At 57.6% G+C, this 63,570-nt stretch overlaps 7 protein-coding genes across 15 annotated transcripts in view; 3 read left to right on the top strand and 4 right to left on the bottom strand.

Moving 5' to 3' along the window:
- STK16 (serine/threonine kinase 16) overlaps positions 1 to 2,675 on the top strand; it is a 2,814-nt gene extending 139 nt beyond the window's left edge. The window contains exons 2-7 of one of the 2 annotated variants that reach the window (XM_068138837.1): positions 1,010 to 1,229; positions 1,306 to 1,439; positions 1,515 to 1,635; positions 1,711 to 1,806; positions 1,874 to 1,995; positions 2,083 to 2,675. In XM_068138837.1, the coding sequence (XP_067994938.1) occupies positions 1,010 to 1,229; positions 1,306 to 1,439; positions 1,515 to 1,635; positions 1,711 to 1,806; positions 1,874 to 1,995; positions 2,083 to 2,221 (832 nt within the window). In that variant the 3' untranslated portion in view covers positions 2,222 to 2,675. Of the gene's footprint in view, positions 1 to 154; positions 1,230 to 1,305; positions 1,440 to 1,514; positions 1,636 to 1,710; positions 1,807 to 1,873; positions 1,996 to 2,082 lie in introns of those variants that run through there. The other variant, XM_068138836.1, reaches the window with a different exon arrangement.
- Positions 2,676 to 3,214: 539 nt separating this feature from the next.
- LOC137441382 (tubulin alpha-5 chain) lies at positions 3,215 to 7,399 on the bottom strand. Its single transcript, XM_068138821.1, has 4 exons — positions 7,295 to 7,399; positions 5,624 to 5,846; positions 5,026 to 5,174; positions 3,215 to 4,817 (listed from the first exon to the last, which is right to left on the bottom strand). Exons 1-4 carry the CDS (start codon positions 7,295 to 7,297, stop codon positions 3,846 to 3,848), a joined length of 1,347 nt encoding a protein of 448 aa, XP_067994922.1. The 5' UTR covers positions 7,298 to 7,399; the 3' UTR covers positions 3,215 to 3,845.
- A 1,828-nt stretch (positions 7,400 to 9,227) lies between these two features.
- Positions 9,228 to 13,206, bottom strand: LOC137441381 (tubulin alpha-4A chain-like). The gene is made up of 4 exons (XM_068138820.1): positions 13,108 to 13,206; positions 10,769 to 10,991; positions 10,480 to 10,628; positions 9,228 to 10,294 (listed from the first exon to the last, which is right to left on the bottom strand). The coding sequence occupies exons 1-4, from the start codon at positions 13,108 to 13,110 to the stop codon at positions 9,323 to 9,325; spliced, it is 1,347 nt and encodes a 448-aa protein (XP_067994921.1). The 5' UTR covers positions 13,111 to 13,206; the 3' UTR covers positions 9,228 to 9,322.
- Positions 13,207 to 26,084: 12,878 nt separating this feature from the next.
- On the top strand, positions 26,085 to 31,962 carry DNAJB2 (DnaJ heat shock protein family (Hsp40) member B2). Of its 5 annotated transcripts, none has more exons than XM_068138817.1 (10): positions 26,446 to 26,556; positions 27,500 to 27,589; positions 28,586 to 28,695; positions 29,028 to 29,099; positions 29,253 to 29,369; positions 29,551 to 29,640; positions 29,772 to 29,874; positions 30,006 to 30,076; positions 30,340 to 30,561; positions 31,521 to 31,962. In XM_068138817.1, exons 2-10 carry the CDS (start codon positions 27,525 to 27,527, stop codon positions 31,529 to 31,531), a joined length of 861 nt encoding a protein of 286 aa, XP_067994918.1. In that variant the 5' UTR covers positions 26,446 to 26,556; positions 27,500 to 27,524; the 3' UTR covers positions 31,532 to 31,962. The 5 variants fall into 5 exon arrangements, with proteins under 5 accessions (XP_067994915.1, XP_067994918.1, XP_067994916.1 ...); XM_068138816.1 differs by having other exon boundaries at positions 26,447 to 26,556; positions 29,250 to 29,369; XM_068138814.1 differs by lacking the exons at positions 26,446 to 26,556; positions 31,521 to 31,962 and adding an exon at positions 26,085 to 26,191 and having other exon boundaries at positions 29,046 to 29,099; positions 29,250 to 29,369; positions 30,340 to 31,514.
- A 191-nt stretch (positions 31,963 to 32,153) lies between these two features.
- On the bottom strand, positions 32,154 to 43,544 carry PTPRN (protein tyrosine phosphatase receptor type N). Of its 3 annotated transcripts, none has more exons than XM_068138812.1 (23): positions 43,418 to 43,544; positions 41,750 to 41,800; positions 41,465 to 41,578; positions 41,094 to 41,199; positions 40,763 to 40,961; positions 40,267 to 40,591; positions 39,942 to 40,058; positions 39,733 to 39,812; positions 39,352 to 39,635; positions 38,897 to 38,983; positions 38,684 to 38,763; positions 38,424 to 38,488; positions 35,931 to 36,143; positions 35,619 to 35,819; positions 35,380 to 35,527; positions 35,146 to 35,219; positions 34,787 to 34,864; positions 34,535 to 34,654; positions 34,259 to 34,425; positions 33,184 to 33,237; positions 33,001 to 33,065; positions 32,821 to 32,894; positions 32,154 to 32,723 (listed from the first exon to the last, which is right to left on the bottom strand). In XM_068138812.1, exons 1-23 carry the CDS (start codon positions 43,512 to 43,514, stop codon positions 32,652 to 32,654), a joined length of 2,871 nt encoding a protein of 956 aa, XP_067994913.1. In that variant the 5' UTR covers positions 43,515 to 43,544; the 3' UTR covers positions 32,154 to 32,651. The 3 variants fall into 3 exon arrangements, with proteins under 3 accessions (XP_067994913.1, XP_067994911.1, XP_067994912.1); XM_068138810.1 differs by having other exon boundaries at positions 39,763 to 39,812; positions 43,418 to 43,536; XM_068138811.1 differs by having other exon boundaries at positions 40,267 to 40,426; positions 43,418 to 43,536.
- A 749-nt stretch (positions 43,545 to 44,293) lies between these two features.
- Positions 44,294 to 49,915, bottom strand: DNPEP (aspartyl aminopeptidase). Of its 2 annotated transcripts, XM_068138807.1 has the most exons (15): positions 49,877 to 49,914; positions 49,665 to 49,755; positions 49,491 to 49,579; positions 49,255 to 49,368; positions 48,317 to 48,442; positions 48,048 to 48,178; positions 47,598 to 47,682; positions 47,120 to 47,227; positions 46,805 to 46,882; positions 46,376 to 46,459; positions 45,954 to 46,114; positions 45,756 to 45,795; positions 45,288 to 45,389; positions 44,773 to 44,940; positions 44,294 to 44,407 (listed from the first exon to the last, which is right to left on the bottom strand). In XM_068138807.1, the coding sequence occupies exons 1-15, from the start codon at positions 49,880 to 49,882 to the stop codon at positions 44,357 to 44,359; spliced, it is 1,434 nt and encodes a 477-aa protein (XP_067994908.1). In that variant the 5' UTR covers positions 49,883 to 49,914; the 3' UTR covers positions 44,294 to 44,356. The 2 variants fall into 2 exon arrangements, with proteins under 2 accessions (XP_067994908.1, XP_067994909.1); XM_068138808.1 differs by lacking the exon at positions 46,805 to 46,882 and having other exon boundaries at positions 49,877 to 49,915.
- Positions 49,916 to 57,358: 7,443 nt separating this feature from the next.
- On the top strand, positions 57,359 to 62,965 carry DES (desmin). Its single transcript, XM_068138806.1, has 9 exons — positions 57,359 to 57,997; positions 59,666 to 59,726; positions 59,900 to 59,995; positions 60,083 to 60,244; positions 60,336 to 60,461; positions 61,113 to 61,333; positions 61,459 to 61,508; positions 61,788 to 61,870; positions 62,022 to 62,965. Exons 1-9 carry the CDS (start codon positions 57,444 to 57,446, stop codon positions 62,061 to 62,063), a joined length of 1,395 nt encoding a protein of 464 aa, XP_067994907.1. The 5' UTR covers positions 57,359 to 57,443; the 3' UTR covers positions 62,064 to 62,965.
- Positions 62,966 to 63,570: the final 605 nt, after the last annotated feature.

Raw genomic sequence — 63,570 nt, 5'->3', positions numbered from 1 at the left:
CGGGACGGGGGTCCGCGAGGACGGGAGGGGGCCCGGGGGCGGGGGCGGGAGGGTACGTGGGGGATGCTCGGGGATGGGGGGATGGGGGGGGGGGGCGGGTTTCGGTCGTGCATGGTGGAGGGTGCTCGGAGATGGGGGTGCTTATGCGTGGGGCTGATGCTCGGGAACGGGGGGATCGCTCGGAGATGCGGGGTGATTGTACACAGTGGGGATGCTCAGGGATGGGAGCGTGCTTGGGCATTAGGTATTCTCTGGTATGGAGGAGATTGGGCATTGGGGGGAAGCTCGGGGATGTGGGTGCTTGCGCATGGAGCGGGTGCTCGGGAATGGGAGGAAACTAGGGCGGTGTAGGGTGCTTGTGTGTGCGGGATATTCGGACGTGGGGGATGCTTGGGCATGGGGGCGATGTTCAAGCTCGGGGGTGCTTGTACATGGAGAGATGCTCAGACATGGGAGTAATGCTCTGTCATGGAGCTGATGCTGAGGCATGGGGGCATGGTCAGGCGTAGGGGATGTTGTGGCACAGGGGAATGCTTGGAGATGAAAGTGATGCTCCTGTGTGGTAAAGTAGGGTTGGGGGGGGGGGTGGTGGCATGCTCAGGTATGGTAGGGAGATGTTTGAGCAGCAGTGGTGTTTGGGAGTGGGGGAGAATCTTAGGCATGTTATAGGGAGATGCTCAAACACAGGGAGAGATACTCAAGCACATGCATGGAATATTCTTGTGCTGGGCTTGGTCATGCCCAGGAGTGCATGCTTGACCCCATGGAAGTGAGGTTGATAAGGACCGTGGGTTTCTCATGCGGAGTGGGGACACTTTGGTTGCCTGGCAGGTGCCCACAAGGAGGGGAAAATGTGCATGCCTGAGGAGTTCCCATGGAGAGAGGGGCAGGCATTCCGCCCCCTGCCCCCCTTCCCCTGGGTACTCACATTTGAGGCTTGGTACAAGGCCGCAGTACAGGTGCAGCAGTGTTGTGACACCCAGCCCGCACCATGTGTGATTCTTCGTAGGGGCTTCAGCTACGTGGACCTGGTGGAGGGGCTTCGAGATGGGCGCTTCTACGCCCTGAAGCGCATCCTGTGCCATGACAAGGAGGACCGCCAGGCTGCCCTGCACGAGGTGGAGATGCATGGCCTCTTTGACCACCCCAACATCCTGCCCCTGGTGGCCCACTGCATGGTGGAGAAGGGTGCCAAGCATGAAGCCTGGCTCCTCCTGCCCTATGTGAAGGTGAGAGGGTCTCCCTTGACCGCCTCCTCCTTGCTGCCAGGAGTGGCAATGGCAACCGAATGCTTGTGTTTGCCAGGGGGGGACCCTCTGGAGCGAGGTGCAAGCGCTGCGAGAGAAAGGGACCTTCATGTCAGAGCAGCGGATCCTCCTCATCCTCCACGGCATCTGCCGTGGGCTACAAGCCATCCACAGCAAGGGCTACGCACACAGGTGGGAGGACAGCAGCCCCAGTTAGGGGGGTTGCCAGGGCGCCCAGTGGGCTTTCAGTGATGTCCATCCATTCAGGGACCTCAAACCCACCAATGTGTTGCTGGATGAGGATGACCAGCCTGTGCTGATGGATCTGGGTTCCATGAACCAAGCTCGCATCGAAGTCAACAGCTCTCGGAAGGCCATGGCTGTGCAGGTGGGTGTCCAGGGACATCACCCTACCAGCCTGTCCCTGTCTTGAGCCTTTCATCCTCATGCTCTTCTCTTGCAGGACTGGGCTGCCCAGCGCTGTACCATCTCCTACCGTGCCCCTGAGCTCTTCATAGTGCCGAGCGAATGCGTCATAGATGAGCGCACAGATATCTGGGTAAGGATCCAGTCCCCTGGCCCCTGACTCCCCACCATAGGCCTGACTTGACCCCACCATGCTCCAGTCCCTAGGCTGCATGCTGTATTGCATGATGTTTGGGGAGGGACCCTATGATGCCATCTTCCAGAAGGGCGACAGCGTGGCTCTGGCAGTGCAGAACCCCCTTACCATGCCCCCCACAACCAGGTGAGGAGTTGGGGAGGGTGACCTGCTCCTGGGCAGCTTCCTGGGATGTGCACCACACGGACCTCTGCCTCGCCATCTTTCCTCCAGGTACTCTGCTGCCTTGCAGCGCCTGCTTTCCTCTATGATGACAGTGAACCCTCAGGAGCGACCCAGTATAAATGAGGTCCTCCACCAGCTGGAGGAGCTACAGCCAGCCCCGGAGGGCCAGGACACCACACAGATCTGAGCCTTCTGGCCCAGCCAGGGGAAAAGTGGCTGCCCTCCTCCCTGCTCCTCAGTTGGAGCTGTTGCAGAGGAGATTGCTGCACTCGAGGAAGAGCTGCTGCTCTGTGCCAGAGTTGTGTTGGATTTGGAGTGTTCTGTGCCCTGGATGCTGGTGCCTGGGACTTGATCCTGTGTCTCGGGATTGTGGACGTGTGACCTGATGCTAAACACGGGGCCTGCACCAGCCTCTGCCTCCCCCAGGGGTTGCAGAGGAGGATGCTGTGGGACCTACTCTGGGTGACAGCAGAAGTGGTCCCACGCTGTGTGCCACAGAGGAATTGCCTCTGACCAAGGGTAGGGCTGTGGTCTGGGTCCCAGTGTGGTGCTGGAGCAAGGCAATGGGGACCCAGCGCCTGTTTCACCACTGCTCTCAGCACCGATGTTGCCTTGCGTTTGGAGTAAAAGATGTTCTTGCACAGTGGTGTGGACGGTGTGTCCTTGTCTGTGGGGAGGGGTCCTGATGGAGGCAAGCAGAGAGCAAGACCTGCCGTTGGAGTTGAGCAGCAAAACGTTGCTAGAGGGAAGGGCAGCAGAAGACAGTCCTGGCAAGAGGTGAGGTTGGGGCATTATCGGTATCAGGGAAAGCTAATCTCTGGTCCCAGCATGCTCCTGATACTCACAACTCTGCTGCTGGAGCCAGGTGCTGCTGTTCAGCGCCTCGGAGGCCAAGCACTGCAGGAAGGGGCTCAGCTGCCCAAGAAGGGAGAGGTAGGTGCCCAGGCTGGGGAGCTGCTGGAACTGGGGAGGCAGGGGCAGCAGCCCTGCTCTGGTGAGGGTAGAGCCTGAGAACATCACAACCACCTGAGTGCAGAGGACATCCCTCAGCCCAGCAGACACTCTTCATAGAATCATAGAATGGCTTAGGTTGGAAAGGACTGCCTTGGCTGGAGGGGTTCACTGGGACACAGCAGTTGGGCTGCCCATGGAGAGTGGGTAAATAAAAGAGAGGCAGACAAGCAGTTACACAGGGAGTGTTCCCCTCCTTTAATCGTCTCACCACAACACAGCAGTAAGCAGCCACAGGGGTTCATGCCACGTTGGATGCCATTGTGGGGTGCAGCCCCTGCACGTCAGAGCCAAGCATGCCTCTTTACCCTCCACTCTGGCCACAGGGACAAGGGTGAAAGGCTGCTCCCCCTGCTTCCACCACTATGCTTCCAGACAGCCTATCTGGCCTGCATGTGGGGAGAAGTCCCAACAGCCACTCATCTCCCCCTGCTCAGACTAAATCTACTCCCCTGAGCTCCAGGATACAACACGGGGCCATACACAATAGGGACATACACCACACGAGGAAGCGGTACCCACTGCTGACTGGAGCAGCAAATTGGGTGGGATGCATGCCGCAGCCCCAGGGAGCAGCCCCAGGGGCTCTTACCTGCGTGGGGAAGAAGCTGGAACTGTAGCAGAACACTGGGAGGAAGCACAGTAGCAGCAGAACTGAAGCACTCACCACACACCTGCCCTGACAAGAAACCGATGCGGCTGGGGGGTCAGTGGGAGACAGAGGCTCTGAAACACTTTATTTCAAAGGGTTTCTGCAGCTAACACAGGAAGAAGCACAGGACTGTTGGCCGAGTGCTTCTCTACTCTTCACCCTCCTCTTCATCCTCGTAGGAGTCCAGGCCCACCTCCTCGTAATCCTTCTCCAGAGCGGCCATGTCTTCCCGTGCCTCAGAGAACTCCCCTTCCTCCATGCCCTCCCCCACGTACCAGTGCACAAAGGCTCTCTTGGCATACATCAGGTCAAACTTGTGGTCCAGGCGAGCCCAGGCCTCGGCGATGGCTGTGGTGTTGCTCAGCATGCAGACAGCTCGCTGCACCTTGGCCAGGTCTCCCCCTGGCACCACCGTGGGGGGCTGGTAGTTGATGCCCACCTTGAAGCCCGTGGGGCACCAGTCCACAAACTGGATGCTGCGCTTGGTCTTGATGGTGGCGATGGCGGCGTTGACATCTTTGGGCACCACGTCCCCGCGGTACAGCAGGCAGCAGGCCATGTACTTGCCATGGCGAGGGTCACACTTCACCATCTGGTTGGCTGGCTCAAAGCAGGAGTTGGTGATCTCAGCCACCGAGAGCTGCTCATGGTAGGCCTTCTCTGCAGAGATGACTGGAGCATAAGTAGCCAGGGGGAAGTGGATACGAGGGTAGGGCACCAGGTTGGTCTGGAATTCGGTGAGGTCCACGTTCAGGGCCCCATCAAACCGCAGTGATGCTGTGATGGATGAGACAATCTGGCTGATGAGTCTGTTCAGGTTGGTGTAGGTTGGGCGCTCGATGTCTAGGTTCCTGCGGCAGATATCATAGATGGCTTCATTGTCCACCATAAAAGCACAGTCCGAGTGCTCCAAGGTTGTGTGTGTAGTGAGGATGGAATTGTAGGGCTCTACCACAGCAGTGGAGACCTGTGGTGCAGGGTAGATGGAGAACTCCAGCTTGGACTTCTTGCCATAGTCAACAGAAAGTCGCTCCATCAACAGGGAGGTGAATCCAGAGCCGGTGCCACCTCCAAAACTGTGAAACACAAGGAATCCCTGGAGGCCTGTACACTGGTCAGCCTGTGAGAGAGGCATGAGATTGCTCTGAGATGGATTTCTTTGTGACTGTATGACTGTTCAAAAGTCCTTTAGGACCTGGTCCATCCCTGCCATGGGCAGCTGCAGATCCCTCCCAGAGCACAGCAGGACTTGCAGTGTACTCTGAGCTCCAGCAGCATGCTGGAGTCCAGCCCAGGAGGGACACATCCCCCTTTTTGCAGTCACCTACCAGCTTCCGGATCCTGTCCAGCACTTGGTCGATGATCTCTTTGCCAATGGTGTAGTGCCCGCGGGCATAGTTGTTGGCAGCATCCTCCTTGCCAGTGATCAGCTGCTCAGGATGGAAGAGCTGGCGGTAGACTCCTCCCCGAACCTCGTCTAGGAGAGAGCAGGGAAAGATTGAGCTTGGTGGAAGCTGTTGATTTGAGCCAGCTGCCATGTAGCTGAGGAGCAGATCTGAGCACCCATTCCTCACTCCCTGCTGGGGGCACAGCCAAGGCTCCACATGTCTGCAGGGTCACCATGGGAATCAGGTTTCTCTGGAAGAGGGAGGTGGCTGCCACGTCTCAACACAGACACTCAGCTTTCACAGTGTTCAGTGGCACTGGAAGCTGCCAGGCAGGTCGGGCTGGTTTCTCCCCATGCAGATGTGGTAGCAGAGACTAGCAGCACTGCTGCCTCTAGGACACTTCAGGAACAAAAGCTTGTGCTCAGGTTTGTGGCTTCTCCTGGGGAAAGAGATGCCCTCAGGCTGAACCAGTGCAGATTTTATCAGCCTGCTACCCACCTGGGGGTGCACCCCAGGCTATGCAAACTTCAGGACTCACCAATCACAGTGGGCTCCAGGTCCACAAAGATGGCCCTTGGGACATGCTTCCCAGCCCCAGTCTCACAGAAGAATGTAGTGAAGGAGTCGTCTCCTCCACCAATGGTTTTGTCACTGGGCATCTGCCCATCAGGCTGGATGCCATGCTCCAGGCAGTAGAGCTCCCAGCAGGTGTTGCCCATCTGGACACCGGCCTGGCCGACATGGACGGAGATGCACTCACGCTGGGGAGAGGGAGGCAAAGTCAGACTCTAGCACAGCTCTGTCTTGTCCACCCCAGTCAAGGTAGCCCTGCCTGGTGCCAGTACCCCATGGACATCTGCACAGGAGCTGTCCTGGGCAGTGGCCTCAGGGAGCAACCCCAGGGAGTTTTCTTTGTGTAATTTCTCGCATGCTTCTAAGGGTTCTCAGAAGGCTGTCATTGCCCTTCCACTAAGCTTGTGTTGAGCCACCAGCCCCATGATGAGAGCCTCCAGCACTCTAGCAGGCTCCCCAGAAGCCTCAGCACCTTCTCCATCCACAGCAGCCCTACGGGATGCTGAGCTGAGCAGCAAGTACTTAACCCACGGATCGGGAATCCCTCTGCCTGCTGCTCCGGAACCAGACTAGCACTCAGCCTTCTGGGGCAAGGAGCCTGGGGGATGGGGAGCAGTGGGTAAGGGCTCTCTATGAAGCCCAGAAGTCTTCGAGGCAGCACAGAAACTCTCCAAGATATGCATCCCCAATCCTGTGCTGCAAAATTAGGGTGGGCAAAAGTGCTGGAGAATAGCTCCAGCTGCGAGCTGGAGATGTGCTGCAGGCCTGCGCCACTACCCCTGGCACCCCTCCTCCACTGGTCCTAGTATCCGTGCTTCGCTGCTCCCGGCATCTCACTCCTCCAGGCCTGAAATCCCCCGGGCAGGACACTAATACGCAGAAGAGGGGTCCCGGAGCTATTCGCTTTTGTATTCGGTGGCTGCGTAGCGCTCCCAGATGTCATGGGCTCCGTGCGGGGGGAGGACAAGGACTCCCGGAGTGGCTCCGGAAGGCCGGGGCAGCTCCAGCCTGCCGGACTTAGGGGCAGCCCGGGGCAGCGCTGCGGCGGGCGAGGCGCTGCTGTGCTGCACCTCCTTGGCACGGCTCCGGCCCCTTCCCGAGCTACTAAATATAGCCGCGGTCCCGGCGAGGGCAGCGGCCATTGCCCGGTTTGGACAGCGGTCCCGACCCGCTCTGCGGCTATCAGACACCCGCGGGATGGTTCCGGAATGGACCCCGGCTCCCGTTGCTTGCTGCCAGCCCCTACGGGGAGCCCCGCTGCTGCGGGGGATAAGCCCTGTCCAGCGCCCACCTCCGGGCCCCAGTGCCCGGCTGGCGCGTCCACCCCCGACAGCTGTCCCCGTCCTTCCGCGGCTACCGTTCTACACCGGAGAGATCACTCTCCTCCAAGCCCCACCGCCTCCCCTCGCTGCGGCAGCGGGGGGACCCAGGAGGTCCGGGACTGGTGGCGGCCGGGGAGGGGACAGGGCAGAAGTGGCGAGGGAACACTGCTGCCCTCGGGCAGGGAGCGGTGGGTCTGCCAAGGTCACGGCAGGGAAGGAGATGGCGCGTCGCAGCGGCTCCGCCGTGCCTGGTGTTCCGGGGGTCTGCCAGGCGCACTCCCCATCACTGTGCCCGCCACCCGTCCCGCACTCACCATGCTGAGGCTGGGGGGTCCGGGTTCTCCCGGTGGCTCGGTGCTGCGGGGTTCGGCTCGGCACGGAGCTGCGGCTGCTGCAATACCCTCCGCAGCGCCCTCTTATAGGGGGGTGGAGCTTGATGCCCTCCCTCCCTATTCATTTGGTTATATTTGCATGCGGGGTGGGAGTACCCACTTCAGGGCAGAGGGAGTCTACCTGGGTCTCCTCCGGCTGCGGAGAAACGCCAAGGTGCCGGAATCCGGGCTGCTCTCCTTCTTCTGCCGGGAGGCAAGCAGGGGGACATCCAGCCAGGCTGTGGGTGGGAAGCCTGGCCTTCAGCCCTTAGGGCTAGGAGGGCTGCCCAGCCATTAAGATGGGGGGATGGAGCAGGCACAGCAGCCCCTACGTGTTCTGCTGCCAAATCCCCTGCACTGCAGTTCCCTGGGATTTAGGAACATCCTGAGGCCACCTGGACCTCTACAACAGGAGAGAGGAGGAGAAATATGTTAGATACATGCCAGGCTCTGGGGTCCAGGGTGCCCACAAACCTCCCTTTGCCGTCAGTGCTCTGGGAAACTGACCAAGGGCTGCTCTTCTCTGCCGGTGGGCACAGGCAGACAGAGCTTCACATCTCTGTGAGGCTCCGGATCACCGCGACGAATCTGGGCTGGGGGGCTGGCCCAGCTGCGAAAAAAGGGTCATTTGCTATTAATGACTTGTGACTACACTCAGAGAAGCAGCTCCCTTTGAGCCGCAGCCAGCAGCCCCTCCCGCTGAGGCCAGGGCTGCTGCTGCTTCTGCAGAAGCGTGGGGCCACCAGCCCAGATGCCGGCTGAGCCAAAGACAAGAGTCCAGTGTGCCAGCTTTGCATGCTGTGTGCTGCAAGACAGGGCTCTGTCCTTTCTGCCAGGGTGTGGGCTCAAACAGCTACCCCTGCTCATGGGGATGGGAGCTCTGCTGCCCAGGAACAGGTCAGGAGACACTGCTGTGTCCCTCTGTGGTGGGATCCAGAGGTACAGGATAACTTTTAGTAAAAGTAATAGGACACAATTTGAACTGCTATGTGCTTCCAGCAGCAGACATGTCTCTGTGAAGACATGTGAAAAAAGAATCTCTCCAATGAGATTACTTTTGAAGGAGAAAGGGCCCCCTTTCCCCACACTCAGACCTGGAGAAGGAGATCAGAGCAGTGTCTGGCATGAGGGGCAGCAAATCCTGCCCTGGCACAGCAGCAGGCACCATTCAGTCTGAGTCCAACACTGATCATGGGCACAGGGAACAATGCCAGCAATCCTGTGCAGTGGGATGAGTGACAGGCTGTGCTCCAGCCATCGCTGCACCCAAGGCGGTCAAACACTTTCCCCTCCAGCTGACACGGGTGCATGCTGGGAGGAGGGCAGGAGAGGACAGACTCTGTGGGTCAATACAGCTGGAGCATTAGTGGTAAGCACAGAAAATTAATCTCTGGACCCAGCATGCTGGATAATGTGTGACAGCAATCACCAACTTGCAGCTGGAGCCAGCAGCTGATGCTCAGATTTCTCGCCGCCAGGCAGGGCAGGCAGAATGTTCAGCATGGAACAATAGAGAAGATGAGCTGAGGCCATCAGAGTAGGGTCACAGGCCACAAGAGCATGGCAGAGCACTGGCAGAGCCTGTCAAGGAATGGGCAAAGGTGCTCCCAGACAAAAGACCCCCATGCCTGAGCTAGGTGATTCTCCCTTCACGTCATCAACACTCCTCTAGATCCATTTGATGGACATGCCTGAGCACTTCCACAGAGTATGCTATGTGTTCTTGGCCATAACCTCCTGATATGGGGCACTTACCTACATAAGGGGTGAGCCAGAGCTGGAGCCAAGTGTTGGGAGGAACTACAGCAGCACCAGCAGCAGAGCTGAAGCACTCGCCACACACCTGACCTGACAAGAAACCAATGCGGCTGGGGGGTTAGTGGGAGACACAGAGGCTCTGAAATGGTTTATTTCAAAGGGTTTCTGCAGCTAACACAGGAAGAAGCACAGGACTGTTGGCCGAGTGCTTCTCTACTCTTCACCCTCCTCTTCATCCTCGTAGGAGTCCAGGCCCACCTCCTCGTAATCCTTCTCCAGAGCGGCCATGTCTTCCCGTGCCTCAGAGAACTCCCCTTCCTCCATGCCCTCCCCCACGTACCAGTGCACAAAGGCTCTCTTGGCATACATCAGGTCAAACTTGTGGTCCAGGCGAGCCCAGGCCTCGGCGATGGCTGTGGTGTTGCTCAGCATGCAGACAGCTCGCTGCACCTTGGCCAGGTCTCCCCCTGGCACCACCGTGGGGGGCTGGTAGTTGATGCCCACCTTGAAACCCGTGGGGCACCAGTCCACAAACTGGATGCTGCGCTTGGTCTTGATGGTGGCGATGGCGGCGTTGACATCTTTGGGCACCACGTCCCCGCGGTACAGCAGGCAGCAGGCCATGTACTTGCCATGGCGAGGGTCACACTTCACCATCTGGTTGGCTGGCTCAAAGCAGGAGTTGGTGATCTCAGCCACCGAGAGCTGCTCATGGTAGGCCTTCTCTGCAGAGATGACTGGAGCATAAGTAGCCAGGGGGAAGTGGATACGAGGGTAGGGCACCAGGTTGGTCTGGAATTCGGTGAGGTCCACGTTCAGGGCCCCATCAAACCGCAGTGATGCTGTGATGGATGAGACAACCTGACTGATGAGTCTGTTCAGGTTGGTGTAGGTCGGGCGCTCGATGTCTAGGTTCCTGCAGCAGATGTCATAGATGGCTTCATTGTCCACCATAAAAGCGCAGTCCGAGTGCTCCAAGGTGCTGTGTGTAGTGAGGATGGAATTGTAGGGCTCTACCACAGCAGTGGAGATCTGTGGTGCAGGGTAGATGGAGAACTCCAGCTTGGACTTCTTGCCATAGTCAACAGAAAGTCGCTCCATCAACAGGGAGGTGAATCCAGAGCCGGTGCCACCTCCAAAACTACGAAACACAAGGAATCCCTGGAGGCCTGTACACTGGTCAGCCTACAAAAAGAGAGAAGTCAGTTTCCTCCAAGTACTGATGTTGCTGCTGAGAAGTTCCAAACTTTTGCCATTGTCGGCCACAGATCCCTCCCAGGGCACAGCAAGGCCTACCGCACTCGCCCACTCCCAGCAGGATGCTGGAGCCCAGCTCAGGAGGGACACATTCCCCCTGCGTGGTCACCTACCAGCTTCCGGATCCTGTCCAGCACTTGGTCGATGATCTCTTTGCCAATGGTGTAGTGCCCGCGGGCATAGTTGTTGGCAGCATCCTCCTTGCCAGTGATCATCTGCTCGGGGTGGAAGAGCTCACGGTAGGCGCCGCCCCGAATCTCATCTAGGAGAAGTTGGCACACTGTTAGTGAGTTTCCAGCTGGCCCTGGGGAAAGGTGGCAGAAGCCACCCAAGGGGCTGTTTGGCAGTGGATTGTTCCAAGAGATAGTGATCACTGTCACTGTCCTGCTGAGTTTCACTCACCTATCACAGTAGGCTCCAGGTCCACAAAGATGGCCCTTGGGACATGCTTCCCAGCCCCAGTCTCACAGAAGAATGTGGTGAAGGAGTCGTCTCCTCCACCAATGGTTTTGTCACTGGGCATCTGCCCATCAGGCTGGATGCCGTGCTCCAGGCAGTAGAGCTCCCAGCAGGTGTTGCCCATCTGGACACCGGCCTGGCCGACATGGACGGAGATGCACTCACGCTGGGGAGAGGGAGGCAGAGTCAGATCCCAGGTAGGACCACAAATGCAATCGCTGCAGGTGGTGCACAGCCCAGGCAGGGCAGCCCAGGCCCTTCTCAGCTTGCGCAATCCATACTGCCCTGTAGCCTTGGTGACTTCTGACCATCCCCATCTGCTGCTCAGTTCTGTTGCTATGCTTCCCATCACTGCACTGCCCCACTCAGAGGAGATGAACATTCATCTTCTGGAGTCCAGGACACCAGGCCAGCATATTCTCTGGACTCACCTCCAGCCATAGCCTTAGGAAGCGTGCAGTGAAGATCTTAACTGCCTGAACACCCACATGGCCTAAGAGCTGGGGCTCTGCAGTAGCTGGCATGGCCCCTGTTGCTACTCCAACAAGAGAGCTGGCAAGTTGACATGACAGAGCATCAACTGATGCTGGAATCTGAGGAGGTGACAGCACTGAGAATGGATGCCCAGCAAGGATTGAGGATTTGTAACAGCAAATGGTTGCCATGTTCTGAGGCTCAGATTTCTTAAATTAGCTCTGGAGGAGGTGGAAGTGTTAGCTGCACTTCTTACTGAACCAAAGGGCTAAGGTGGGAGGGTCCCCTAGCTCAGGGCTTCAAGGGCAGACTCAGGTCCCTGTGAGGAAGCCAGGTTGAAGTGGACTCTGGAGCCTAGATTCTTCCAGGTGAAGCACCCCAGGGCCTGAAGCCCTTTTGACTAAAGCCAAACACTCAGTGCCTCAGCCCTGATGTTGACAAGCACTTGGATGTGTCACCAGGCACAACTGAGTCAGAGGAGCATCCAAACCAAACCGGATTTCCATGGCCATGCATGCCTTGCATGAGTCAGCTGGCGGGAGACCATGAGAGACAGCCATTTTGCATACAGGAGCAAGACACTGACTGCTGCCCAAGGAAGTTGCACGGGTTGCAGCAAGTCCTGCCTCTCTGCATCTAGAGTGCCTTCAGTGCTGCATTTCAGAGGCAGCAGTGTCATTGAGGGATGACAGAAAAATAAGCCCTTGATAACCATAATGTGAGGCAGAAGTCCTTCTCCACACTTTTCCCAGAGCTGAGGTGCAAGGAGCAGCAAAATTACACCCTGCTTGTCCCTCCCAGCAGGTACAGGAAGGTTTTGTAACACAAGGAACCCATGACAAGTCCTGAGGAAGCACCAGGATCCTCAGCAAAGTACACAGCAAACACCTGAAACAGCTGCAAGCACCTATGGATGGCCACAAGAAAGAAGAGGCATGAAAAACCTCCTTTTTCAAAATCTGGCAAATGAGAGTGCAGGGACTCAGCAAACTCAGCTGGGTCATGAGAGTCACTTCATTTCATCCTGTCAACCAGCAGCAGCCAAGACTGGCTTTATAGGACTCAGCCCTAACAGTAGGCTGGGCAGAACCCAACAACACCAGGCATGCAGCAGTGCTGGTCATCTGCCAACAGACTCTGCCTTCTTCACAGCAAGGTGTGGCTCCAGGAGGGCAGGGAGCATGGTCCTGCAGGGCAGTAGGCAAGGTGTCCAGGCAGCCTAGGGCTGGGATGCTCTCCAAAGCTGCTGGAGAGCTCAGGAACCAGAGCTCGCGGCAGGACCATGGTGGCAAGGAGCCTCCAGGCTGCAATGCCCACCCGTGGATTGGCCCCTGGTACCCGAGGTGAAAGGCAGTGAGTGAAGCCAGAGCTTGCTCCTGGGGTTCAGCTGTGGTTCTGCAGCACGAGGACCTATCAGGCTGGGTACATTCAGATGGCAGCACGGGAGGTGGGCAGGTGGATTATTACAAGGTAGGCAAGGTGACAGGGTCAGCCCAAACACTGGTTTCCGTATCCAGCGGAGTTTGGCTAGTGACTTCCTTGCCTCGGACATGTCAGACTGGAGGAAGGGTATGCCCAGTGAAGGAGGCTGTCGAGTGCCAGGGGGGAGCAGTTCCGGCAAGACTGAAGCCAGGCAGAGACAGGGCAAGCACCACGGTGCTCCCGCCGCCAGCTGCCCGCACCCCGGGCTCCCAGAAGACACCCCCGGGAAGCTATGGAAGTTGCAGCCTGCTCCGGGGAGAGTCCTGTCAGCTCCTGGGAGCAGCAGCAGGACCGAAGGGAGGGGGCAGCCCTGGGCTGACACTCACCATGATGCCGATGCTGCACGACCTGGCTGTCTCTGGGCTTCTGCAAGCTCCGCAGGACCGGGACGGCGGCGTGGCCGCCGCCTTATACTGGGGGCGGCACCGGCGCTGCGGGGCGACTCGCCCCGCCCGAGACACTGCCGTGAACTTGCATAGATTTGCGTACATTGCGCATATTTGCATACAGATACAGCGATGCGGCCGTCCTGCCCGACAGCCGGATGGGTGCATCGGCGGGACCATAGGGGAGCAGCATCCCTCCGGGGTCCCGCGCTCCTTGTCTCGCAGGGCCCATGGAAGATCCTCTTTAGGAAGGGCGGGGAGGCATAAGTTTGGTCGTGCCAGTGTTGGCAGAAGTACTTGCACTACTGCGTGTCTTGCATTAGACGGGACTGACTTAGGGAGCTGAGGTAGGAAAGTCAGCAAAGAACCTGGCTCGAGTTTTACGTCGTGGTGGGTGGGAGTGCTGATGTGAAAGCCCTGGTGTAGCATGGAGATGGGGCTCTGCCAACCACCCAAGACGCCTAGGGAGCACCCAGCAGAGCTCCTGGAGAAAACATGGGCAGAGGAAACACTTCAGAGACAAGCATAGGCTTTCCAGGTGTCTTTGCAGGTCAGAGGAGAAAAAAAAAACACATGAAAATCGTGCTGTCCTTCGCTGCAAGCCCATCAAGGACAGTTGTGCCCCAGGGCTATGTCTGAAAGACCTGCCTGTTAGGTGCTCCTCCTCCTCCAGCCTGGCTCTCCTTTACCTCTGTAGTTTAGATCTGATTTCTCAAAACTTTATGAAATGACCGGTAAGGGGACAGGGGAGCTTGAAACACCTCAGACGAGATCTCTTTGTAGTGATCGATGTCTGGCACTGCTGTCTGGCTTTGCTACAGTGAATAATGCATGCATCTTTTCCTCCGAAATGTTCACAGCATCCACTGTGGTGCAGAACCAGCCCTGGCTCTGCCTGAGTCTTCTGACTTGAGTTTTCACTGAAAGGAGCTGTCATCTCTCTGCTTACTCCAAAAGCTGAAAGCTGGACCTAAATTATCCACCCACAACGGCCTTTCTTTGTGCCTGAATTACCTGGAAACTGTCACCTTCACTGCTGAAGACGTGTGAAGTGACTGAAAGCAGCGGTACAGCTCTCAAGCCTGTGCCGGTGTCTAAGCAACACATTCTGGAGACCCGCAGAAACGTCTGAGTCAAACAGTCAGTGGGTTTAATCAAGCTGGTGGGAGAAGATTTTTTTCCTACAGAAATGCCCCAGGTTGGGAGTCCTGCTGAACCTGGACAGGATGCTGTGGTGACTAGATAACTCTGGAAATGCCTAAACTCCTCCCCGTGGTTATATATATGTCCTTTGAGTGCCCTCAGAGGTCACTGCATAACACAGACCATGCTGATACAAACAGTCTATGAGAGTGAGCAGTTGGGAGCACAGAGGCATCAAAATTTGAGCCCCAGAAGTTAGCTGGTGTGAAAAGGAGTGATGGAATCATGTTTCCCTTTGAAAATCTTTGCCAAGGTATTTGCTGGCAAGTGAGCCAAAGTGTCGCTTCTGACTAGGTGCCTCCTTGCTTCCACGGTACCAATTCATTCTGGGGTGTTCATAGCATGAATGCTTTGCAGCAGTGGTTGGAAGCACCATCATCAGAACTAGGCAGTGATCAGCATTTCAGGAGGGCTTGCAAAGTTTGTGCGTTCCACCCAAATTCAGATGATTTGTATGACAATTTGGTGGCATCTTGGGGTGTGAAATGATGTGTTATTTCTCCAAGAGATGCCTGGATATGTTTACACACCATTCTGGCAGGGAGCTGAAGGTGAAATAGGCCTGTTTTGTCATTGCTGCAAATGCATGCTCACGGTGAATAAGCACTCAGATGCTGTTCTGTTGAACGAGCAGGGCAGCCACGCCTGACAGAACTGAGAGTCATTCAGAGGCACACATCTCCATGTATCTTTGATCTGAAAAGCCCAAACAGATGTCTAAGCTTTTTTGGAAATGCTTAAGAACAGCTGGCTAAATCCAGGGAACACCAATCGGCTGTGTCTCCTCAGTGCCTAATTGCTCAGCAGCCTGACAGATCCTGGTAGCGGTGGCCTGCAAGCACACCAAGGGGACTGAGCTCACCCCGGCTGGAAGCAGGTTTGTCCCGAGGTGACCCTCTCTTACAGAGGTGTTACCAACATGTCTAAGAAGCCCCTGAAAGTGTTTTCACACCACGTCAGAAATCATAAGGTTGCAAGAATTGCTCAGAATGGCGTTGGAGTCTGCACCAGCACCCAAAGAGGTACAAACCCCAAACAAGGCAAATTTTAGGCTGTGAGACAAAATTGAACCACCTCTTGATAGAAGAATGAGGAAAACATGGAAGGCACGCCAGGGGCAGAGCTTGCAGTGGAAAACCCTGCTGGCCACTGCCCACATGGCCCAGGAGATCAGCCAGCTTTTGGCCAGGTACCCGCTGGTACAGGAATCGCTGTCAGAACTTGCAGTTACCCAAACAAAGCCTCTTCAATAGCTGTATTCCAGAAGTATGTTAATGTCTACCACACCTAAAAGCACACAGGGCTGAAAATGGGGAGATGATGCATTCAGAGTCTAGAACTGCTGGAAACGGGCAGAAAATGCTCCCTTTGTCAGTTCTTAAGATATGCATGCCTCGATAAGGTCAGAAGGGACCCTCTGAGTGCCTCATTCTTTGTCTAGAGTAGATGGAAACGATCTGTAGATGAAGAACAAGGGATGTCATGAAAGGTTGAAGGAACGGGAACTGTCTAAAAGACCAAGCTCAGCCTCAACGAAGTCTGCAGACAAGAAGGGTATTAACTCTTCTTCATGCTCAGGGCAAGAAGATGCAAGTTTAAGGCTTGCTAACAGTAAGGATAGCGAACCATGATTGTCTCAGGGTCAAGGGATCTTCATTAGTGGATGCCATCAATAACCGAAGTGTGGCATTTACTCCTGAAGACCTGCTGGGATGCAGAGCACAGTAATGATGTGACAAAAGTTCTCTCTGCTGGAGCTGAGTGACAGCAGCATAATTGCTGGTTCCGATAAAATGAAGGCAGTTGTGCCACGCCTGCTGCATTGCCTGGAGCGTGTGCTGCGTTAGGGGAACAATAAAGCTATTTCCAGATCTGACTCACTCCTAAGCCCTGAATCACCGGCCAGTGGCAAGAATAGTGAGGCACTCCCAGGGACGCAGGCAGCTCCGCATGCCTGCCAAGCCCCAACCTGCCAGGCTGAGAGGGACCGGTGGACAAACTAGGACGAGAGGGACCGGTGGACGAGTTGGGACTAGCTCTTTCTCAGGCGCAGCAGCCCCGGGTGAGCAGCCCGCCTGGCTGCCAGTGTCACCCGCCTTTCTTCACATCCTGGGAAAGGCAGTTACACGCCCACGGGAGCAAAATAAACCTACAGCTGGCTAATTGCAGTGACTTCATGGCAGATCTCTGAGCATGCCTGGTGTGAACAAGCTGCCTACCAGGCAGGTGATGGAAGGGCTGACTCTGCTGAGATGTCCCTGTGCTTGTAGGGGATGCCAGTGTGCAGCACTGCTGGGCTGTGTGGAGTTGCCAGCACTGCTTTTCTTCCTCTCCAGCAGCTCTCACAGCTGGTGTTGGCACAAGCGGTGTAGGACTAGCTGGAAGCAGAAGTGAGAGAATTTCTGCATGACTGGATGATGGTAGGAACTGCTGGAAGGGCATGGGTTATCCCGTCAAGCTGGAGAGGCCCTGCATGCCTCAGGCAGGTCCACGGACGCAATGAGTTAGTCTCCATCCTCAACCCTTTAGGCCTTCCTGTCTTACAAGTTCTCAGGAACCAAAACAGCTGCGGTCAGCTCTGTTGCAATGCTGCAGAGTGTGCTTGTGTGAGCTGACAGTGATGGGGCAAGAGGCAGCCATCACTTCCCCTGCTACCAGGAGCACATGCCTCATCTGCAGGACTGTGGTGAGCCCCAGCCTCTGGGCAGCAAAGGGGACAAAGCAGAGTCATGCTGGCAGCTCTGCCTTTGAGATAGATGCCAGATGGGCAAGTCCTACATCCCCTGGGAAAGCGAATCCCTAGTGCAGGAGCATATTGACAACAGCTATTCTTTGCCCCAGTCTTCAGGGAGCAGTTGAGCCTCTGATGGCTGGAAAGGTGTGTGTGTGAGTTGGGTGGTGGTGGTTTGTATGTGGAAGTGGGTTGTACATAATGCAAACAGCTTGCCAGCCTGACAGCATGCTGAGTGTGGAGCTGGTTGACCTAAGTTTAACTGGTAAACAGTAGAAGAAGCATACTGTTGTGATAGGACCTGACACACCTTGTATTTTGGGAACTGATTTTCTGAGAGAAGGGTGTCTCAAAGGCCCTAAGGGTTACAAATGGGCTTTCGGAATAGCATCAGTAGAAACTGATGGAGGAAAATTGAAATTGTCCATTAGACCTGAGCTTTCTGATGAATCTGCAGTTGTGAGACAACATGAGACAGAGGATGTGAAGCTGCCGGTTGCTTCTCAGACTGTGCATCACAGACAATACAGAACCAACCCTGACTCTTTGTTGCCCATTCAGAATCTGATTCGTCAGTTGGAAAGTCAGAAGGTGGTCAGCAAAACTCATTCACCTTTCAACAGTCCAGTGTGGCCTGTGCAAAAGCAGAATGGAGGCTGGTGTCTGACAGTCGACTTCCGTGCCCTGAATAAAGTAACTCCACCTATGAGTGCAGCGGTACCAGACATGATGGAACTCCAGTATGAGCTGGAATCCAAAGAGGCCAAATGGTATGCTACCATAGACATTGCTAATGCTTTCTTCTCTATTCCCATAGCAGAGGAATGCAGGCCTCAGTTTGCTTTCACCTGGAGAGGAATCCAGTACACTTGCAACAGACTGCCAATGGGCTGGATCCACAGCTCAAGCATCTGTCATGCAGTGATCCACGATGCTCTGGAGAAAGGCGGTGCTCCAGAACACATCCAGTTCATCGATGACATCATCGTCTGGGGTAAAACTGCTGAGGAAGTCTTCGAGAAAGGTAACAAAATCATTGACGTTCTTCTGGATGCAGGTTTTGCCATCAAGCGAGACAAGGTGAAAGGACCTACCACAGAGATCCAATTTCTGGGAGTGCGGTGGCAGGATGGATGCCGACACATTCCAGTGGATGTGGTAAATAGAGTCTCTACCATGGCAAATCCCATGAACAAGCAAGAAACTCCATGTTTCTTAGGTACAGTGGGATTTTGGAGACTGCACATTCCTGGATACAGTCAGATTGTGAAACCTCTGTATGATGTGACTTGAAAGACAAACAGTTTCCAGTGGGGTCCTAAGCAACGAGCAGCCTTTGACCAGAAAAACAAGTAGTCCAGGCAATGGGTCTGGGACCTGTCAGAACTGGTCCAGACATTAAGAACATTTTGTACATGGCTGCAAGTGACAACGGTCCAGCCTGGTGCTTATGGCAGAGAGCTCCAGGTGAGACACATGGACATCCTCTTGGTTTCTGGAGTCAAGGCTAGATGTTCAAAGGCAAAGGTTCTACACCACATCATGCCACAGATGCCACATGGTCTAAGTGGATGGCTTTGATAATACAGGGAGCTCAAATGGGGAATCTTGAAAGACCTGGTCTGGTGGAGGTGATCACAAGTTGGCCTGAAGGCACTAGCTGTAAAAGACTTCTGGAGGAGAGAGTAACTTGTGCTGAGGAAGCTCCTTCTAACAATGACCTTTCTGGAAAGGAAATATGCTTTGTTCACAGACGGTTCCTGCCGTCTCGTTGGTAACAAGCGAAGATGGAAGTCTGCAGTGTGGAGTCCAACCCAGGGGGCTCATGGCAGATCCATAGACATTTCCATGGATGCTATCACACAAGTCATCCATGACTGTGACATTTGTGCTGCTATTAAGCAGGCAAAGAGAATGAAGCCCTTGTGGTATGGTGACTGATGGTCCAAGTACAAGTATGGTGAAGCTTGGCAGATTGACTACATCACTCTACCTTGTTCTTGTTCTGGTAAGCAGTATGTTCTTATTGTGGTAGAGGCAAACACTGGATGGTTGGAAACTTGTCCATTTCCACATGCAACTGCACGCAACACCATTCTTGGTCTGGAGAGACAAATCCTGTGGAGACACGGAACTCCAGAGAGGATTGAGTCAGACAACAGAACTCACTTCAAGAACAATCTTGTAAAGAATTGGGCCAAAGATGATGGCATCGAGTGGAAATTCCACATCCCCTACTATGCACCAGCTGCAGGGAAGATTGAACGCTACAAAGGTTTGCTGAACACCACTCTCAGAACCATGGGGGGTTGGATCTTTGAAAAACTGGGAGAAGCATCTAGCACAGGCAACCTGGCTGGTAAATAGTAGAGGTTCAGTGAACCGAGCTGGACCGGCACACTCAGATCTGCTACAGAAAGTAGAAGGAGTAGAGAGAGTTCCTGTTGTTAGAGAAAAGAATCTGTTGGGCAAAACCGTTTGGGTATCTTCTCCTTCAGGAGAGGCCAAACCTTTCTGAGTGGTGGTTTCTGCTGAAGGTCCTGGTCACACTTACTGGGTAATGCAAGAGAATGGTGAAATTCAGTGTATTCCACAAAAAAATCTAACTTTAGCTGAGAGAGTTTAAATTCAGAGTGTTGTACAGATACAAGATTGCACCCAAAGGAAGAATCCCTGGGGAATCCACGGTGCACGAACCCTGAAAACCCTGAGAGCCCTGAGTCACCTGAGAGTCCCTGTCCCTTTTTGCCTCATCTGCAGAGAGACAAACTGTTTTCTGTTTCCTTGCTTCCTATTTTATTTGGACTTCTGAATCATCTACATCTGAGGACAGCCAGAATGGACTATGAACTTTATTTACTCGTTATTGCAGATAGCGTTTTAGCTTAGGTGGATAGTATTAGCAGCCAATCAAATTGTTTAGAAGGGGTGGATTGTGGTGGCCTTAGGCTATGCCTTTAAAATTTAGCTGCAGATTTTGAGCAGAAAAGCAGAAAAATATAAATAACTCACTATTGGGTGTAAAAAGGAAAAGAAAAGATTGCTCTAAACAAATTCATTGGATAAATGTCTGGGCTAAGAGAAGCTGTATCATAACAATTCTTCACATTTCATGTCCATTTCCATTCCCATTCCTTTTCTCTTCTGATCTTGGCTGTTATTGCTTTGCTTGGGAGATAACGTGCTTCTTGCTGGCCTTGGGATAAGTCTAACCCACTGCTTTCTCTCAACTCATTTCTCTCTTTTGGGACAGGGGGGTTTGGGGGAGGGCAGTGGAACAAGCTTCTCTGGTCTTCTGACCAGGAGGGTTTTTCATGTTGTTTGCTAATGGTAAATATCTGTATGATATTGTAAATAGTGTATATTTTGTACATATCCATTGCATTCCATTGTAGAGCGTAGTTTTTGCTTGTAAATACAGCTTCATTTGTTTCTAACTGAGTTAGTCTGGCTAAAAGTTAATGCTGGGGGGAAACTTCAACCCACCACAACTTTATAGCAGCATTCCAGTACCTCAAGGGGGCCTACAGGAAAGATGGGGAGGGACTATTTATCTGGGAGTGTGGTGATAGGATGAGGGGTAACAGCTCTAAACAAAAAGAGGGTAGATTTACACTAGGTATCAGGAGGAAATTCTTTACTGTGAGGTTGGTGAGACACTGGAACAGGTTGGTCAAAGAAGCTGTGGATACCCCATCCCTGTAAGTGCTCAAGACCAGGCTGGATGGAGCTTTGAGCAACCTGGTCTAGTGGAAGGTGTCCTGGCCCATGGAAGGAGGTTTGGAATTTTATGATCTTTAAGGTTGCTTCCAACTCAAACTGTTCTATGATTTTCCTGTTGTAAGGGCTCAGGAGCCACAGTCTGCTGAGCTCCCATGCTTCATGAAGCTTTTCTCATGTGGCTTACACACACCAGGGCTACTGTGCCTTTCCCAGGGACAGTGTGGGTCTGTGGCCATTTAATAACCCTGCACAGGACACAGCCCAGTTGGTAAAGTTACCAACTCCCAGGAAGAAGGATTCAAAGCCTGGCAGGAGTTGGATACTGAGCTTCTGTATATGTTGAGGGATCCTCAGCATCGAGTCCCAGATTACCACTGATAAAGTTTGAGGACAGTAAGTAGATGTGCAGCATAGTAGCAAGAGACAAGACTGCCCCTTTCTCCAAATTCCCAAGTGAATTATTGCACATTTCACTGTTTTAAAACAAATTCTGCTGCATTAAATTAACTTTTGCTGGAACGGGGCCTTTTGATTTGCAATTCAAAATCATCCCCACTACTTAGTTGTTCCCTTCCCTAGCAAGTACCCCACCAAACTTAAGAGTTATCCCTGATTTTTTGTAGTAAACATTTCTCTCATCACTCTGAACCTTGCACCCAGCCCTGGAGATCCTCATTACAAAGGCCTCTGGCAGGATAGCTCCTGGCTAACCAGCACATGTTTGCTGTCGATGCATCTGGTGTGTCTTTAGCAATATAAACAGACTGGCTCAGCATGCTGAGGTAAATATTCTGGGACAACATAAAAAGTAGATCTGGAAAGACCTTTGGCAGTGGCTGTGAGTATCCTTCTTCTGTGGGCATGGAAAACAGGTTATTCCATCCCTCTTTGTGGCACGGTTGTGATTTATGTGAATGATGTCATTGTTATCTCCTGGAAGGATGACAGCTGTGTTGATCTGAACCAGCCAGACATGTAATTATGCTGAAAGGTGACAACAAATTTGCATAGCAATACCTGGCTTCCCTGAGACAAGACTGATTGTTACTAAATTCATTTAAAAGTCTTTAGTTCTTTGGTGATAGAACCAAATTTAATTCTTCTGGGCTTTTGGTTTTGCCTTTTGCTGTTGTTGTTTATTTGTTGTTGTTGTTTATTTGGTGGTTGTTGTTTTGTTGTTGTTGCTGTTTTTTCCTAGTCTTATCAGTAATCTCAAGTTTTCTGGGTGGACAGATTTATTTTCCTAGTGACTAGAGTGATTTATGTCCTTCAGTCTTTTGGAATTAGCCTGCTTTCCTAGCTCTTCAAAATTACCAGTAGCAGCTCAGAAAGACCCCAGTTTGGTCCATCAATGCTCCCAGTGTGGTTCTGATGAATTGAAAATATCCATCTTAGCAGGTGATGCCCTCAAAGTAAATAATCACATTGCTTTACATGACAGTTCATTAGAGAAGGCATCCAAATGACAACCTTCTCCATGACATTCACAGCCACATCAGTTGCACTGTTATTTATTCACCAGTGGCTGTGGAAAGAGGCAGGAGGCTGCTCACCAGCATCCTGTTGTGCTTTTTCTTGCTTTCTTCTAATGCAAATGCACTTGTCCCATCTCCTTTTACTTTCACCCTGCTTGTCTTGTTTTTCACCTTTGAGCTACCACTACCTACTGTGTTTAGCAATGTGCCAAGGCTGAACACACAGAATGAGGGCTCAGCGAGGACAGGCAGCCAGTGACCCTAGTTCCACCAGACGCTACAGGAAATCCTGGCCAAGCCAGCTGGACATGAGGGTGGTTTGGAGAGTGTGGGCATGAGCATGTTGATGTGAGTGAAACCACGTTTTGCTTTGCAATGAAATCCCTTCCTGTCCTGTGTCAGCTGCAGCTCCTGCTCCCCTCCATGGCAGAAGAGATGTGTGGTATCAGCCTTTTCACTATCCCCAGCCTCCCTAAACTTTGGTGTCGGGTCTAGACCACACAGTCTCCAGTCTCATGTGTGAGTGGATGTGGGGTGCCCTGCTCTCAAGCATCATGGGATTAGACAGGCTCAGCAGGCCACTCTGCTCCCAACTGCACAACAGGGATGGGGTGAGGTTGCTTGCTGCCATGAAGCTCAGCTGCTGCTCAGGCTCATGCATGTGCTTGCCATGGACAACCCATTTAGTCATGGGCTTCTTACACCTTCACCAGCCTCTGACTCAGATGATTTAAAATCTGCAAGCACCTCAGTTCTGCCTGGGTTTTTGGTTGGGGCAGCATCCCCAGTGTCAGCACAGGCGAGTACTTGCATGGGATGGTGCCTGGGGTGCACAGTCTGAGTCTATCACATTGCTGAATCTGGCCCAAAGTAATTTCTTTGCTTGAATGAAAGTCACCCTGATTTTCCTGTTTCTCATTTTTCTGTCCTGCTGCACTGACTTCTGCTATAAGTAGTCAGATGACTTTGTCTGCCTGGATACTACAAAGCTCTGGAAAGGTGCAATTCTAGGAAAGAAAAAAAAACATCTGGGATGGGAAGAGCAGCTCAGAGGATGATCATTGACACAAACACCAGGAGTGGAGAAATTGGCTGTTCAGGGATGCCAGGCAAGCTGGGCAGGACTGCCCAGGTGAGACAACAGGACTGGGAGTAAAAGAATGAATGTGAAATTTTCAAAAGGATGCTGCTCTTGAATGATGTCCCTGACCACTACCAGCCCCCTGCACTTGGAGATCCCCGCCCTGGCATGGCCCTTCCAAGGGTGAGTAAATCTGCTACTCCCTCTGACCCCCTTCCTGGGGGCTGCATGGATCCTGTGGCCACGTCCAGAGATGGGGAACATGATCACAGCTGCTGTTGTTGTCTGTCTTGGGAGTGGGCAGGCAAAGGAAGGTGGCAAGGAAATGGCACCCAGGAGCTTGCCTTGCTCTGCTCAACCACTTCTTACCCTGCCCTACAGGCTCTGGCTCCTGCTCCCTCCCTGCTGCATCTCCACACAGCCACCCTGGAGTGTGGACCTTCCCTTTTTTTGTTTGCTGATGATACGAAACTGGGAAGCTGAGCTGATACATCTGAAGGCTGTGTGGCCATTCAGTGAGACTTGGACAGACTGGAGAGCTGAAGAAAGAGAAACCTAATGAGATTTAACAAGGGTAAGTGCAGAGCCCTGCATCTGGGAAGGAATAATAAACTGCACCAGCACAGGTTAGGAGGTGATCTGCTGGACAGCAGCCCTGTGGAGAAGGACCTAGGAGTCTTGAAGGACAATAAGTTATCCATGGGACAGCAATGTGCCCTTGTGGCCAAGAAGGCCAATGGGACCCTGGGGTGCATTAAGAACAGTATGTCTAGCAGATCAAGGGAATTTCCCCTCCTCCCCTACTCTGCCCTAAAGAGAGGTCACCTGGAATGGGAGACAGATTGGTACCCTAAGGGGAGAAGTGGGTGTGCAAATCACCAAGCACATCACAAATCAAAAGCCACCAAGACTACAATTTTGCAGTCCACACTCGCCAGTTTTGAGAAGGCCATGAAGGGTTTTGTGTTCTCCTGAGAAAACTGGAAGCTGAAATATTGTGCAGCACAAGTTTATGATGCAATCCAGTCGACTTCCTGAGAGATGGGGTCCTTTGCTACTCTGGGAAAACTAAAAGCAGGGTTGCAACACAGCTATCTCCAGAATGTGAGAAGAAATAAAGGTCTTCTTGAGACATGCTCAAGATGACTGTGGTGGGTTTGAAGCTGGTATGAGCCAAGCAGGTGCATCAGGACTTTGGGCAGACCTAGGTGGAATAAGCAGGGAAAAGAGGACAAGCTGCTGTGGCTGAAGCTGTTTGCTGTGTGAGGCACCAGTGGGTGATGGGCTGCCTCTCTTCATCTACTGCAAAGTGCCTGGCTTTGCTAGTTTGAGAAGTGATTGTGGCAGCTCTGGGGTGATGCATGGCTGGAACCACATCCTCTCTCCTACCAGCGCTGTGGTTGGTTCCCATCCAACTCCTCAAGGTCTCCCCTTAGGAAGGTTTGAGTCATTCTTGTTACATACCCTACAGCTGTAGTGTCTTCCCCTGACTCCAGAGTCCCAGCCAGCACATGGGTTCCTCTCTTTTCCCAGCATGGAAGTCTCCCTATCCCCCCCATCTGGGCACAGAATGGCCTGAGACCTGGCAGGCCTGAAGTCTAGTTATCCCCAGCTATGAAAGCTAGCGAAAGGAAACCAAGGTGCTGAGATGCAGCTACACCCTGCTGGCATCTAGTCGGCTTCACAGACAGCTCCATGGGGGCCTTATGAGGCAGCCTGTGGCTCCATCTAGTGCCTGTGCCAGCCCATCCCGGTCCAGCCCTGCACCCACTGCTGGGCAGAGCGGCCAAACTAGAGGTCCCTGGCAGCCAACGAGAACACGCTGGCCAAAGGCAGCCACCTCAGGGAATTTGCTCCCGGCTCCTGGTCTGGCAGGTGCAGAAGAACAGTGATGCAAAGGCATCCAGGAGAAAATGCCCAACAACAGGGAATACTCCAAGCAGTCACTCCAGGAAATCACCAAGTGCTGTTGGATGGCAGAGAATGAGTCTTTCATCCCTTGAAAAGATATGTCCTTTGGCACAGGAGAAACCCTTGGCATTCACCTGTCCAAGTGCTCACCCAAGCTCACTGCTCATGGCTAGAAATGGCTGTCCTGAAACTGGTTGCTGAGGAGTACTGGGAATGGCCCCTCCCAGTGCTCAGGTCCTCCCAGCCAGCTGGGCAAAGCAGCACTGCAAAGGTTTGCCAGGGTCCCCAGCTAGGGATTTCCAGGAGATGAGGAAGATATCCAGCTGCATTGCAGGGGTGCCAGAGAGTCCAAAAGGGTCTGGCCCCACCAAGACCGGGCTCCCTCGTTTTTCCATTAGCAAATGGGAATAGGAGGATTCCTGTGGCCAGGACAGGTTCATGACTGCAGGTGAGTGTCTTTTGGACTGCCCACAGCACTAAGGCTGAATGAGAGCAGCTCCTCAGCCGCATCTGCCCGGGCAGGGGCCACAAAGAGGAAAAGCCCACATGAAAGTTGCAGATGTATGGCCTCGCCCGAGTCCCGGTGACTCAGGTACCCGGGCAGACCGGTGCTCAGGCTGGCTCGCTGCCCCCAGCTCCTCTGCAGCGATGCTCTGCAGCCTGGGCCCCTGGCAGGGACCAGCCTGGCAGGTCGTGCCCCTTTACGTCCCCACCCCGCCTCAGTGGGACGGCCTGGGCAAAACGCTGAGTCACCCCAGCTGTCCCCTCCCGCTGGCCTTTCTAGCAGGGCCCGGCCGGGCAGCTAGCTGGGCAGGAGGCCAAGAGCAAGCGGAGTCGAGGGCTGCTCCGAGGCGGTGGCCGTGCCGCGGTGTGCTCGCAGCATCGGGGCCAACGAGCGAGGTGAGTACCCCGAAGTCTGCGCAGGAGCTGCCCGGCCAGCGCACAGCTTGCCAGAAGGCTGGAGAGAGGAGGCGCGCAGGGGAGGGTAGGGGGAGTCGGGGGTGGAGCCCCTGTCCGGGTCCCTCCCAGGCCGCGGGACCGGGGCCCGGCGGCGAAGCCGGAGGCTCTCCTGCACGCCTTCCTATGACCTCACCGGCCTGACAGGCGGCAGTGTGACGTCACGCGCCGCCGCCGCCGCGGTTGGCTATCGCCGCCGCCCGTAATCCCTCAAGACCCGCCTCCAGGCCCCGCTGCGGCCCGGGCTGGGGGGGGGGGACGCGCGACGCCGGCCGGGCGGCCCGGGAGGGCTCGGCTGCGGCATTCAGGTGGGCAGCGGGGTGGGGTGCAGGCAGGGAGAGCGAGGCGAAGGGGGCCATCGGGGGTGGGGGTACCGTGGCGCACTGGGGGATCGGCGCACAGGGGAAGCTGGGCCGGTCCGATGCGTTTCCTTCCCGTGCTGCCGCCCCCCGCCCCTCCCGGTGGCCTAGATCCGCTGGCCGCAGGCCAGGGGTGCTCGCCGGTGGCGGCGACCGAGCGCGGGGAGGGGAACAGAAACTTCCAGCAGCGGCAGTGCCTAGCCGGGCTAACCCGGGAACGCCGTGTTTACAGCCAGGCCGGGGTCGGGCCCCGGCGGCACCGCCCCGCCGCGCTCTCAGTCCCGTACTGGTGCCGGTGCCGGTGCCAGAGGTGCCCTCCCCGTCGGCCGATGTGCCCTGGCCGGAGGGCGAGTACCTAGGGAAATTGGTCGGCACCCCCTGGGGCTGGGAGCGGCCGGAGCGGCGGCATCTCTCTCCCGTCCCCGATCCATTTGAAGTGCCCCGGGGTGGCCCGGCAGGGGTGGGGGGGATGTCCCGGATGAGCCCTTAATCCGCTCCAGCCGCTAAGCACCTTAGCAGTATGCTCCCGCTGCCTCCCCGCCTGCCTCAGGACAGAGACCCCCGCGGGGGGAGCCGGGGCAGCTGTGGGGAACGAGGCAGAGCAGCGGGGCCGGTGGCGGGTATCCCTGTCTTTTGCTCAGGCAAGTGAGGGTGATGGCAGTGGGAACGTGCTGTGGCAGTAGCAAGGGGTCCCCGGGCGAGTATCCGTGTGGCCGAGGCGCAGGCAGGGTGCTGGGGAGCCGTGTGTGGGTGCTACTGGAACGCTTTCGTGGTGACCTGTGTGGTGGTCGGGGGACTGAGGAGGGCAGGGCCACCTGCCTTTGCTCTCTCGCCCCTGGAGCTGCCAGGCTACGTCTGTGGAGTACCTGACGTTGCTTTTCCCCCACCTCAGTGACCCCGCAGGACAGCCGCACGCCATGGTGGACTACTACGAGGCGTTGGGGGTGAGCCGCAATGCCACCGCCGACGACATCAAGAAGGCGTAAGTGCATGAAGAGCGTGCCCCTGCCCAGCGGGCAGAGCATACCGAGACACCTCCTAACCCCCCTCTGCCACTGGCACCAACGAGCTGGGGGCTGCCTGTGGGACCGGGACAGAGCAGGGGAGGAGGGGCAGGAGGATGGGACAGAGCCCAGTGTGACAGAGCCCAGAGGTGACAATCCAGCTTTTGTTTCCTTTGTGTGGAGGCCAGAGCAGGCCGGGCTTCACTGCCACACAAAGCCATCTCTTGGTGGGGTTTGGTCCCTTTGTCCCCTTGCATTTATACTGGGGCTAGCGATGGAGGCAGGAGGTGGGCCTCCATGGAGGTGTCCTTTTTCTCTGCCACAGGATACAGGGATGACAGAGGGTTGGAGCAGTGGGGCTCTTCTGGCATCAAGGTTGTGGGGCTGAACTTGCAGAGAGAGGAGCAATGTGTCCCCTGGCAGGGACAGAGGTCCCACTGGCAGATCTTATGCTGTGCCCCAGGGGCAGACAGAGCCTCACAGAGCTCCTGCCTGGCACTCTGCTGAGGTCTTGCTGCTGTCAGTGGATACAGACATGGCCTGGGGAAAGAGATGCAGACTGGTGGCTTGTCTGGAAGGGGGCATACGTCCCTGCTGAGGGGCGCTTCCTAAGAGTAGGTGAGAGAAGCTGTACAGACTGGATTAACCCCAGCTAACTGCAAGCAGGAGGAAAGGGCTGTTTATTGTCCCTTGGCCCCAGGAACCCCCTAGCACCCCCTGGTCCTTGCTCATCCACAGAGGAGCACACCTGTGAGCATCATTGGGGCATCTAGGTTGGGGCCAGGCCACGCTGCTGGGCTCATTCTGCAAATATTTGCTCAGGTGGCAAAGCCAGTCCAGGAAGCTCCCATTTGAAGATGCCTAAGACTGGGTGAAGTGGGCTCAGGGTGCCCCTGCCCACAGTGCCAGAGGGGTCTGTTGCTGGCCTAGCCACCCAAGAGCTGCTGTGTGCCCATTGTTGCCTGTCTGTGCAGGTACAGGAAGGCTGCACTGAAATGGCACCCTGATAAAAACCCAGACAACAAGGAGTATGCTGAGCAGAGGTTCAAGGAGATTGCTGAGGCGTATGAAGTGCTGTCAGACAGTAAGAGGCTATGGTGCTGTCTTGCATGTCTCCCTGTTCACCTTCGGGTGTCCTGCTGCTGAGCTTACACAGGTGGCATCCTGGGATGTCCCTGGGAGGCAGTGGTTCCCTCTGGTGTTACTGCCTGGCTTGTGGAGCTTGGCTACCTCCCCATGCATCCCCCAGCATGGCTCTAGGGAGAGATGCTAGGGTGCTGGGCTCTGACTTGTGCATCCTTACCTAATGCCCTGCTCATGCCACCCACTCCTCTTGCTCCCTGCTGTTCCTCACCTCCCTTGGCCAGGGGAAGTGTTGGTGCTCCCGCCCATGCTGGGCAACGGGCTTCCCCGCAGCCCCCTTTCTTCTTTCAGAGCAGAAGCGCGATGTCTACGACCGTTACGGCAAGGACGGGCTCATGGGTGCAGGTGAGTGGGTGAGCAGAGCCGTGCTGAGCTCTGGATACAGCCCCATCTGAAGACCTGCTGTGGGTCTGCCTGCTCCCCACACTGCTGTTCTCTGCCCTTTGGGGCATTCCCACCCAGGGCTCCGCTTAACTCTGAGCCTCTTCCCTTCAGCAGGACCAGGGGGCTCCAGGGCCGATGCTGGGGCCCCAGGATTCACCTTCACCTTCCGCAGTGCTCATGACGTCTTCCGGGAGTTCTTCGGTGGGCGAGACCCCTTCGCTGACTTCTTCGGTGCGTGTGGTGTCGGGGGGACAGGATATCAGCTCTGGGGCACCCCTCTGGCCTTGAGGCGGCCACTGAACTTGGGTTCAGAGTGCAAACCTGGTGCTAGTGACCGGTTCCTGCACTTAGCCCTGCTCCTGGCTTGCTAAGCTATGGGGGCAGCACTGATGGGAAGGGCCCTGCCTTCCAGATGAGATGCTGCCCTTCTCCGAGCTGCGAGGACCTGGCCCTCGGCACCATGGGGGAGGTCACTTCTTTTCCCCCTTCCCAGGATCCTCAGGTAGGAGATGCTGCCAGCCACTACCTATCTGGGAAGTCCCAGCCCACTGCATCCACCTGTGTGGTGGGGTCTATCACTTGTCTTCCTCATACCTCCAACCATGAAACTGACCTTGTTGCTCCCTTCACCAGATTTCTTCACCTCCTTCAGCTCTGGTGCTGATGCAGGGCTGGGCTTCCGCTCTGTCTCCACCTCCACCACCTTTGTTAATGGCAAGCGTATCACGACCAAGCGGTGAGGGCAGTGTCAGCCCACCTTACTCCCACAGATCCCCTTCATCAGTGGGTCTCAGACCCACAGCTTGTTACTGCAGTACCTTAGCTGGCTGGCCTTGACTGTCCCTATGTCTCTCTGCCTGTCTGCAGGATTATTGAGAATGGGCGGGAGCGGGTGGAAGTGGAGGAGGATGGGGAGCTGAAGTCAATCCACATCAATGGTGAGAAGTGACACCACAGATTATCCTTCTGGGGTCTGACCATGCCACCTCCCAGCACCCTTTCCCTTTGAGGACCCCTCTTCTCCCTTGGGTGGCCAGGGGGTGCTGCATTGAGACTTGGTTTTGGCCCTAGCCCTCATCACCCCTGGTTTGGGGCTCTGCCATAGAGGATTAGTGGGGTGGGCAAGAGTTGCTGGGAAGCTGTGTCAGCTCTGGGGAGCTGGAGTAGACATGACTCCTATCTACTGTTCCTGCCCCCACAGGCATCCCTGACGACATGGCACTGGGGTTGGAGCTGAGCCGCCGGGAGCAGCAAGTCTTCCCTAGCCCACGACCCCCCTCGCCCCCACCGCCTGCCCCACACCGGCCCCCGAGCTCCTCACCTGTCTGCCTCTACACAGACAGTGAGGATGAAGATGAGGACTTGCAGCTGGCTATGGCTTACAGCCTCTCAGAGATGGAAGCTGCAGGGCACCACCAAGCAGGTGGGCACAGCCCTGGCACCCCACCAGCACGAGGGGGCACCCAGTCTTCTGCGTGCAGAGCCCACGATCCCCAGGGAGGGCCAGAGAGGGAGCCACTGGGAGCTGGCAGCCCAGCTGCAGCTGGGCACGAACCTGCCCCCAAAGCAAAGCAGTGGCACTGTCCTCTGCTCTGAGCATGCGACTCTGGTTGTGCCCCCACTTTGTGGGTCGGGCAAAGGAAAGGAGGGTGGGGTCTCACGGCCTGGAGTTCAGCTCCTGCCTCCCCGTGCAAGGAAGAGGGGTCCCTCCTGTCCTACTTCTTGCTTCTGTGGTGGGTGGAGAACTGGTGGCACCCCAGGGTGGGGGGACTGCCAGAGTTTTGTGTTGTGACTGGAAGAGGGGCCCTTGGTGGAGTCCCAGGAAAAGGGGCAGCTCCCTGCCCTGGCTCCTGGAAGCATGAGGTGCCCACTGGCAGGTGTGCTCAAACTCTGCCTGCTCCTCTCTCCCTGTCTGCCTTGCAGATGGGCAAGGGCTACAACCAGTGCCTCCCTGACTGCTGCCTGCCCCTGCTTGGGCTGGGGAGTACTGGGTCAGGCTCTCCCTCCTTGCAAGGACGTGTGCACACGTGGGCTATGCTTGGTACCTTGTGTCTGTCTCTCCCTTCTGGATGCTATCGCTCCTGCTTGTAGCCCCTCCTCCTCTGTCTCCCCCTTTGCAGCCCCTGCCCCTTCCCTGCCCCATGTACACCCTGCAGGGCACTGTCACTCCCCCCCCACCGCCGCTTTGACCTGGGGGCGCTGTCCCTCCCTGCTTTCCACTGCAGCAGCGACCCTCAGTGATGATGCTCATAGATGTTCCCACCCTTGCCCGTGGCTCTCTTCCTTCTAGGACCTTCCTCCCTCCCTCCTTGCCCCTCCCAGCACTAAGCCCAGGAGGGTTTCATGGGTGCCGTTGTGTCCCCCCTCCGCTTGTCTCCCCAGGTGTGTTCTGAGGCTGCTGCGCCCGGGGACTGCGCACGCCCGCTCGCCCACGGAGGCTCTCCCAGCCAGGACTCTGCTTTATCCCTGCACGGCCACCCCCTGCCACCCCCCTCCCCCAGCACCCTTTGGCTCTGTGGGATGCAGTGGGGAGGGGTTGTGGGGATGCTTGACAGGGCTTATGGCTAAGCAATACCTGGGGCTGGGTGAAGATACTTCAAGGCCCCATGAGGTGGTGGGGGAGGGTGGTGATGGGGGAACTGGAGGGGAGGGGGGTGACAGGTAGGTGCTGTAGATTAGGCTGCTGGGGGGTGCTGGTGGCAGGCAGCAAGGGGCAGCATGGCTGGGCTCAGCCAGCAGGGCTGGGCTCTGCCCCGCTCCCAGCTGTAGCCCCGACTCCCTAACCCTTTTCTGCTGACAGCCATCAATAAACATGTTTGCAGGAGCTGCTGCCTGCGGAGTGTCTCTGGGATGGGGGCTGCTTCGTTTCTCCCCCCATACTTGCCTGTAGGTGTGGCAGGAGCCTAGGCCCACTGTGGCTTGTCTGGTTATCAGGTACAGGCTGCAGGGGTAGAGGGGAAGTGGGGGATGCCCTATATCCTCACCCTATACACACAGTCAGAGGTCAGACCTGGCTGCAGCTGCACGAACGTGACACGAGAACTTTATTCACATCAAGATACAAAATTATAATTCTCTAGAAATTCCTCTTCTGCTCAAGTGACAAGGCAGGGAGCACAGGGAGGAGACCTGCACCCAGTTTCCCCTCACCATGAGGGACTCCTGCCCACTCCTGCCCCCAGCTGGGACACAGGGAGGGAGCTGACACAGGACCACCAATTTAGGGTGCAGGAGAGAGGCCAACGCCCAGCAGCATCACCTGGTTCCCCTCCTTGGCAGGGGATAGTGGACATGAGTCCAGTAACCTGTGGTGGCAGCAGGTACCATGGGGTTCTAGGCCCTGCACGCAGAGCAGCTGAGCTTTATGGGAGAGGGGCAGGGGGGCTGGGACAGGGGGAGAGAGCCAGTAGCACAGACAGCATTTTACAGGGAGAGCAGCCCCATGAGTAGGGCAAGGAGAGCACACGAAGCCGGGGGGGGGAGAGGGAAGACAGAGGGGAGGGCTCCTTGCCATCACTGTGGCAGCGCCTTCAGGATGGCATTCACTTCCTCAGCCACAGCTGTCAGTGCAAACTCAAACTGGTCCTGAGGGAGCAGAAGGAGATACTAGTGGTACCTGCCGGCCCAACCCTTAGGGCTGTGCAGGCTCAGGGACGGAGGGGAACCCCACTTTTGGGGATACCTTGGTCTGCACCATGCCGGGCCGCTGGTCTCGGATGTGCTCCAGCGTAGCAGCTATGTCTATCTCCTTCACCCCTGGGGCAGACGGGGAGAAAGCTGCTAGGAGTGGTGCCACAGGCCAAGCGCATGGCCCCCCACACCCCAGCCAGGGCAGAGCAGAGTGGTGCTGCCCTGCACCTACCTTTGGCCATTCGGTTCAGGACCATGTCGACAAGGATGTATGTCCCAGTCCTGCCTGCGCCATCACTGCAAGACACGGATGCTTGGACCAGGGAAGTGGAGAGCAGGGACTATTCCTGGCCAGCCAGACCCAGCCTTGCAGCCACTCCCCAGCCCACACTCCTACTTCCAGCCCCAGCAGTACCTGCAGTGCACAATAATAGGGCAGGAACGACCCCGGTAGCACTTGTTCACCTTCCTGCAAGGACAAGAGGGAACGGGTCAGTGCCCTGCCATACCACGGACAAGGCTGCTCTTGGTGCCTTTTGCTGTGCCGAGCTGGAGGGCAGTGGACACCCCATGATGGGATGGGAACAATGGGTGGAAAGGGGCTGGGGCAGGGAAAAGAGCCCAGCTCCTTGGGTGTCCAGCCTGGGGAGGGGAGCAGTGGCAGGACCCCAGGGGAGCAGTTCTGGTCCAGTGAGGCACAAAGCTGAGGGCCAGGCGCCGGCAGGGCTCCCAGCACGCTCCATGCAGCAGGCACGGCTGCCAACGATCACTTTTGTGACTATGCAACTGGAGCCAGATTACTAGCTGCAAATCACAAAAATGACGCCGACAGCTGCGAGAGAGAGAGACAGACAGACAGACAGAGAGAGCGTGAGCAGGGTGGAGAAGAGGGCGACGCGCTCAGGGACCCACCGCGGCCCTAAGTGGGGTCCCCCTGGTCTCATGTAGCCTAAGGATAGTGATTGGCCAGCTCCTGGCAGAAACCCACCACCACCACAGGACCCTGAGACCCCAGCAGGCATTGACTGCAAACCTCCTGGGAGCAGTCCCAGCCCTGCAGCACTCTCCCTGGGCTAGCTGGGGACCCACTGTTGGCTGTAAGGTGTGAGGAACAATAGGGTCATAGATGTTCAAGGCTGGCTTCGGGAGTTTCTTCTTGCATCTGTGGCTGGGATAGGTGCTACATAGTGCTGCCCTCAATGCCAGCTACGGGAAAAAGTACTTTCCCACCCTCCCCATGAAATCTGGAGTGCTCTAGCAACCTCAGCTAGAGGTTGCTTGCTCCCAGAAAACTAAGCCTCATCCCAAGCTGGCCAGAAACTGGTTCTTTCACTCCTCCCCATGCATGGCAGCCCCCTGTGTTCCAAATCAGTCCATGCCATAGGCCTGACCCTCATTACACTGGCAGCAATGTCTTTGCCCACCACTCCCCTGCGGTTGGGACCACCTCCAGCTCCCTGGGGGCTGGCACATACCAGGTGGGCACTCACCTGCGGAAGTCGAGGAGCGGGCGGGTGGTGGTGGGGATGCCCTCGGCTGGCCAGCTGAGGAAGTGGAACTGCGTCAGAGTGCGGGTCTCCTGTGACTGCACGTTCTTCAGGTAGAAGCTGCGCACCAGGAAATCCTCACACCAGATATGCTCCGACACCAGATTCACCTGCCCGAGAGAGGCAGCCAGCAGGTGTCAGCATGAGGCAGGGAGGATGCACTCAGAGGGGACAGAGACTGGAAGGTGCTCCCTCCTCTGGGCTGCAAGCCACACTTGCCTCATAGATGTGGTAGAGAGAGGACCCTTCGTCCGGCCAGTAGCGGTCACACTGCTTAACGCTGTCTTCGGCCAGCGGGCTCAGCATGACGATGACAGTACAGCCATGCTCCCAAACCATCTGTGGGCAAGGCACGAGAGTTGTTACCACTAGGTTACACTTCAGGCAGGAGGGCACCTGAGCTGCTGGGCTCATCTGGTGGTCAGCATCCAAAAGGACTCAAATGGGCTAGTAACAATAGGTGATGCTCACCTGCCAGAAGTCTGCAATGGTGTGGGACAGCGGCCCCTGTGTTGCAATGTATGCAGGCATCCGTGGATCATGCTCAATCTGGAGCAGGAAAGGGAGTGTCAGACTGCACTGGTGACACCAGGATGAGTAGGGGGAAACTCCAGGGGTGATGGGAGGGCTGAGGAGGGAGCTTCAGGTGCCACAATCAGAAGGGAAATGGGTTTTAATCACATACGAACAATGGGGCAAGCACATTGCTCACATCCGTAGCCCACAGGGATGTGAGCTCAGTCCAGCTCTATCCCAGAGTGGAAGCCTTGCCTGGGCTGAGCACATCACAGGATGGGGTGGCAGAGCAGGAGCCCCTGGTGATCACTTACAATCGGACTGGCATTGATGAAGTCGCTGCGGGATGGGTTGCTCTCTGCTTTCAGCTTGATTCGCACATGGTCATCTGGGGAAACAGAGATGGAGATGCGGCAAGTGCCTGAGGCAACTGGAGTCAAACTCATGCCACAGCCTGCTGTGCCCCCAAAGCATTCCTGTGCTCTGTACCACCCTCCTGACACAGCCCTGGGGACTAGTCCCTGGAGCAGGATGGCTGGGATACTCACAGGGCACATAGTCAGGACTCCGGTTCTTCTTCAGGTTGGCTTCACTCTGGGCAATGGAGCAGATGCTGGGCTCAGCCTGATAGGCACAGAGAGCCTGCCACTCCTTGGCCAACCGGTCCCGGTTGCGCAGGTGGTCCTCCATATAGGCCTAAGGCAGAGGGGGGAGGTCAGCCCAGCATACAGGGTGGGGGTACATGGAGTGCCATGGAGAAGGCTGGTACCCTGCCAGGCCAGCTCACCAGGATCATGTGCCCAGTGGAGATGTCCATGTTGGACTGGACAGGCTCTTCACACCAGGAAGGCGTGCTGCTGTGGGAACTGGGACTGGGCTGTGGCGCGTCGCTGAACTGGGATGAGACGCTGCTTACGCGTGAGGTCTCAGCCGGTGCCTCGGCGCGGCCGAAGAGGGACTTGGCAGCCATGTGCTGGCGGCACAGCTCCTGCAGGACCCCAGCGAGAGTCCTGTTCCTCAGCCACAGCACTGCCCTAGGGCAGCCCTGTGCCCTCCAAGGAACGCTGACCTGGCAGTGTTGCACCCTGAAGGGTCCTACCTGGTACTCAAAGGTGGTGTCAGCAGCACCCTCAGGCCCCAGGGCAGCCAGGCGCTCCTTCTCCCGCTGTTTGGCATGGCGCCGGAGGCAGAAGGCGGCAGCAGCTGCGATGGCGATGCCGGCCACGCAGCCCAGGGCGATGAAGGTCAGCAGCACCGAGTGAAAGCCGTCCCCAAAGCGAGACGGGCGTGAGTAGGCAGCAGCCTCATTTCGCTGGGGGCAGAGCCAAGCAAGGGTTAGCAGGATGGAATTTGCATGGGGCTGGAAGGGCAGAGACCCCGTTCTGCACTGCGTTTTGGGGGATAAAACAGCAAAGACACCCAGTGCTGTGGTGATTCGCATGGCACCCTCAGCTGGGGTATCACTGGGGTGCTGGATGTCACTGGAGTAGAGGCGTTGTGCACCCACTTGCGTGTTGCATGGAGCATTGCTCACTCTGGTGTCCCTGGGGCTGCTGGAGGGGACAGAGCCTGTCCAAGCCCAGGCATCAGCAACCTGCTGCTCCCCTGCTCCCAGGGCTGCTCTGCAGGGCAGCTCCAGATCGAGCTACCCCACTCCATGGCAGACAGTAGCCCTGTGCGGCTCAGGTGCAATGAGCTCTTGCCCAGCTGGAAGTCAACAAGGGGCAGATTCAGGCCAAAGGTTTAACAGCAAAGGATGAGCCACTGAAACCCTGGGTCCAGGGCAGCAATTGCTGTTCCCAGGGAACTTCCCCTGCAGCCACTGCTCCATAGCAGGACACAAGAAGATGGTCCAGCACTGCCACAAGGCTGTTGTTATCCCATCTGCAGAGTCTGGGGGACAGGTCCTCCCCATCACTCTCCTCAGCTGGGACACAGGACAGCCACTGCCCCCCTGCAGGCAGTGCCTCCAGGACTCCTTCACTGTGGCTTGGGGCAGGCAGCCTAATCCATGGGACAGAATGCTGCTGAGTCCTCAGTAGATAAGACCCATCCTCACGCGGCTGAGACCTCCCAGGGGCACATCCTAGAGCTGCTGCTGATCAGAATGCAGTCACCCTGACAGCCAAGACCTGGGGCAGCACAGGGATGCCTGGGGCATCATCACCACCAAACACCCTGTGCCCAATGAGCTGCCAGAGCCCAGCATTACCTCACTGCCACAGCCTCCCATTGGCTATGAGCCTGATGAGGTTACTGAGGGAACACTGCATCATTATCACCTACCTCACCATTGTCATCACCTGGGAATGCCCACACCCCAGGGGTCCCCACTGCTGTCTGCCCTCCAAGTCTCACCAGCCCCAGTTCCTGGTGGCCAATCTGACTGCTGCCAGCCAGCCCTGCAGCTGGTGTGCTCACCAGGGGCAGCACCCTCCAGCTCCACAGGACACAAGCAGCAGCAGCCCTGCAGCCTCTGTAGGTATCGCCAGGACTACAGGTGTCAGCAGGGCTGGGGTCACAGAGTGGCCCTCCCTTTCAAGGCCTGCCTGGGCCCTGATGTCCCGTTGCCTCTCTACATCACTCCTTCCCCAAATCCTGCACCAGTTCCACTGAGTTCAGAACTAAGATGGGGGTGTAAAAGAAAAGAACAAGCTGGTCCATGCAGAAGAGGGCTCACAAAACTGCCTCAGCCACCTCTGAACTCCGGTTCCATCACCTGTCATCTCACCCAGTTCCAGCCACACCCACATCAAAAAGCATTGCCAGAGCAACGCTCCAGGTTGCTGGTGGAGAAAGGTTTCCTCGGTGGTCAGGCCATGCCTTCTTTATGGCCACTGCCTCCTCTTCCAAGGTCTCCCCTTCCTTCCTCCCTGCCCATGGCTATGATCACAGAACAGGAGGCTGGGAAATAGGAATGTGCTGTACCACTTCTGGGGAGCAGGCTGCAAACTCAGAACCAGGCTCAGTCCCCCATCTCTGGTCTTTGTTCTTCCACCAGGAGACTCTGGGTGTCCCCAGAGTAGCATAAGGAGGGGGTGCCCCTCTCCAAGCAGATGGCTCCTGCTCTGTTCCTGCCTTCAGCTGCTTTGTCATTCCCTGAGGGCATGATGGCATTTTGCCTGCCTAGCCATGGTGTCTGGGGTGCTCCAGGCAGAGCCCAGTGCAAAGGTGCCCAGGCCACAGATAAAGATGATGTATGTAGGCTACAGCAAAGCAAGGGTGAGGATGAGCCCTGTGTGGTGTAGCCTGCAGCTCCCTGGCCTTGGTTGGATGGGTAAAAGCCTCTTGGAGAGTCTTTCACATTCCTTTAAAACTTGAAGAGCATTTGTTGTGGAAAGAGACAAGTGTGCAGGGAGTGCAGGCGGGAGGGGGTTGCTGGAACGGTCCTGCTCTGGCTCATCCACAATAATCTGCGTCTGTCTTCCAACACAGCAGCTCCAGCACTACCCAGAGGCCTGTGCTCTTCAGCTACCCCACAGAATCATGTGTATGGCTTGCTCACAAAGACCCCTGCACACTGGGGCATACTGTGCTCCCCAGCTTGCACCTGGTTGGTGCTGCTCACAGCCCCGGGTGTGCTCACTCCTACCTCTCCCACTCCTGTTTGCACAATCTTCAGGCCCAGCTCTTCCTCCAACTCTACCTTCACTTGCTCTGTGGATGGAGAGGAGATGGTCAGAGCGGTGCTTTCCCTCCACCCAAGAGAAGCCCCTGGGGTGTCCCCAACAGCTGCCCACCCCATGGCAGCTCCTCAGTTCAGCCAAGAGCACTGAGATGGATGGTGGTAGCCCTCCCTTCCCAGTCCCTGAGACGGAGCAGCAGGACCCTGGGGACCCCTGCACAACTCACCAGCCTGACTGGCCACGTCTGCTAGCGAGAGGTTCTGGGGGTTCTGCCGGACGCGGAAGGTGAGCGCGGGGCCCACAACGCTGTTGGGGAGGGATGACACAAATGTGAAATGGGGGAGCATAGGCCCCATTCCCCAAATCCAGCCCCTCACACAGGGTGGCTGTGCATGGACAGAGCTATGACAGCAGCACTCCACAGCTCCACTTCCCTCACCTGATGTTGATGAAGCTGACTGTGGAGAGGTGGAGGTGCTTGGCAAGGAGCTCCAGCAGCCGCACGCCAGCAGCCAGCCCCAGTGGCCTACAGGAACAGCAACAGGGTGAGCAGTGGGTAGCAGGGGAGAGTTCATACTTACTGGGGAAAGGGAACAGGTAGACTCAGGGAGTCCCACGTGTACAGGGAGGGTGGTGCTAGCTGCAGGAGTGTCAGGGTACACAATAGGTAAGAACACAGGGGTGCACGGTGATGGGGGTAAGCGGATCTCTTCTCCTGCACATGGGCATGAGCAGAGGCAGTTGTGTACACACACTTGCTCCCAGCCTCCCATCATGCAGTAGTTAGCTCTGGCCTTGGCATGCGCTGAGAGCCCATAGAACTCTGACAGCTGGTTGGGCAGGGAATACAAACCCTCCACACACACATCCCCTCACCCAGCCCCTGGCTCTCACTTCTGGTCTGTGATGATGTAGCCGTACTCATCCGGTGGCTGTGTGCCCCGCTGCACCCCACTGTCCTTTGCCTCTGTGTAGCTCTTCTTCTCTACCACGACTGGCTTCCCAGGGCTGAGTGCATCCCCACCATGTCCCCGCTGTGGTTCGGCCTGGGGGACTGCTGAGGATGCCCTGTCCCTTGGTCTGTCTCCTGGGGAGCTGCTGGGTGGGATTTGGGGGGGCAGTGCTGTGATGGAAGGGGACACTGGCTCCTCCCCGTGCTGCATGTTTCCCTCCATTACCTGGAGGAAGGGAAAAGAAAGAGATGGGACATCCAAGGGGAGCCCTCAGGGGCTGTGTCATCTCCCTTCCCTCTGCCTCCCCACACATGCATCCCACCTGCAGTGTGGCACCTCCTCCAGCACCAACCTGCTGCAAACCCACCCGTTTTGCTGTGGGCACTTCAGGGCCAGCAACACCTGGGGAAGAAAAAGACAGAGGTCTTGCAGCACCTGCTCTGAGAGGCAACACTCCCGACCCCGAAACAGGGTTGTATTTGCACTCATTGTTGCCAGCCTCTGCCTGCCCTATCCCTGCACCCCACTGACCAGAGCTCTGGAGCAGCTGGAGGAGGGCGGAGAGGCTGCTCAGCTGCTGGGGGCTCAGCTCCGGCAGCCCCACACCATAGCTGTCCAGAAGGGAAGACAGTCTCTTCAGGGCAGCATCTGCATGAAGACACGGCATCAGATTGGATGCTCTGCATCTACATGAAAACCAAGGTCTGGGGACACAGCATCTGGGGCAGGTGGGGTCAAGGGGGCACCCTGCCCATGGACATGAAGCCAAAGAGGAGGGAGAGTTGGAGCCATGAGAAATGTGGCTGTGAGGACAGGATGGGGAGAAGAGCTGGTGTCTGGCTGTAGAACATGGTACCTGTCTGTGCAGGGGGTGGCTGTGCAGCTAGGGTTGCAGGCTGCTCCCTCTCTTCCAGGTCTCTGTAGTCACCAGGGAGCCGTGAACCATGCTGAAGCCTTGTGCTGGCAGGGTCTGGGCGGCTGGCTTTCTCTCTGGGCAGGGCAAGCATGCCCAAGTCCTGGAAGAGATGCCCCCCGTCCGTTCCTGGCTGCCCACCATAGGAGGGCACAGGGCCAGCCCCAAAAAGGGTCTGGGCAGGGACTCGGTTCAGCAGTGAGGAGGTCTCAGAGCTCTGCCTGGATGAGCTGCTGGGGAGCTGGTGAGTATTGTCCTGATAGCCAAACTGCAACCAAAACACAGAGCCATCATGGTCAAACCCCACAGGACCCCTGCCACCCTAGAACTGAGGAGGCACCCCAGCACTGCCAGGAGAGTGCTGGGAGTGTTGCAGCCTCCTGCCGATCTTTGCCTTTCTTCCCTGGAAAAAGGGAGCTCACTGCCATGCCTTGCTTACCTTGTGGTATGAGTAGGGGTTGAGCAGAGCTTCCTCATAGCTCAGCTGAGGTGTGGGGGGCAACAGGAGGTGCTCCAGGTACCGCTGAACCAGAGAGGAGGGCAGCAGTGGTGGGGACTGTCCCAGATGCTGAGCCACTGGCAGGCCAGGGTCCCCAGGGTGCAGGGCTCGCCACGGGGAGCTGCGGAGGGGCTGGAACCTCGGAGGCAAACAGCACTGGGGTAACTCACCTGGGCAAGAGAGAGGCTCTCCCCCAAACCCCGTTTTGGGGACAAAGCCCTTGTTGTCCTGCTGGGCTTTTCTTACAGGCTTGCCACTGGCTCTACCCTACCTGTCCCTGGCTGCTGGCTCCAGCGAGGGTGGTGGGCGAAGGCGGGGAATGCGTTCCATCTCCTGAGAGATCACATACTGGGTAATGCCATCCTGCCATGAGAGCCCTGCCGTGGGAGAGAGGTGTAAGACATGGAGGTGGCCTGGGACTGCAGGGCAAGTCTGTGAGGGGCTGCCCTAATATGCTGATCCTGTGTTCCATGGCCTGGGTTTCGCCCCATTGCTTCCAGAATCAGCTGGACCCCACTTCAGGCCACCCCATCCCCTGGACCAGCAGGAATCTAGATGGCCTTAGTGCCGCTAGGTAATGCTTTGTGACACCCCCTCCCCGATGGGCTGCAGTGACTCTCCGCCCACATTCTCCCCCTTCACCTTGTGCCATGAGATGCCGCAAGACATCCTGGAGGCGCTGGAGCACAGGAGAGGTGACCTGGAAGTAGGGTCTGTCCTGCATGGAGCCCACCTGGCACTGTCCAAACAGCCCATCTGCAAGAGATGAGAGATGGCAAAGCTGGATCCATGAACACCCTGGGGTGAGGGTGTCTGACACGCCCCCTGCTTTGCACCTCAAGTTTCCTTGCAAGGCAGCTCTGCACCCTCCATACTCCCTTGAGAAGCAAGAAGGGAGGGATCCCTGCAGCCTTGCCAGCTGCTTACCCTGCACGCACACCTCCTGGGGGGAGCACAGCCTCCGGTCAAACAGGCAGCCTGGGACAGAGAGACAGGCCAGTCAGCACAGCGTCCAAAGGGGGCTCCAGTGGAGTTTGCTCATTGCCAGCTGTTTGGGGAACCCCCACTCTCCCAGAAAATGTCGCGGGGGTGCAGTATGGTGATGAGTAGGAGGGAGGCGGGGGGTACGGTGTGGTAAGCCCAGAACGGTGCATCAGTATCAGCCCTCTCCCTCTTGAACACAGGGCCAGGCTGTATATAGACTCTGCCCCTGGGGAGAGGCCTGGAGTGTTTTGGGGTGCTGGCAGTTAGGAAGGGAAGGCTGAGAGTACAGAGTCCTGCAAGACCACCTCTTTTGCCCTCCCACATATGGCATTACAAGGCAGACACAGCCCCGTGCTCTGTGGCACCAGGTACCCACACTCCGTGTGAGATGGACCCCAAAGAACCCATGCAGCGAGTGCGCGCGTCTCTCCACCCCCTTCGGGGGGCAGCACTTGGGCAGGGGGCGGCATCCCTCTTCCTCTCCCCCCCCGTCTCGGTCCAAGACCGTCAGCAGCGAGACGGCAGCAGGCGATGACTCAGCCCCGGATGGCGAGGAAGGAACGAGAAAACAACCGGGGGGGAGGGGAGGGAGGGGCCCGCCGAGCCCGCCGCGGAGGAAGGGGCAAGTGGACATGGGGGTCCCCGAAACCCTTGCATCCTCGTGCCCACTTGCCCCGGAGCGGGTGCCAGCGCAGGTGCGCGGCACAGGCCCCCGCGGCCGAGGGGCGACCCCCGGAGGGGTCCGGGCCGGGGCATCGCGGCCAGGCGAGCGCTGTCCGCGGTGCTGAAGCGGAGCAGCCGTCTCCCGCCGGGACGCACGGCTCCGCCGAGGGGCCACGGCCCCTGCCCCTGGAGGTTCCCCCAGACACGACGTGGTTCGTCTGCAGCCACTCCGGCACCGTCCCTGCCTGCTCCGGGAGTCGGCGGGGCCCTCAGCGGTGCGGCTGGATGCGTCCCGGCGTTCCCGGGCCCGCTGGAGGACGAGGGACGCAGCAGCTCCAGGGGCTCGGTTGTGAGTCAGCGGCCGCCGGGGCCGTGCCGTGCGGGATGATTCCGGGGAGCTTAAGCCCTACTAACGCAGCAGTACCTGGGTGCCCTAGAGCCCCGGACAGGGGCCGCACGGGCCGAGCTGGCGGTGATCAGGTGCACCGGCCCTCCCTCACATCCCGGGCCAGGTCGCGCTTACCAGCGGAGGACGACTAAAGGGCGCCGGAGCCTGGGAAGGAGCCGTTGCTCAGGGCCCCTACCATAGGCTACTCATCCCTACGGTCGACCCAGACACCGGCTTTGCTCCGGGCAGAGTCTCTGAGCGGGTACCGATTTACTCGAGTCCCATCCAACCGGCTCAGGGGCGGCAGCAGCAACTCTGGCTAGCAGAGCGCCCCGGGGCCAGCACCGGCCCGGCAGTCCCAGGAGAGAGGCGCCTCCGCTGCCCGTGGTACCGCTACTGATACCTCTCCGGCACGGCGCCCGGGGCCAGGCCTGCTGCTGCGCGCCGTAGCACAAATCACATCACCGGCCGCGGAGACCCCTGCCCTGCCGCTCCCCGGGATGGGTTCCCCCTCTGCTCCCGCGCTTCCCCAGGAAGGCGCCCCAGGGTCCCGGTCTCACCGTGAGCGGCTGTGGCGGAGGCACCGCCGTCCCGCAGCAGCCCGCGGCCGGCCAGGAGGAGGAGGCATAGGAGCGCCCGGAGGAGCCGCCGCCCCATGCTCCGCTCACGGCCGCACCATGGCGCACCCGCCAGCCGCGCCCCCGCCACCGCCGCGGCCAACCCGCGTCCCGTCGCGCGCCCCGCCCACCACCGCCTCATCTCCAATGGCGCACTGCCCGCTGCCGCCGCGCCACACCCCCCCGCCCTGCGGCCAATGAGGCCCAGACCTTGATCGCCTTCTCGTCGAACTAGCCCCTCCCCGTTGTCGAGTGAGACCAATTACGTTACGCCCCGAGGGGTGACGGCCGAGCAGTGTGCCAATCGCAGCCTCCCTGGAGGCTGGCCACGCCCCCGAGGGTGGGCCACCCGCTTCACCCGCCCCTGCCCAATCTTGCGGACCCGCGTCCCTGAGAAGCACCCATTAAGAGGCAAACGTTGGGCCAGACCCTCACAACCTCACCCCGCAGCATCACTCTGGGAAGGGCAGGAAGGTATGGGACACCTCTGAAGCGGGCACTGGGGACTCAGCACCCCTAGCTTGGCCAGCGTGCAGATAGCAGTACCAGGCTGGAGCCTGCAGTGCAGCCCCGACTGTAGAAGCACACAGGCAGCCTACTCTTCACTCCCTTGGGGACAGCAGAGTCCCAGAGCTGAGAAGAGCCAGAGGGACACCCTCTGTTCTGCCCATGAGCTCAGACACATGGCATCCCCCACCCAACATGGCACTGAGGAGGCCATTCCTGTCGCCATGCGAGAGCACAGGTGGGAGTTGTGGGAGTCCCCAGGGGGACCCAGGTCCATGACCTCTGCCCCAGCTGCACTCATGGACCACTCGCTGATGAAAGAGATGCTTTAATGGCCCCTGGGCCAAACCCACAGCTGCTAACCCCCCACGCCACTCAGTCGACCATGAGGCTGCTGCTGACTGCTGGCAGGAGCTCGAAGAAGCCCTGGAAGAAGACAGGCTGTTAGGGTGCCGTGGTATGAACAGGCAGCGAGAGCAGGCAGCACAGTGGCTCCCTGTCAGGTTACGCATGCAGCATCATAGCAGGCAGCTACTCAAAGAGAGCAGGACCGCATCACCATAGTAACCCATCACTGACTCAAGGCTAGCCCTGGTTGCCATAGAAACCATTTGGGGATGGCTGTCACCAGGGAAGGCTGGGATGTGAGGAGGCACCTCAGGAAGCAGTCGGTACCTGCACTGCTCCAGAGGGATGGAAAGCCCCAAGGACATGGGCTGGATGGGGATGTAGGAGGTGTGGAGCAGCAGGGAGGGGACTCCAGCACAGGATGAATGGGACAGGGGTCTCACCTTGAAGAGGGTGATGCTCTGGAGCACACCTGAGGTGCAGCACATCTCCCGGATGGAGTGCATGGCCAGCTGAGGGCAGCCGATGTCCAGCACGCGCAGCCCCAGGCGGGAGGCCAGAATGGGGCCAATGGTGGTGCCGCAGGGCATGTCATTGCGCACCATGAACTCCTGCATGGGGACATCAATTCAGAAGCTCCCCATGGCTTCCCACATGGGGCCCCAGACCTGAAGTGAGTCAACCTGGGATGGGGAGCTAGCTCTATTCCCAAGCCAGGGTGCAAAATCCCCCAGGGACAGGACATGCTCAGGACAGGCCCTCCCCTCCTGTTTCCAAGCCTATCTCCAAGATAGCCCTGAAGGCGAAGTCCTAGAGCAGCAGGCAGCACAGACCCTGGCATGTAGACACAGTAACTGACAGGTGGGTATCTGGCACAGAGCCCCCCTCGTGAACTCATGGACAGGGCCATGCTCCAAGCTGGTAACACTCATGGAGGTGGCTCGCCCAGCCCCCTCACCTGCAGAGGGACACCCACGTGGGCGGCGATGTCCCGGATGACTGCTTCAGTGACAGCCGTGGAGGCGTAGCGCTGGTTGCTGTTCACTTTGATGACAGGGCCCTGCACAAAGGAAGGCACTGCACACCCACAGTTTGCACTGGGGATAGTTGTGGCTCTGGAAACAACCATGCCCAGGCAATATTCTCCCACCCCAACCAACTAGTCCATTCTCCCACCCTGGGTGATCTGTCAAGATGGGGACAGCCCCAGGTGAGAGCATGGAAGGGCTCCAGGGCCAAAGCTGTGGTCACAAGTGCTTAACACAGATGAGTGGCATGACCAAATTGTGCTGCCGGATGTATGTCCTTTGAGAACTCTCAAATTGCATCCCAGGACTATGCTCCAGGCAGCAGATGGTTGTTTCACAGTACTGCTGGACAGATGGACAGCAACCAGTTTCAGCCCACAGCAGAGGGCTGCCCTCACCTTGTGGAAGGCTGGACGATGATTCTCCTCATGCTTGTCCCTGCAAAAGAGAAGCAGTAGTTTTGTTCTACAGTCCTCCCTCCCTGTGGCACCAGGAACTGTCTTGTCCATACTCCCTGGGGAATGACAGGGGTATGGCCTGACAGCCAGCATAGCAGGCAGGCTGCCCTGGCCTGCAGTGCTGCTCAGACTACTCACACATAGTTAGGGTGCACAGCATGGGCCATATCAGCACTGATCATATAGGACTTGGCCACGGCTTCCTCGAAGGCTGTCAGGTTTTGTGGTGATGCTGAGATTCGTCGGAGCACCAGCTCCGTCAGCAAGGACTCCGCACCCTGTGCACTCTCTGACCCTACCTGCCAAGGACCACTGTCAGCACAACCCATGGGGCACAATCCTCCAGCACCCTATGGGTCAGCTGAGTGACAGGAGCATACTCAAAGGCAGCAAAGCAGCTTCCAACCACACCCCCTGCCTGGGTCATTCTTCATGAGGGTGTAAGCAAACCGCTCTTTGACCCACTGGCGTCTGGATTCTATCTCCTGCTAGGCATGGCTCAGGAAGAGTGAAGAACATGGAGCCCTTCCCTGTGCCAGCCACCCCACGGCCCTCCTCACCTCCTCATTGTCGTAGAGAGCGATGAGACGCACATTGGACTCCTGGGAGAGAGAGGAGGGTGCTGCACACGAGTCAATCAAGGCCTGAAGGATGAGAGGAAGGACACCAGCTTGAGTGCCATCCCCTCTCGGAAAGTTCAGCACTGTCCCAGCAGGAACTTTTCCAGGCGAGCATAAAGCACCATGGAAGGGAGCTGTAACCATACACACTGTGCAGTGAGAACAGTAGTCACCCTTGGTAGCAGCTGGGAATCCCATACACCTACCAAAGGGGGCAGCACCCAACCAGCCCTAGATCCCACAACATGCCACACATACCCCACAGGAACACACCTTGCAGAGCCTTGGGCCAGAACATGGCTAGAACACTAAGCCGACCTGAGCTGGGGCATGCTGAGGCCTCCATGATCCTTTCCCCTTCCTGCTCACCTGCAGGGCGCAGAAACAGCTGTGCAGGTTGTCCAGGCGTGGGGAGAAGATGAACTCATCGAAGGCACCACCCAGTGTCTGCAGGCAAAGAGCCAGGAGGAGCAGAGCCCAGGCTCTGGGTCACCAAAAAGTATCTGCCACTGGGTCCCCATTCTGGTCCCCTCATCTTTGCATGTCAGGAGCAGCCTCCTCTCACTCCACTCAGCTCGCAGTCCTGGCACACCCCAGGCAGAGGAAGCGTGCCAGGTAACATCTGTATGCATTGTCAGCCCACAGGCTGCATGCAGGCAGAGGGAGGTTCCTGCTCCTACTCACCGCTGGCTGTGTATCTGCCAGGCATAGTTCCAGCTCCACAATTTGCTCTGGTTTCACCCCCAGCTGGGAGCAGAGTAGAGAAAGCAGGACAGTGCTGTGCCGCTCTGCCTGTGAAGAATGCAGAGCTGTGGGCAGGGCAGGCAGCAGACAGTAGGAGAAACCCCCATTTCCCCTGGCAGGAGAGCAGAGCTGCTCATAGGGTGCATCAAGGGGCTCTCTGTCCCCTGTGCAATCCCTAATCCCTGCCCTGCCTCATAGGACTGCACCCCCTTCTCTATGATGGCTGCAGACTAGGGTGGGAACAGAGAGATGCCTGAGCACATGTGTCATGTACAGAGCTCTGGGCTAGAGTAGACGGTTACCAACAGTCCATTGAAAGGAGAACCTGCTGGCAAGTCTCCAAGGGATGGAAATCAAAGCTGGTAAGTGGGAAGTCATACTGAGTGCTCCAGCTAGCCCTCGGCACCACCCAGCTTACCTGGGCTGCAGCACCGCAAGGCAAGGTCTCCATGTGCATCTCCTTTTCCAGTTCCTCTTGCACAGCAGTGGCCAGAATGGGAACTCTGTGGGGAGACAGTGTGTTGGCTCCCAGGGCTTTTGCTCTTTACTCCTGCTTGGGTCACACACAACCAACCCAGGTTGCCTGCCTTGCTCCTCCAGAAGCAATTGCCAGGCCAAACAGAGCAAGGGGACAGAAGATTTCAAGCACCACTATCGTGCCACTTTAGGACACCCCAGTGTCCTTTCCCAAGTCCCAAGCTTGGAAGCATCTCCTGGGAAGACTCTACGGGGTTAAGAAAAGATGTTGCAGACTCTGCCACTGCAATGAGCAGCCACCAAAGAGAGAAAGCTGAGGCTGGGCACAACTCTAGCTGGGTCCCAGTTCTCCCAAGGGCTGGCCAGGGGTCAAGACTGAGCCAGGCCTTACAGGTGGTGCTCGGTGTTGGGCCCAAAGTTCTCATTGATGTTGCGCTGCAGATGGATGGCCAGGTGGGGAATACGGAGGATGGGCCGCTCCACATGTACCAGGCGCTGCTCCAGGCGCCCCGTGGCTGTGTCCTGAAACACAAGCAGGACTCTTGGGGCCAGGCCTGCAGGGCTGTGAGGTTATAGTAGGTCCCAGTTTGGGTAGGAGCCATGAACTCAGGGCTAGGGGCACACAGCTAGCCCTCTGTGTCTATCCAAACCTAGGCTTACCTTTATGATCACCCTCCCAGCCACAGTGAGGTCACGGTCAAACCATGTGTTCCAGATGCCCCCTCCGTAGGTCTCCACACCAACCTGCACCATGCCCACCTGCCCCCGCTTAGAGCGGCGCTTCACCTGGGCAAGAGGAGAGGTGTCACTGCCAGCTCTACAAAGTCCCACCAGTTAACAACTGGTGGGACTGGGCAGACTATGCTGAATCTCACTGCTGTCAGCACATGGCGAGGCGTTTTGTGAAACAGAGGACACACAGGCAGTAACAGTAGGTGGAGCAATGCAGGGAGTCAGCATGGGCTGCTCTGGGTGGCAGATCTGCAAAGCGTGTGGACCCTCTCCCAGTGCTGTGGGACACAGTCAGGGTATTTTTCACTTGTGGAGTGAAACTGGAGGGCATCAGAGAATCACAGTCCACAGATGGTGACTCAACCACTTCCCTGGGCAACCTTTTCCAGGGTGTGACAACCCGCTCCACAAAGAAATTTTTCCTATGCCCAACCTCAACGTCCCCTGGCAAAACCTGAGGCAACTTGCTCATCCTTTCACTTGTTACTAGGGAGAAGAGCCTATCACCCACCTCACTACAACCTCCATTTAGGTAGCTGCGGAAAGTGTTAAGGTCTTCCATCAGCTCCTTTTCTCCAGATTAAACAATCCCATTTCTTTCAAACCACTCCTCATAAGGCTTGTTCTCTAGACCCTTCACCAGCTTCACTGCCCTCTTTTGGACACGATTTACCAACTCAATATCCTTCTTGTAGTGGGGAGCTCAAAACTAAACACAGTCTTGGAGGTGCAGCCTCACCAGCGCTGAGTACCAGGGCATGATCACTGTCCTAGTCCTGCTGGCCAGACTATTTCTAATACAAGCCAGGATGCTACAGGCCTTACGCCCCAGCTCCGGGGGAAGGCACTCGGCCGGCCAGCCTTACCCTGAGGCAGGGGCTATCTGTGTGGGCTCCCAGCAGGCTGAACCCATTTCCGGGCTTGAACTGGCCGCCGACGGCAAAGGCGATGAGGGTGGAATAGTTCCTGGTGACGAAGTACTGTGGGCAGAGGGTAAAGGGTGAGCGCAGAAGGGCAGGGGTGAGGGCAGAAGGGCAGGGGTGAGAGCCGGCTGCTCCCCCCGCCTTCCCCTCCCGCCCCCGTGCCGCCATTCCGGGCCCACCTTCTGCGCGGGGCGCACTTCCCAGTGCTCTGTCTCCTTCAGCTCCTGGAAGCCAGCCTGCAGCAGCCGGCTGCGGCACTCGGCCACCACTGCGGAGCAGGGGAAATTAAGAGCCGTCAGGGAAACCGCGCGGAGGAGAGGAGAAAGGGAAGCGGGGGCCGGGCGGCTCCTCACCGTGGTAGGGCGAGGGACTCCGGTTCACGAACTTCACCAGCTCCTGCGCCGCCGCCGCGTGCGCGGCCTGCTTCGAGCCCTGCACCGCCGCCTGCGAGCACGGCCGTCACCGGGCAGCGTCAACACCATCCCACCCCGGGCCGGGACATCCCCCCGCTATGGGCCCGGGGACACCCCGCAGCCACGGTCCCGGCCCGACCCGCGCCCCTTACCTGCATGGCCGCCGTCGCCACGCGCTACCCCGCTACGTGCGCCCACTGCTGGCGCGGAGGAGTAAACCCAGGCGGCCCGAGGTGCGCGTCCGGAGCCCCGCCACCCCGCACCCGCGCCGCGCACCCCGCACCCCGCAGCCCACGCACCTGCACCACGCGCCCTGCGCGGCACACCCTGCACCCTCCGATCCGCACCCTGCACCCTGCACCCTCCAATCCAGACCTTGCACCCCGCGCCCCGCACCCCATAGTCCACACCCTGCACGTCAGGACCCGATTGCCGAGGTACCCAGGGCAGCGAGGGGGGTTGTCCTGCTGGAATCGAAAGCTCTCTTAGAGTAAATTGCGGTGAACCAACACCAAAGGGCTGATTAGTTAAGTTTATTTGAATCAAGGAGCATTATATGCTCACTATGACTGCGTTTGGTTTCTTGTGCCTTAAAGATTAAATAGTTCATGAGAGTAGAAGATGGGAGGAGGAAAAGAGAAAGTGACATTGCCTTTCAGTAGTATCTCACAGAACCGGTGCAGATCTTGAGGTAGTTCTTCACTGGTGGGTGTAGACACAGCAAAGTCTTCTGTGGTAGTTGCACATCGATCAATATACTATTACCCTTTTAAATACATTTGGACTATGAGTGGAGTGGGCATGGGCATGGGCATAGAATGAAGAAATTAACTCAGGAAGACCCTGCCCCACCTTCACAGAGTTTACCTCCTACCGTGGTTAGATTCCTGAACGAGCAGCCCATGCTCAGGCTGCAGTAAGCAGGGTCCTCTCTGCATTTCATGCCTCCCCTCTCCATGCAGGTCTTGCCCTCTCTACACTCCCTCCTGGGGCACAATGTTACACTACACAAAATTTGAGACCCTAAGAAGCAGTTGGGCTTCTACAGCAAAGCGCACCCTGCACCACTCCCCGTGCACTTCCCAGGCTTCACACTCTACCCCTCACCAATGCACCACATGCCACTCACCATGCACCCCATAATCTTCATACAGCATCGCGCACTCTCAAATCCGCACCCTACCCCCGCCACTCTACACTCCACAATCCACACCATACAGCCTACACTCCACGATCCAGGCTGTGCATCCTGCACTCTCTAATCCACACCCTGCACCCTGCAGCCCACACCCTGCACCCTGCAATCCACCACTTCACACTGCCCCCCACACTGCAATCCACTCCTGCACCCTGCACCCTGATCTGGGGCCAGGCAAACTCACTGCCTGTCAAAATTAGTGCAAAGATGGGGACTGAGTAGGTGGAAGCTGGAAACAGCCAGGAGGGGCTGAAGTGGGAGCCAAGAGGCAAGGACAGAATTCCCAGGGATGGTCATAGGATTGTTTTGGTTGGAAAAGACCTTTAAGGTCATCAAGTCCAACCATTATCTAATGCTACCAAATCTGGTCCTACACCATGTCCCTTAGCACAACATCTTTTAAACATCTTCAGGGATGGTGATTCGACCAGCTCCATGGGGAATCTATTTCAGTGCTTCCCTGGAGTTCCCCAATTCCAAACTCCAGATAAGTCAAGGCTACCCTAAAACAGGGCTTGATCTATCAGCAGCTGTCCCCACGCTACCCAGATGTGCAAGTGCCCAGGGGAATGGTTACATCTTTGGGATGAGTCACTGGTGTAGGCCAGGCTGCAGTCCCCCATCACTGCTGCTCCCCTGCCTTAACACTGCCTGGCCCTCGCAGAAAATGGAGCACAAGCCATTGGTACCATGTTGGGAATCAGTGTCCCTGAGTGGTGATGATGAACAGGGGTGCTGGGAGTTGGCATAGTGGCAGGGCAGCATCCCAGCTGCCTGCCAGCCCCAGTGGGAGCACAGCCTGGGCACATCTAGGGTATGGGACCCCTGGGCCTCACACAGATCAGGATGGCACTTGCCCTTGGCTGTGTCCTATGCATGGGCTGGGTACAGCAGTGGGGTTTTAGGTTTCTATCAGTGCTCCTGCATCATTTCCCAGCAGGATCCTGTGTCTTCCCAGCAATGAGTATACAGGCTTAGGAGGGACGTGGCAGCCTGTGAGCACTGCATGGGGCCCAGGTGCTCCGTGCCAGCCAGATTCTGATCTCCTGAGTCACCAGTGTGGGTGCACTGTTAGCCTGAGATGCCATCTGTGTACTGAAGACTGGAAAGTGGGGCCCTGTTGCCCCTGACTCTGAGACCTGCTGTGCTGGGAGTTCATGACAGCTCTGGATTTATACTTCTAGTCTCCAGCACCTGCCTCTCCCCAAAAGGGACTGAGCACCCCCACCACCTAGCACCCTGTGAGCAGACAGCTGGAGGGTCTCTATGTCAACCAAAGCCACCACAGCAAAACACCCTGCTGAGATGAGACCAGGCTGGGAGTGGCAGCCAGCAACTCAGCCCAGAGCTGGGGCACACATGCCCCCTACTTTGCACTTTCCTTCTGAAGAGACATGGATGGCAGGCAGCTGCCCCCCTACTCCTCCTGCTAGCATCACTCTTGGCTGGAGCAGGCACCCAGCTAAGGGTCAGGTACTACTGTGTGGTCCCCAAGCCATTCCTGGGAGACCTCTGGGGCCATGTACAGTACAGGTGCTTGGAGCCCTTGGTTCCCCTAAGCTCGTGGCTGCTCAGACCAAATGGGGTGGACATGGGTGCCCAGGGCAGATGGGTCCCAGGGTGGGTGCAGAAGCAGAGGGTACCCAGATCTGGGGTGACCAGAGCAGGAGTGAGTGGCAGGGCCGGGTGTGGCCCTTGCCCAGCCCTGCAGGCTCAAGCAAAGGGCAGTGCCTTGTCATGCCACAGCTATTCACAGGAGAGTGGAGCTTCCAGAAAAAGCTCCCGCTGGCTATTTCCGGGTGGTCTCTGACTCACCCCTGGCTAGATGCCAGGGGATGTGCAACACCTGCTGTGGCCACCCCCAACCCTGACCACCACGATCCTGTGAAAGCATTGCTCCTGGCCCCATCTCTCTGCCTCACAGACCCCCTGGTGAGGCAGGGAGCTTCAAGCAGTGCCCCCAGACTAGCACCACCTCCTCCCCTGTCTCCCCACAAACTGAGCTCACACATGTGCTCAGGGGTGCCTGGCAGGGGCAAGACCCACAGGAACAGGGCACCGTGCCCCTTCCCACATTCCCTGGGGTGCCATACTGAGTAGGCTCTGGGGCTAGGCAGCCTAAGCTGAGCCCCACTGTAAGGGGTTAATGGAGGTGCAGCCCAGGACAAAGCCTATAAACAGAACTGGAGCTTCAGGAGGTGCCACCCCTTTCTCCTGCTGCCTGACAGGCTGCTTGGACCCCCTCCCTGCCCACCCTACCAGGAGGAGTGCAGGGATGACATCAAGTGAGGTGGCTCCCCCCCACCTCTCAGGCCATGTGTCTGGGCATGGGAAAGTGAAATCACAGCTTGGGCATTGTTGGAGGCTGAGCAAATGGTCTCCATGCCTTGCGTAAACTGCCAGTGATGCAGTGGGTAACTGCTACCTCATCTCACTGGTATGGGTGATGCTATCGAGGCCTGCAGGAGGGCAGACAGACACCCCAGAATCCTTGTGGATCACAAAGACAGCAAATCATCCTGACATCCACATAGCCTTGAGGACAGCTAGGCATCTCCAGAATCCTTGTGGTCACAGGGGCAAGTGAACATTCTCAGAGAAAATGAGAGCAAGTGGACATCCCCAACCTGCCTGTGGGCTGCAGGGATGGGTGAACACCCTTGTCATCCTGATGGAGGCAGGCATGGGCCTTGAGCCTCCACATATGCATGGAATTCTCCTCCAACATCAACATGGCCCTGGGGGTAACAGGTCTTCCCCAATGTCCTCATGGACCACAGAGGCAGCAACTCACCCAGGGGACCTACACAGTTGCAGGGGTGCAAGAAAACACCCCCCAGCACCCACGAGGGTTATCTGGCCACCCCCAGAATCCACACAGGCTGTGCACCCGCAGCATCACTGTACCATTTGGAGACACACCATCATCCCCAGCATCCCCATCACTTGGGGTCACAGGAGGTGTGACTAGGGGCAGCCAGGCAGGATGTACAGCCACAATGCCAGCCCCAAGTCCTGGGGTCAGCAAAGGCATGGGAGCAGCTGGGGTGAGCAGTGGGCTGGGGGGTTGCAGCCTGTAGGGTACCCATCAGCTCCTGGTACCTTGGTGGGCCAGGCTGGGCCATGGTCCAGGCAGGGAAGGAGAAATATCTCCTATTTAGACAATGTGCCGTGGGACCGTCAGCGCCAGGGAATGGGCCAAACACTCCTTCCTTCTTAGGGTAAAGGAGCCTGGGAGGCTCATGGCTGTAAAAGGAGTGGGATGGAGTGAGACAGCCAGAGGCCAGGAGAAAGGGGGATGGATGTCCTCACTGCTTCATTCCCATCCCTCTGCTCACCCCCAAGCCAAGGCCAGACACAGGGTGGGCATGGAGGCCCTGGTGGCAAGGTACAGAGCTGAGGAGGGGCAGCCACCCCATCCACACATCCTGCCCAGCTCCGAGCCACGAAGTGCCTGCAGCCCAGGAATGTTGTGTTCAGCTCCCCGGGCAGCTTAAATCCTTGGGGAGCAGTGGGGAGGGAGGGCCAGGGAGGAGGGGCAGCCACGGGATGCAGCTGGCTTCGCTCAAGAGATGTCATGACTGGAGGGAGTTGTTTGACATTCCAGCTTCCCGGCAGCGGCTTCGTCCCAGAGCTTGGCGGGAGCTGGGGCGAGGCCAGTGCGGGGGCTCCAGGGCTGTTTCCCAGGCTCCGCCAGTCTGGGTCAGCCTGGCCTGGGATGGAGCTGTGGGGAGGCTGAGTGAGGCTGGACAGGGCAGGAGGCAACCCTGCACCTCTGCTTTCTTGTTGCAGCCTCCTCACTTTTCACAGCAAATGGGGTTTCAGCTGGCACTGAGTGCTTGGGGCCACATCCCTGGAATGGGCCTCTGGCAGGGTCCCTGGGTCTTGCTTCTCATCCCCTGCTTCCCATGAAGACAGGACTTTCCTAAGAGGCTGTGGAAAGTCCAAGACATCTGCCCACCCTCTCTGAAAGGAGTGGCCCCTGCCTGCACAGGGGTCTGGGGGAATGCACTCTTGGGCACTGCTGCTAGGAAGGGAAGCAGTTCAGAGGGGTTAACAAGCAGCATCCTTCTGACCTCGATTTAGGACAGGCTGTTTAAAGTGGATTTTCCTTGACTGCTGTCACAGCCTCTGTTTCCCCTCTCCAGGGCACACCAGCCCTTCCCTCCCCTGTTCCATGGGATGGGGTCAAGGACTCTTCAGGCCTGAGATGGGGTTTGCACCATCCTACCTGAAGCACTGGGGCAGGGTGCTGAACACCACTGGACAGACCATTCCTGTGGGGCCCATCTACCCCACACCCCCAGGCAGCAGGGAAGCAGGATTAGGTCATGGGAAGGGATGGCTGGATGGTACAGCTGACACTGTGCTGTACCCAAACTCCTGAGGTCGCCTGCACCAGTGTGGGCACCCACCTGCCCCTCTGCACCCCAGCTAAGGGCTGGCATGCCACCCTGCTGGTATTCATGCGTCAGGCAGGGCACACGTGCAGGGCTCAGGGATGTTCAGGGCATGCTCGAAGCAGGGCCAGGAGGAGGAAGGATGCTGTCTGTTTTTCCATCTTCTCCCCCCCACCCCCCAAGCCCCCCTTCCTTCCATCCTCCCGCCTGTGCTGTGATGAAACAACCCCATCTGGAAATACCTTCCCTTTTAAAGGCAGGTTCCGCCAGGCACTGTTCACCCTCTGGGAAGCTGCTGTATTATCCTGAGGCTATGGTGGTTGAGAGGAGCTCCAGGGATGGGGGCTTAGCTGCAGACAGAAGAGATGTGGAGCACTGAACCTCTGCCTATCTGTATGACTGTGGGGCTCAGACCTTTGGTGGCCCCTCAGGTGGCCAGGGGTTGGCAGGCAGCAGGCAGGAGTTACTCCTGGAGCCAGGACGGTTGGGGATGCTGCTGTGACCAAGCCCAAGTCATTGTCACGCTGATGCTGCCACAGGCAAGCCGTGGCAAAGCTCAGTGTCTGTACTACAGCTGCCATGGAGGGCCACGAGGTGTGGGAATAGGCAGGGTTAAGAGCTGCTGCTGCAGCTGAGTCACTCGGTGCCCAGTGGCATAGTAGTCCTCCTCTGCCAGGGCCTCCAGGGACAGAGGTGCTGGGGCTGTGCCAGCTGATGTCAGCCAGAACAGCCTGCCTTGAGCAGGGCTGGGGGTCACCAGCTGACCCTCAGGCTAGGGTGACTGGAGAGGAGGGGGTGCTGCCCAGACAAGGTTCAGTCCTCCAGTGATTTTCCCCAGCACAGCCTCTCTTCCTCAGGCTGCCTGTTTTAGTTGGCATGACTTTATGAATGGTCCTGGGGTGTCCCTGCCTTGGCCCACAACCTGTCCAGGATTTGGGAAGCTCTGATGGGGGCCTTGGGTTGAACTAGGGTATTTCCCATTCTGGGAAGATTTGGGGAGCTAGGCTGGGCTTCCTGTTTCCCAAAATACTACCAAGGGGGAAGTTGAGGAGACAGGGAAGAGCCTGAAGCACCCCAGGATGTGCAGGGTGCTTTGTACTGCTCTCGGGGTGGTGGGGACCAGACAGGATCTGTGTTTTCTCCAGGCAGGGTCGCCATCCAACTGTGGTTCTACACACCTGATGCAAGAAGGGTTAACATGATATGTCCGGCGGCTATAAATACCACATATGTCCCAGCATATGAGCTTGGGAGGCTATTTTCGTTGGGTGCCTGCTGCTTCGGGAATGTACCAGAGCAGGACCTCGGGGGTGATGTCACCAGGATTGCTGGGACCCAGCACCTGCTCAGGGTCACTCAGTAGCACCCTGAAAGGGCCCAGCCATGGGCAAACCCTCAGCTCCCTGCATCAAAGGAGGATTTTGGGTGGTGGGTCAGCACAAGCACGTTCACACATCACCCCCTCCCCAGGGCCCTCCCTTGCCCTCTCTCGGTATGGGGGGATGGAGTGTGGTCCCACATGGAGAGTCGAGCCTGATGCTTTTGCTGTGGGGTGGGTCAGGAAATCATCAGGGACATTTTGGGGTATTCCAGGTGATTTTGCTGATGGTGACTACTGGGTGTGGGATCTGGCTCCAAGGGATTGAGTGAGGGTGTGAGGGGCTGAGTCTCCTTTCCCCCTCAGCACAGCCTGGGCCATATGTCTGTCCATGCCCCCCCTGGATGGCACTGTGCCCCGATGGGGCTCTGAGGGGCTTACCACCAGCCTACTCTACTTCCTCAAATCCCTGGGGACAGAGCAGTGCAGTGGGTGTCAGCAGGGAGGCTCAAAAACCAGCGTGGCCTGGGGGCGCCTGGGGTTCACAGGCATCACCATTGCCTGATCAAGGGGCCGCGGTCTAGTGGCGTGGGCAAGTGAGGGGCAGTGGGCGGGGGCTGGAGGCCATCCCCCTCCCGCAGCAGCATCCCCCAGCTGCCCGGCAGCAGGAGGAGCGAGTGATGTCAGCAGGATACAAATAGCAGCGGCACGGGTCCCCTCCCGACGCCTCGCCGAGGACGCCGGCCGTTCGCCAGCCCCGCTGCCTGCTCCCTGCTCCGGCCTCGCCACCCCACGCTGCCACCATGAGCCAGTCCTACTCCTCCAGCCAGCGGGTCTCTTCCTACCGCCGCACCTTCGGCGGCGGCTCCCCGGTGTTCTCCCGTGCCTCTTTCGGGGGCAAGGGCAGCAGCGGAAGCTCCGTCACCTCCCGCGTCTACCAGGTGTCCCGCACCTCGGCCGTCCCCAGCCTGTCCAGCTTCCGCACCACCCGTGTGACGCCCCTGCGCTCTTACCAAAGCGCCTATCAAGGTGCCGGTGAGTTGCTGGACTTCAGCCTGGCCGATGCCATGAACCAGGAGTTCCTTCAGACCCGCACCAATGAGAAGGTGGAGCTGCAAGAGCTCAATGACCGCTTTGCCAACTACATCGAGAAGGTGCGCTTCCTGGAGCAGCAGAATGCCCTGATGGTGGCTGAGGTGAACCGCCTGCGGGGCAAGGAGCCCACCCGTGTGGCTGAGATGTACGAAGAGGAGCTGCGAGAGCTACGACGCCAGGTGGAACTGCTCACCAACCAGCGCGCCCGTGTCGAAGTCGAGCGCGACAACCTGCTCGATGACCTGCAGAAGCTCAAGCAGAGGTGAGGAGGGGCCCCGGCATGTCCCTGTGCTCATCCATCTCTGCATCTCCATCCCTAGGGATCAGTGGCAGCAGAGCTTCTCAGAGCTTCCGAGAGCTTCTCAGGTGTAAACTGCTGTCCTTGTGCCCCACACTTGGAGCGCATCATGTCCCCAGTACTCTGTTCCCCCCTTGACCTGTCCCCTGGGGTGAAAGAGCACCTTGGCCAGGCCTCTTGCTGGCTGCACTCATCTGCAGGGCACTTTGCAGGATGCTAAGTCCTGGCTGTGCAGTCTGAGAACAGGGTAGTTGCGACCCACTACACCAGTGCTGGGTACTCCCTGACCCATATCAAGAGGCAGGCAGGGGGAGGGAGCTGGCCCAGCAACAAGGGAGGTGCCCACAGCCTAGGCATCTCAGCAGGGAATCTGGATGGCCACTGCCTGCCCTTGCCCCAGCACCCAGTGGGCAGAATGGCTCTTGCCAGCAGAGGTGTCCCGCATGCCCTCCCTGGCAGCAGGGTCGAGGTAGGGCTGTGATGTCCTGGAACCTCCAGAGATGGCAATTGGAGAGATTCCCCTCCCTGGTCCAGGCAGGACTGGTGAGTGCATGGGTGAACTAAGCCCTGTGAGACAGACACATGGACAGAGCCAGGCAGGTGGAAGTGAGGGGGAGGATGATCCAGGGGATTGCTCCAAAAGCTCCAGATGCAAAAGAGGGAGGGGAGGAAGTGGCCACACTTCTGCAGGTCAGGGATGCTCCAGGCCTGTTGTAGGTGTCCCCAGTGCCCCAAGAAAGTGGGGACACCCCAAGGATGCAATAGGCCTGGCTGGTGGTGGGGAGGATGATAGCGTTATGAGGAAATAGCCACAAAGATCAGCCAGGCTGAGTCACCCTCACCCAGGGACTGACCAGTGTGGGGACACCTGGCAGCAAGGGTGGATGCTCAGGGGAAGCTGCTTGTTCTGATGCTGGTCTGCACCTTCCCTCCTACCCTTTGTGCCCAGGCCCCATCTCCAGGAGATAACACAGCCTGCTGCCGCTGCCCAGAGTGCTGGTGTCCTGCTGGGGTAGAGCCCCTGATGCTGGAAGGCTAGGGGTGGTGGCAGGGAGGACTTCTCAGTGTCAGGAGAGGAGTAGGATCCAGAACAAACAAGTGTCCAGCTCCTGATGCATCATGTCAACACCACCTGGGCACCTCTGTCTCCTCCCCACTGCCTTCCTCATGATGGGCAGCCTGCAATACTGCCCCCTCCCCTGGCACAGCTGGCTCCCTAGCCCTCGCCTTGGGCTCACACCCCAGTGGTCCCTACTCCACAGCCTTCTCCCACAATATCACTGAGACCTGCCTGTCATCTCCTGCTGTCCCCAGACAGCTCAGCTGATGGCCATTCCTTGGGCCCCCTATGCCAGACCCTGCACCCTGCCCCTCTGGCTGCTGGCTACTCTCCCCTATAAGGGCCGGGGCAATGCGTGTGGCACCAAGCTGACCTCATGCCTTTGTGCTCTCTCCAGCATTGACTATAATAGGGAATAGGAGGAAGAGCCCCTGGCCTCCTGCCAGCCCTCCTGCTGCCTGCTGGGAACACAGGATAATCTACTGTCTTCACACTGAGACACACTGGGCTCTGGGACAACTCAGGGAGGACACTGCTACTGGACTCCCCTAACCTCCCCTCTCTGCCTGCAGGCTACAAGAAGAGATCCAGCTGAAGGAGGAGGCTGAGAACAACCTGGCTGCTTTCAGAGCTGTGAGTACTTGTCCTGGATATGCCATGAAACTTATTGCCTTACCTTTCAGCCCCATCTCCCCTTGGCAGCTCAGCCCCAGCACCAGGGCTTAGCCCTGGGCGCAGCTTTTCACCTTCTAGCCCTGGTGGTCTCTCCCAGTCTCTCCACTACCCCTCTCTCTGTGTCTCTCCAGGATGTGGATGCAGCCACGTTGGCACGCATTGACCTGGAAAGACGCATTGAGTCCCTGCAGGAGGAGATTGCCTTCCTCAAGAAGGTTCACGAAGAGGTAGGCCAGGAGTGACCTCCTTTCTTCTGGGCACCCATGGGGTTAGGGGATGGAATGGTGCTGTAAGATGCCTCTTTGTCACCCCAGGAAATCAGGGAGCTGCAGGCTCAGCTGCAGGAACAGCACATCCAGGTGGAGATGGACATCTCCAAGCCCGACCTGACAGCTGCACTGCGGGACATCCGTGCTCAGTATGAGAGCATCGCTGCCAAGAACATTGCTGAGGCTGAGGAGTGGTACAAGTCCAAGGTGTGAGAGGCGGTGGGCTCCAGGTTTGTCCTGGCATAGTGAGTCCTAGCTATCTCAGTGGCTGTGTCCACTGACCTTGGTCTCTCCCCAGGTGAATGACCTGACACAGGCAGCAAACAAGAATAACGATGCGCTGCGGCAGGCCAAACAGGAGATGTTGGAGTACCGGCACCAGATCCAGTCCTACACCTGCGAGATTGATGCTCTCAAGGGCACGGTGAGCTGTGGGCAGTGTTGGGCAGACAGGTATATGCTGCTCCAGGGCTGCTAGGAAACTTCTTTGTGTTGGAGGGCTCTGAGTTGCTGCCACAGTGGGACTGGTTTCCCAGCTTTGGGCTGCACTTCCCCCAGTGTCAGTGTGGCCCTCTGTGAGGTGTTTTGGTTGAGCTCTTGGGTCAAAGCACAAACTGCAAAAGGTGCCCCAGCCTGGGAGGCACCAGAAAGGCATGTGCAGGGCATAGGGTGTCTGGTTGCAGGCTGAGAGCATGGTTGCAAACAAACAAGGCATATCAGGCCCAACCTGTCATGGTCAGATGAGCCACCCAGCAGCCAATAGTGTGGTAGTGCCAACCCTGGGCAGCTGCTCAGTGCTCCTGCACCCCTCCGTGCCCTCCCACTGGGGTAAGATAGCTTTGCTGGGGAGTCTGTGTGCCTGCCCAGCTTGCCTTCACTGGAGCCTGCCTTCCCAGGCAGATAGAGGGTAACAGTCACAGATCATGGTCCCATGTCAGATGGACCCCACTCCAGGGCTGACCACAGTTCTTGCAGGTTCCTTTCTCTTCCCTAGGGCCCCCCAGAATCCCCATTTCCACCTCCCCAGGTGGCCTCTCTGGGTCTGCCCTCTTGCTGAGGTTCCCTGTCTCCCCAGAACGACTCACTGATGCGTCAGATGCGGGAGATGGAGGAGCGCTTTGCAGGGGAGGCTGGTGGCTACCAGGACACCATTGCTCGGCTGGAGGAGGAGATCCGGCACCTGAAGGATGAGATGGCTCGCCACCTGCGCGAGTATCAGGACCTGCTCAATGTCAAGATGGCTCTGGATGTGGAGATTGCCACATACCGCAAGCTGCTGGAGGGCGAGGAGAGCCGGTGAGTGGCAGGAGGGGCAAGCAAGGTGGAGGGACTAGCAGGTGAATTGTGGGTCCCATGCTTTGAGCAGACACCTGAGGGCCAGGGCTGGCTGGCACTGAGTTCTCCCTTCTGTGTCCCCACAGGATCAGTATCCCCATGCACCAGACCTTTGCCTCTGCGCTCAATTTCCGAGGTGAGCATCACCCCGTGAGGAGAAGGATGTGGGATGAGTCCCCAGGGATCACCAGTGTGGGGTCAAGTGCCCTTCCTGGGGGGTTGTAGCCGTGCTGTCCGTTTGGGGATGCATGGGTGCCACTCTGAATTTGTGGAGTGGGGGGCACTTGGTGTTGCCATGAGCTGAGAAGAGGTTGAGCCAGGGCTCCCGAAACCCCCTCAGTGGCCCCAACTCCACTGTTGTGTCCCTATGCTACACATCCCCGAGGTCCCATCTGCTGTGTCCTCCCATTTGCAGAGACCAGCCCAGAGCAACGCGGCTCTGAGGTGCACACCAAAAAGACCGTGATGATCAAAACGATCGAAACCCGAGATGGGGAGGTGAGTACAGGGCAGCACAACGCTGTGGCAGGGAGGTCCAGAGGGCTGAGCACGGTACCCGTCCCCACAATCGGGGCTTTGGTGCTGGCACAGCATGGCACCTCACGGTGCTGGCAGGGCACGGTGTCTCACAGTGTGTCTTTCTTGGCAGGTGGTGAGCGAGGCAACCCAGCAGCAGCACGAAGTGCTGTAGAGGAGGCTGCTCTGGCAGCCCACAGGCACCTTCCATCCCTGCCTCCATCCCGATGCCAAGCCCCCCTCCTGCCCCCACCTTGTCCCCGGCACTCCCCTGGCATTGCCTGAGGGGTCTCCCCCTGCGCAGCTGCCTCCGGGCTCCTTGCATGCCCCAGGCTCTCTCCCTTGGCTTCAAAACGCTCGCTCTGCTTTTGCAGCTTTGCAGCAGCAACGCCAGCATCAGGATCAGGCCCGGGCCGGGGAAGGGGGGGTGGCAGGAGGGAGGGAGGCAGGGGACAGGCAGGAGGGGCTGGGGGGGAGCAGGTGGTGGCCTGGGACAGCTCCCCAGAGAGCTGGACGGTCCCAGCAGCAGGTTCTGCATCCCCCACAGCCCCCTCCCCGCACCAGGCATGGGCTTGAGGTTCATCCTGCGGGATCAGGGACCCATCCCCTGTCCTCCCGCACCAGCACCACTGGCCTCCCCAGAGCTGGCACTTCTCTGGGTGCATGGTGGTGGTGCTAGGGATGGGGAGAACTGAGGTCCAGGCCAAGCCCCCTGTTCTCCACCTGGGTCCAAGCCAAGGTGCTCCCAACCTGCATTCCTCCCTGCCCAGGGGAGCTGGGGTCCTACTCTCCCCCCTGGCCCAAGAGACAGCCCCTTGGGGCAGAGAAGGGCAGTGCCCACCCCCATCATGGGGACCCCCAGCAGCAGAGGCCAGGCTTGTGAGCCAAGAGGGTACTTGTAGGTGGACACAGGAGAGAGGAGGAGTGAATGAGTGGGAGAGAGGGGTGAGAGAAGGAGAAGAGCCGGAGAGAGGCCTGGGGGCCAGGGCAGGTGCCTCCACCCCTTGCCCCACAGCACCCCCACCCCACTGCGTCTATATGACTCTTCAGACGGCTGAAATAAACAGTGGAGCATCACCCCTTCCTCTCAGTGTATCTCTGTGGCAGGGATGGGATGGAGTGGTGGGGAGGTGGCATGCCATGGTGGGGAATCACATGAGCCTCAGGGACTGGGCTGGATTTGGGGCCAGCATCCCCCTGAGCCATCTCTTCCCTAGGCGGCTGGGCCCCCACACTGAAGGTGCCCTAGAGCATTCTGCTGCTGCTGATGGTGTATTTCCCAGTTGCATTGGTTGGGAGAGCCCTGCTGGGAATGGGAGCAGTGGCAGCCAAGCTCTGATCAGGTTCAGAGGGGCTCTAGGTGACTGATCTCTGCCCACCCATACACCCGGGGCCCCACACCATGGTCCAGTGGCTTTCAGCCCCACAGATGCCCCCCCTTCTGCCCTCACTTGGGCCAGCTTTGTCCCAGACCCACACCTGACAGGGACCTCTCCAAGCCTCCACCATTGCCACTTACTTGAAAGCACAGCCCTTGCTCTTCCTAAATTTACCTCTTCCACAGCACTTCACAGTCATCAGCCCCACAACTGTAGCCCTAGTCTCACTCCAACCTCAATCTCCAACCTCAATCTGTCCCCTCCACCATCTCCTCCCAGCACAAATGCCTTCTTCCCGTGGTT

Source organism: Melanerpes formicivorus, unplaced genomic scaffold (genome assembly GCF_026170545.1).
Source record: "Melanerpes formicivorus ecotype bairdi unplaced genomic scaffold, bMelFor1.0.p_v2 SCAF_5, whole genome shotgun sequence".
NCBI classification, from domain to species: Eukaryota; Metazoa; Chordata; class Aves; order Piciformes; family Picidae; genus Melanerpes; species Melanerpes formicivorus.
The sequence above is the reverse complement of the archived record's forward strand: the minus strand, read 5'-3'. Positions and strand labels throughout refer to the sequence as shown.

What these genes read in the sequence shown, in the direction of transcription:
- LOC137441382 (XM_068138821.1), bottom strand. An exon ending in CCTGGAGCCCACTGTGATTG is followed by an intron (nt 5,175 to 5,623) that starts GTGAGTCCTGAA and finishes GCTCTCTCCTAG; the next exon opens with ACGAGGTTCGGGGAGGAGTC. An exon ending in TGGACAGGATCCGGAAGCTG is followed by an intron (nt 4,818 to 5,025) that starts GTAGGTGACTGC and finishes CCTCTCTCACAG; the next exon opens with GCTGACCAGTGTACAGGCCT.
- LOC137441381 (XM_068138820.1), bottom strand. An exon ending in CCTGGAGCCTACTGTGATAG is followed by an intron (nt 10,629 to 10,768) that starts GTGAGTGAAACT and finishes AACTTCTCCTAG; the next exon opens with ATGAGATTCGGGGCGGCGCC. An exon ending in TGGACAGGATCCGGAAGCTG is followed by an intron (nt 10,295 to 10,479) that starts GTAGGTGACCAC and finishes CTCTTTTTGTAG; the next exon opens with GCTGACCAGTGTACAGGCCT.
- DNAJB2 (XM_068138814.1), top strand. Translation starts at nt 27,525, where the DNA reads ATGGTGGACTACTACGAGGCGTTGGGGGTGAGCCGCAATGCCACCGCC. An exon ending in GCCGACGACATCAAGAAGGC is followed by an intron (nt 27,590 to 28,585) that starts GTAAGTGCATGA and finishes CTGTCTGTGCAG; the next exon opens with GTACAGGAAGGCTGCACTGA. An exon ending in CCCCTTCCCAGGATCCTCAG is followed by an intron (nt 29,641 to 29,771) that starts GTAGGAGATGCT and finishes TCCCTTCACCAG; the next exon opens with ATTTCTTCACCTCCTTCAGC.
- PTPRN (XM_068138812.1), bottom strand. Translation starts at nt 43,514, where the DNA reads ATGGGGCGGCGGCTCCTCCGGGCGCTCCTATGCCTCCTCCTCCTGGCC. An exon ending in CTCCGCCACAGCCGCTCACG is followed by an intron (nt 41,801 to 43,417) that starts GTGAGACCGGGA and finishes TCTCTGTCCCAG; the next exon opens with GCTGCCTGTTTGACCGGAGG. An exon ending in GTCAGCTTCATCAACATCAG is followed by an intron (nt 38,764 to 38,896) that starts GTGAGGGAAGTG and finishes CCTCCCCAACAG; the next exon opens with CGTTGTGGGCCCCGCGCTCA.
- DNPEP (XM_068138807.1), bottom strand. An exon ending in CCCAACACCGAGCACCACCT is followed by an intron (nt 47,683 to 48,047) that starts GTAAGGCCTGGC and finishes GTCTCCCCACAG; the next exon opens with AGTTCCCATTCTGGCCACTG. An exon ending in CTCTCTACGACAATGAGGAG is followed by an intron (nt 46,115 to 46,375) that starts GTGAGGAGGGCC and finishes GGTCCTTGGCAG; the next exon opens with GTAGGGTCAGAGAGTGCACA.
- DES (XM_068138806.1), top strand. Translation starts at nt 57,444, where the DNA reads ATGAGCCAGTCCTACTCCTCCAGCCAGCGGGTCTCTTCCTACCGCCGC. An exon ending in CTGCAGAAGCTCAAGCAGAG is followed by an intron (nt 57,998 to 59,665) that starts GTGAGGAGGGGC and finishes CTCTGCCTGCAG; the next exon opens with GCTACAAGAAGAGATCCAGC. An exon ending in TTGATGCTCTCAAGGGCACG is followed by an intron (nt 60,462 to 61,112) that starts GTGAGCTGTGGG and finishes CTGTCTCCCCAG; the next exon opens with AACGACTCACTGATGCGTCA.